At 43.1% G+C, this 72,089-nt stretch overlaps 3 long non-coding RNA genes across 3 annotated transcripts; 1 reads left to right on the forward strand and 2 right to left on the reverse strand.

The window, feature by feature from the left end:
* Positions 1 to 36,805: 36,805 nt before the first annotated feature.
* LOC142384592 (uncharacterized) lies at positions 36,806 to 38,666 on the forward strand. The gene is made up of 3 exons (XR_012770080.1): positions 36,806 to 37,447; positions 37,546 to 37,700; positions 37,905 to 38,666. It is a non-coding gene; the product is annotated as an uncharacterized LOC142384592 (long non-coding RNA).
* LOC142384591 (uncharacterized) lies at positions 37,795 to 38,692 on the reverse strand. The gene is made up of 3 exons (XR_012770079.1): positions 38,610 to 38,692; positions 38,373 to 38,521; positions 37,795 to 38,226 (listed from the first exon to the last, which is right to left on the reverse strand). It is a non-coding gene; the product is annotated as an uncharacterized LOC142384591 (long non-coding RNA).
* Positions 38,693 to 39,678, reverse strand: LOC142384593 (uncharacterized). The gene is made up of 3 exons (XR_012770081.1): positions 39,634 to 39,678; positions 38,905 to 39,153; positions 38,693 to 38,781 (listed from the first exon to the last, which is right to left on the reverse strand). It is a non-coding gene; the product is annotated as an uncharacterized LOC142384593 (long non-coding RNA).
* Between the last annotated feature and the right edge of the window lie 32,411 nt (positions 39,679 to 72,089).

Here is a 72,089-nt window from a genome sequence, read left to right on the forward strand (position 1 = left end):
TTTTTTAGCACCAGCTTTCCTGAAAGTAGATTGAATCTCAAATTTGAGAAGTTCCCAGTTGCTGCAGAATTTGTTTTCATTACTAGCTTTCATGAAATATGAACTTATTGTGGCGTTAATGGCTTCTACTAGCGCCTCATCCTCAAGAAGTGAAGAATTCAGTTTCCAGTATGCAGTAAATTTGCCAGGCTGAACGTTATTATCAGCTAATTTAATTACAATGCAGTTATGATCAGATAACGGAGAAGGTAGGATCTCACACCTAGACACATATGGAGACAAAGAACGTGAAATTAACCAGTAATCTAATCTTGATTTAAGCGACCCTGATTTATTTGACCAGGTGAACTGAGTAGTGGTGGGGTTTTTATTTCTCCAAGCATCCAGCAACCCTAAACGAAACATCACACCAGAAAGAGGGGATGTCCCTCGAGAGGATCTTGCAGGAAAACGATCAACACTATTACAAATGGTTTCATTAAAGTCCCCGCCCAGAACTACACGAATGTTTGGATATCTACTGCAAATATATTCCACTTGAGTTTCTATGTTATCAAAGAAAGTTGTGTTTTTTTTTGGAAGAGTTGTGGCCATATATGTTGCCCAGGAGAAAGAGAGCGTCATCTAGAGATACCACAAGAAAAAGATAGTGACCTTCAAGGTCAACAATGGATTCAATTATTTTACCCTGAAATCTATGTTTTAAAATTAAAACCCCTGCCGAGTGTGTAGAGCCATAGGAAAAGAAAATATCATCGCCCCATTGGGATTTCCAGAATTTTGCATCATTGGGACTAGCATGTGATTCTTGAATAAAACAGAAGTCAGAATTTTGCCCTTTTGCATAAAGAAAAATAGCTTTTCGTTTTAAATCATTTCGTAAACCTCTAGCGTTAACAGAACACAGCGAAATATCAGGGAACATAGAGTGTTGCGAGAGATCACTTAGAGCAAGGGAGTGATCCTCTTCATGTTTTCACTATCCTCATGGTAACAGGAATAGAGTTAACCATCAAAATAGAGTTAGCCATCAAAAATAGGCTATAATAGATAAGCCACCTTTCAATTTTAAGGTATCAGTATGCATACAAAAGAGAAGTGAACAGGAGAGTAGATGGAACAGATGCTACAGTGAGTACTTAAATGTAGCCTAAAATAAAGTAGGGATAACCTTGTGGACCTGGCATTTGTTGTGGATCTTAATCCACAACTCTAGTGCACATCTGGGTGCACTGAAGCACTGGATCTTTTTTTCGTCGTTATAGACTCCAGCAGTGAAGGCGTCAGTTCTTCGCCATCCACGAAAGCCTTTGGACCGGCGAAGTAGGCACGGTATCCTCCCGCGCGGGCCTTTTCAACAAGAGGCCACAGCTGTTGGCGGGATTCACGGTCGGCAGGAGAGAGATCCTCAGCAAAGCGTAGATTGTTGTCGGTCAGGAAGCGGCAGTTCTTTGCCGCTTTCCACACAGCGTCGCGAAAGTGACGCATTGTGAATTGAAGAATTATCCCTCGTGGCCTTGTGGTTGTGTTGGTTACTGCGTGAGGTGCTGCGTTGTCCGTCGATCGCGCCGTTGTAGATTTCTTCAATTTCCCCAGCCTGTGAACGGAGTCGATGAGGGTGTCAGCTTTGTGTGCAAGACCGGGAACCACTGATTTGCACACGTCCACTGCGCGTTGTCACACATTTTCCCCTTGTTGCTCCGACACGCCATACAAACGCAGGTTCCAGCGTCTTTTATAACGTTCCAATTCAGCCACCTTGCTCTCCAGATCAGTAATCTTATTTTCTGTAACCACGACGCGTTTCTCTGTGCGATCAGCATTGCATTTAATGTCCTTTATTTCATTAGTTATAAACTCAACCGAGGCCTTTAGACCCTCGCCTTGGTCAAGCATATCCGCTCTATCATTAATGACTGTTTTGAGGGAAGAGATGATGGCCATAGCCACGTCTGGGTTAACATCATCAGAGCTATCACCCCACCTGCCCTTTTTTGAAGCTGGCTCTTTGCTCGGCGTTTCAGGTAGCGGGAGGAGCAATGCGTCCAGATCCTCGGTGTCCACAGTAAGATTTGCGCCAACTTCCATGGAAAAGTCCTTTGATTTGCGCTTGTTCTCCTTCGATGGCATACTTCGTTTTATGCTAGTTCTTGTGAAGTGAACACGTTAGCAAGTAGGCTAAGTAACTTGGTAGGATACGCGTTCACAGAGAGAAAAAAATAAAAAACTTTGATGAAAGTAAATAGTATAACAAAACGTTATTGTTGAATAATGATGGTTTTGTAGATGATGACAGGTAGATAAGCTACCATTGAGGATGTTGAATAAGTTCAAAAGAATGTTCTTGTGAGGAGCTCCCTCTAGCGTGTCACTCACAGCGTCGCCATTTTTTCGTCCCTCCGGCTGATGAGGGGTTAATCACCTCGTGGCGCTGTGACGTTGTGCTGTGTTTACGGAAGGAGACACGCACACGTCTGGAAAAGTTACTTTAACATTCAAAGCTAATAACAGTCTATAGGCACATAAGACAATTTGCTGCTGTTTTTGCCGTAATCCTTACTGAAACCAAAGTAACCCCATACCGGATCTTAACCCTTTAGGCGCCAGGTTTTTTTTAAAAAAAGACTAGATTTTGACATCTAAATTTCAAAAGGCTGTGGCTTCTAAATGGTTAGAGATAGAGACAAAGTGTAAATGAGAGACATATTGGGAATGACCTGAATTTCCTGTAGGTCGTAAATTTTCTTATCTAATTTGCATATTATGACGTCATATGGTGGCGGCCATTTTGGAATTCGATAATTCTCAGGAAATAAATTATATTGTTGATAGTGTTGAACTTTTTTCATCATATCCACCCCTCCATCCATCTGTTATGTTATCCACATATCAAATGGACAAGCAAACAGTGAATTGTAAGCCAAATGTTGCAAATTATAACCATTATTATACCACAAAACTCATATAAACAGTAGGCGTTTTTCAGAAGCAGAGGCCTTATCTGTGCCCATCTATCCAGATTACAGTTTGTAGTTCTTTAGAGTGTGGAACCTCTCATGGCAAGGCACAGCACACAGACAGTTGGCACAATATTGAGAATCACCCTAAGTGTATGTGGGGAATAATTTACTAATCTAATTTGCATACTTTGACACCAGATAGTGGCGGCCAACTTTCAAGATTGATATTTTGAATGGATGTTGAAATTGTTTAGACAGATTATTCCCTGTCCCTTTGTTATGCTAACCACATAACAAATGAACAGGAAAACAGTATAATAAAACTAAGAATTGTACATTTTGACTACTGCTGTGCCATATAGTAGCAAACACATGTAAACACCAAGAGGGACAGAAAATCGAGAGGTTGTGATTCAGTCTGAATTTCTCTATCACCACGATAGCCAATTGCCTCATCAAAGGGTTTTATCCATTCCTGTAAAACTTCCTCATCTCTCAAAAAGACCCAGTCACCATTACCAGCCCTGTTTAGCCTCCCCCTGCTGCCTCTCCCACGGGCAGTCCGGCCACGTTCATTCCTCTCACCCCCTCTCCCATTTAGCAACGCTTCATCTTCGCTACTTTCCGCCCTATTCAGACCCCTGCGGCCAATCCGACACCCACCAACCCTTCTACGGACACTAAGTCCCCGTTTACCCCTGCTTGTGTTTGGCAAAGAGTTGGAAAATGTAGTGTTTTGTGCTTTGGAGACATTGGTGCGTTGCACAGCCGCAGCATTGACGCGCAGTAAAGCACCATGGCTAGCACGGTAGGCTAGAAAGAATTAACACTCACGCTGGTCCCAGCGCCACTCTCACCTACACTGTTTCCACCATTCCCACCAGCCCCCCTACGAATACCAACACTCCTAGTAGCCTTTCCAATTTTCCTCGCTTTGCCCAGCACCGCCATTGCCATGCAAAGACGCACCAGCGAGCTCACTAGTTGACCGACCGTCATCTCCAAAACAAAGATTTTCCCCTTCTGAATCAGAATCGGCGAACAGGAAACCCATCACATCACTATAAGTAAACTTTTTCCCAGTCATCTTTTATTTATTTTGTCTCCAACTTTTGTAATCCAGCAATACCGCTTCAGCAATCAAGATCCGTGGCACAATTTCTCCGGTTTTTTCTCCTACAACTTGGAATGGACTTCCTCGAACATTTTACATTACAGTGTGACGTATTCCGACCCAAAGTATAAGTTGGGGATGTCTGCCAACTAGTGGACGGGAGTATAAGGCAAATTTGACACTCTGCTTGGCTCTATCGTCTGTTAAAGTCAACACCACTTCTTGTCGCAATATTGCGACTTTGGCGCTTAAAGGGTTAAGTTAGGGGATACATTAAGGACTTCAATTCAAAGTTCAAAGAAAATCCGTTCAGGGATCACTTCTCGCCAGTCAATGAAAATCAAGTCTTACCTACACCGCACAAGCTATCAATGCTCCGACTCTTGTTGAATGTCGGTGGGTTGCATGTTCAACTCATCAATGAAAGTTTTTACCTCTGAAGGAGTGTCGAAAAGTTCAATCTTGCCGTCATGGAAGGCACGGAGCCGATGGGGATAGGCGAAGCCTCTGAACATATCCTTCTCACGGAGAAGGACTATCATCTCCGAGAATTCCCTGCGTTTACGGCGAACTTCTGCTGACAGATCCTGGCGAAAGGTAAGCGCCGCTTCTCCCTCGCTTATTGGAGTTGTCTTCTTTCTTGCTGCTTGAAAGATCCTGTCGCAATCTCGGAACCGCAAAAAGCGGATCATAACCGGTCTCGGGGAGTTATTCGGTTTGCCCTTCTTTGGGGGAGGCTGCAGCTGACCCACGCGATGGATGCGTTCAAACTCGAGAGGTTGATGATTGTGAATGGTCAGCCACTCCGTTATCTTCCGTTGAATGAATTCAAAGATATGTCCAGCTTCAGTCTTTTCGGGAAGACCCAGCAGAATCAGATTCTTTCTTCTTCCTCTGTTTTCCAGGTTGTCTGTCTTTGATTCGAGGGTTTCAATCAACTTTTGAGCACGGTGTAAATCTCTATTGGTTATTTGCAAAGTGTCCTCGAGGTCAGAGATTCTTTGTTCAGCTGAGATCAAACACTGATGATGTTTGTCTAGTGCTTCGTTAGCTTGCGATATTTCCTCTTTCATTGTTGTGGTTTCAGTGATAACATCATCCAAGCGGCTATCAATGCTTTCGAGCCGGCTTATAATGTCCCGACGCTGGGTTTTTAATTCAGCCATTATGTCGGCCAGGTCGAAATCGTCCTCGGCGTCTTGGTTTTCACCTGGTTTGTTCTTTTCTTTATCTTTCTGTACATCTTTTCTTGGCGGCATGATCGTTGGTGTCTAAGGAATTTGAACCAGAGGAATCTTCTCAGAAATAGTTGGGTGAAGTTTGTAGAACTTTAAATTAAGCGCTGCAGAAATGTGGGGCTCTGAGCTCAAGCGGCCATCTTCCTTCCTTGACCTTCTATTTCCCAGAGTTTCTAAAAGTAGAATGGGAGGCAGAGCCTTCAGTTATCAGGCCCCTCTCTTGTGAAATAAGCTGCCAGTAAATGTCCGGGAAGCAGACACCCTTTCCACTTTTAAGACCAGGCTTAAAACTTTCCTTTTTGATAAAGCTTATAGGTAGGGATGGCTCAGGTGATCCTGAAACATCCCATAGTTAAGCTGCTATAGGCCTAGACTGCTGGGGGAGCTCATCTGTCACACCTTTCCTAACTTTACTCTCTTTTTCCCCTGTTTAATTTCTCAAATGACATTATGTATATGTGACATTATTGTGGTCATTAACTTGTGTTTCCCTGTTCCAACAGATATCCTTTGAATGGTGTTACAGTGCTCCACCCACCCCTTTCTGTCTTCTCAAACCCCAGCTGGTCGAGGCAGATGGCCACCCTTCCAGAGTCTGGTTCTGCCAGAGACTTCTTCCTGTTAAAAGGGAGTCGTTCCTTTCCACAGTCGCCTCAGGCATGCTCAGGACGGGAGATTGGACTGAAGACAAGTTTCGGTGCAATCTGTTGGTTTCCTTAGCTAGGAAATTGTTTTTGAATTGGCTCTATATGAACGAATTGGATTATTTTATGAATAATTATGATTACAATTAATTGAATTCCAATTGGCTTGAATTGGACTTTATTATCTAAGTGCCTTGAGATGACATTTGTTGTATTTGGCGCTATATAAATAAAAATGAATTGAAATTGAAATCTCCTCTTAGCCTCTGATAGTGGACTTGTGTCTGTGCTTGTCCTGTTGGATCTCAGAGTTGCATTTGATACGGTCGATCATAGTATCTTATTACACAGACTTGAACATGTTATTGGGATTAAAGGAACTGCATTAGGCTGGTTTAAGTCATATTTATCTGAAAGATTTTAGTTTGTTCTTGTAAATGAAGAATCTTCCTCACACACCAGAGTAAGTCATGGAGTTTCTCAGGGTTCTGTGCTTGGACCAATTCTTTTCACTTTATACATGCTTCCATTAGGTAACATTATTAGACAGCATGGCATAAATTTCCATTGCTATGCAGATGATACTCAGCTGTACTTATCTATAAAACTAGATGAACCCAATAGGTAGATCAGACTACAAGCATGTCTTAAAGACATAAAGACCTGGATGACTCAGAACTGTCTGCTTCTAAATTCAGACAAAACTGAAATTGTTATCTTTGGACCTGACCTGAAATTGTCTAGCGATATAGTTACTCTAGATGGTATTTTCTTGGCTTCTCGTACTACAGTGAGAAACCTCTGAGTTATTTTTGAACAGAATTTATCATTTGACTCGCATATAAAACAGGTTCCTAGGACTGCCTTCTTTCATCTTCATAATATTGTTAAAATCAGGAACATCTTGTCTCAGAGTGATGCAGAAAAACTAGTCCATGCATTTGTTACTTCAAGATTGGACTACTGTAATTCTTTATTATTGGGCTGTCCCACATATTCTCTGAAAAGCCTTCTGCTGATCCAAAATGCTGCAGCCAGAGTTCTGATGAGAACTAACAGGAGAGATCATATTTCTCCAGTTTTAGCTTCTCTTCATTGGCTCCCTGTTAAATTCAGAATAGAATTTAAGATTCTTCTCCTCACATATAAAGCTCTTAATGACCGAGCTCCATCATATCTTAAAGATCTCATTATAAGATATTTTCCTCACAGAGCACTTCGTTCCCAAACTGCAGGTTTACTTGAGGTTCCCAGAGTTTCTAAAAGTAGAATGGGAGGCAGAGCCTTCAGTTATCAGGCCCCTCTCTTGTGGAATAAGCTGCCAGTAAATGTCCGGGAAGCAGACACGCTTTCCACTTTTAAGACCAGTCTTAAAACTTTCCTTTTTGATAAAGCTTATAGTTAGGGATGGCTCAGGTGATCCTGAAACATCCCATAGTTAAGCTGCTATAGGCCTAGACTGCTGGGGGGCCTCATCTGTCACACCTTTCCTCACTTTACTCTCTTTTTCCCCTGTTTAATTTCTCAAATGATATTATGTACATGTGACATTATTGTGGTCAATAACTTGTGTTTCCCTGTCCCAACAGATATCCTTTGAATGGTGTTACAGTGGGGTTTTTTTTCCCTCTTTTTCCTTCCTAAGACCCAACAGTGCAAAATGCAAATTCATGCCATTTTTTAACTGGTCTTAAGATTTTGATCAGGAGTGTATATTCAATTGGACTCATCTAGGGCTGCATGTTTTACACAACAATAACACCCTGTTAAAAAGAGCCCGAACTAATAAGACTTATTGGCCTTAATATGCTCAAATTAGCCTCTCCTATGATCATAATAATCATAAAAAATCCTAAAGTTTATCACTAACTTTAAACTTCAGATGCTGATATTACTTTATGTGCACACTGCTTTCTTGGTCAATGCCATATTCTGACTACTCTAAACAGTTGCCACTTTGGGATATTTGTAACACCTGTAAGCCAGAAATAAATATATAATTTCAATGTCACATGGTGCTGCTTTTGGTTGTAGTATTTTGGAAAAAGCATAAAATGGATATACAAACTTTTTTTCAAGGCAAAAGTAAAACAAAAAAATTCATTTGAACGCTTAATTTTTAACTGGGCCATGTCTATGTAGCCTATTAAATGAGTGATGAGATGAGAGGCTGTGGCTGTGGCTCACCGTAGCCTTGTAGGTGTGTATAATGTATCTGCTTGTATTGTGGAAGAAAGAAAAAATCCTTAAATGCTAGACAGACAGTCAGGACACTTGTTAGTCTTGGAAATTAATTCCACACCGTCACTGTCATGTCCTCCTTTTTTATTTTAGAGAGTCTCAAACAGCTGCAGCTCATTCAGAACGCTGCAGCCCGAGTTTTAACCAGAACAAAGAGATCAGATCACATCACCCCAGTTCTCAAGTCTTTACATTGGCTCCCGGTCAGATACAGAATAGATTTTAAAGTTCTGCTACTCGTCTACAAATCACAGAATGGTTTAGGTCCAGAATACATGAATGACATGCTAGCAGAGTATAAACCCAGTAGAGCTCTGAGATCTGCTGACTCAGGTCAGATAGTGGAGCCCAGAGTTCAAACTAGACACGGTGAAGCAGCTTTTAGCTGTTATGCTGCACACAACTGGAACAAACTACCAGCAGAACTGAAATCAGCCACAACTGTAAGCACTTTTAAATCAAGGTTAAAAACATTTCTCTTTCGGTGTGCGTATGGTTGAGTTTATATCTTTCTTTTTCCCCTCTTCTTTGATTGCTTTTAACTGTGTTTTTAATTTTTATTCTATTTTTTTTCTCTTTAAATTGCTGCTTTATGCTGTTCTTTTAAATGCCTTGTCTTTATGTAAAGCACATTGAGTTGCCTGTGGTATGAAATGCGCTATATAAATAAAGATGCCTTGCCTTGCCTAAAACAGAATCCTTGTGTTATTGTTATTAACTCATTGGCTGCCAGCCATTTTTAGTTCAGAGAGACCCATACTGCCAAGTGTTTTACAGTATTTTGACTGATTTTCCAAGACCCACAGAAAAGTGTGTCTTATGACTATGTACACACCGAAATTACCAAACGAAAGAGTAGACTCTCTTCTTTCATCAGGAAAAAAAGTTTGTTTCTACCATTTTCAGTCCTTTAGTAATAGACAGTAGAACATAGGTTGGTTTCACCAAAAACAGCTGTTTGACCAAACAAACGGAGAAAACGAGCTTCTTTTTTTGTGCAAAGTGGCACTGCTGCCACCTTGCGGGTAATTTTGCCAGTATATTCTCTGTTTAGTGTTTACAAGCCTAAGATTTAGTGACAAACTCCGCTAGATTGTCCCCCAGCCCGCTCCGTTAAAAAACGCAATTGACGTCTATAGACGTCTTTGGCAGTCAGCGTTTTTTTTAAATTGACATCTATACATGTCAATGGCACCGAAAGAGTTAATCATGCTAAATAACTAATTTTTATGCCATTTTTGGTTAAAAAAAAAAACAAACGTCGATTTTGGTGCCTTGCCAAATGTCGGGCTCACCTGCCGCCTATGCCAAGAACCCTCTTGCTGTGAGGCGACAGTGCTACTAGATAGATGTTTTGAGTGTCCAATAAATTTTTGGTCCTACGTCCTCAGATTTGTTTTACATTCTCACCCATAGCTTTCCCCAGTTCCCTCCTGTCTGGTTATTAGCTCCAGTGCCTCCTGTGTTCATTATTCTCAGCTGCACTCATTCACTAATCACTCTCCACACAATATATAGTCTCCTTGAAGACTCTCAGTCATTGCCAGATCCTTGCCACATCCCCTTTGGTTATTTTTTCAGTCAGTTGTGTTCTTGTTCCTATTCTTAATTTTAGTTACCTTTAATAGTTCCTCATCCAGCCTTTTATTCATTTTTGTAATAGATTAATTTTAGATTTTCTTCAACTCATGATTCAGGTCTGCTGTTTGGGTCCATTCATCATCCCCCACCAACCTTGATAAATCAGCCATGCAAGTCATTTTTGGGTTAGGCTAGCAGTGTAAATGTGACTGATTATGTACATGACTGAATACTATTGCTGTAACCATTTGAGGAAGCCATTAAAATGTTACAAACCTCATGTCTGATCTTTTGATCTGAAGGATTTTCCTTCCATCCTTCTTTTCATTTCAGGTTTAAGCGTTGGCCTTGACAGAGGAATGCTTTCTGAAAGTGTCTCTCCAGTTGATATTAATTCACAGCCTCTCATACATCTGCATCTGATGCTCTGCTCTTGTTTCAGCACAATAAAACCTGTATTACAGGTACCTAATTGTCAATATAAACCTTATTTGCACCATAAACAGTGAAGAGCCCTCCATTCTACAACACATGATTGACTTACTGGTGTTGGGGACCTCCCAAACTGAAGTCATTCATTTGTGGAGGAAAGTGGACTTTACTTTGAAAGTCCATGGCCTCCTTTCCAGGTAGCCACATCCCTTGATGCACTCAGTGAGTCAGTAGGGTTACCCTCCCCTAACGCTAACCCTAGTCTTCAGAGGGCAGAGGTAACACAACTCCTTCTCCTCACAACTAAGGCCTGTGAAACCTCTACTCAATTTGCTCTCACAACCTACAGCTTTCAGAGCGGCCTGCATTTGGCTCTGGTCCCTCTCTCTCTTTCCACAAACAAAGCTGACCAAGCAAAGGTAGGTGTACAGAGATCCAGAGTTAGCTTGAGAGATAACTCCAACAGGACCAGAAGAAGCGTCCAGAATGGTTCTTCTTGAGAGCACAAGGGATTTACACTTTACCATGATTGGACACAATCTGTTTCCAGCTCTTTTCTTCAAGGACTGAACATTTCCAAGTACTGTGGTACCAGAACACACTGGGCATTAGCATTAATTTCAGTGCCACATGGCTAAGCATTGGACATCATCTGTTCTGAAAGTGCATTGTATTGACTTGTCTTTTCTAAGGTATTGTGATGATAATGTTTAGAAAGTAGGGTTAATTTGAGTTGATGTTGGTTGTAATTGTCCATGCAAAATAACGACGACTGTTTTTGTTCAACCTGGCACCATAACATAAATCACACACTCATTTGAAGTCTTTCTACACCAGATCTAGACACCCAGACAGGGATTTGAATATCCTGCGCTGCATGATCTTTCTGTCAGGGCGTATCATTTTGCTGTTCGATTTCACATGCTGGCAAATGTAACGTGCGCTACACATTCCCATTGTTGCAGCTTTTCTGGCTAACACATGACTTACTGAGCACATGTTCACAGCTGCCATCTTGTTTCAGGGTCCTTTCCTCTCCTCCAATACACACGTCCACACACAACCTCTAATGCATACACATACTATTGGTGTTTCTCCATTTGCTTGTTTATATTGTACATAGTATTAGGTTAGTAGACAATTGTGTTTATTCAACTACCATTTATTTAATCATTGTGCTATCTTTAATCAATTCCGTTGCACTGTTTTTAAGGAGAAATGGTTTGTGGTCATTGTGTATGTTGCAAATGTTAGTGCTCAGATTCTGAGCCTTCATATCTGCTTTGTACGTGTCATATCTGTCCCAGATTCACACATGTAGACTAATATTTTTTTAGACTGATACTGCGTTTTAGTTAGCTTCTGACTTGAACCAGTGGTGCCCTGTTGCAATGTTTTTCCAAATATTACAAACTGTCCTTGGACACTTGTTAGTTGCTAAACACTTGACCCGTCTGTTACACCCAAATCAGCAGTTGAGTCTGCAGTGGATCAGGGAAGACTCATAAATGACAGAACAGGGACACAGTTTATATAAATGATTAGGTTTGAGAACACCCCGTGTTCTAATGTTGATGATCTGTTGAACTCTTACACATCAAGTCTCTTAAGTGTTTTGGATACCATTGCTCCTGTCAAGGTTAGAATGGTTAAAAGTAGGCAAAGGGGGACATGGAGGAAAGAAGAGTCGGTCAGGGTACAGAAAAGGGAGTGCCGGAGAGCCGAATGGAAATGGCACAAGTCAAAGCTCCAGGTTCATTATGAGATTTACAAAGAAAAGCTATATGTGTTCAACCAGACTTTGCGTAGAACAAGGGAGAGTTATTTTTCTGAAATCATCAAAAACTGCAGTAACAACTCTCGTGTCCTGTTTGCTACAGTAAACAGATTAACAAACCCTCCAGTTTCACTGCCTTTAGAACTCATTTCTACATCCAAGTGTAATGAGTTTGCAATATTCTTTAATGACAAAGTTCAAGGCATTAAAAATGCAATAATTTCCACAACACAAATAACTACTCTCCAGCCAGCTAGACACCTAGAGCTGACGCATTTCACACCTGTCACTGACAAAACAGTCGAAGAGATCATCTGCAGTCTGAGTTCATCAACGTGCTGCCTTGATGAGTTGCCCACTAGATTTCTAAAGTCTGTGCTGAGCAGTTTGTTACCACAACTCGCTCATCTAGTCAACATCTCACTCCAGACTGGAACATTTCCAAAGGCCTTAAAAACCGCTGTCATTAAACCTCTTCTAAAGAAGAGCAATCTTGATGCCACAGTACTGAACAACTACCGGCCCATATCAAACCTGCCATTCTTAGGCAAAGTCCTAGAAAAAGTTGTATACCTACAGCTTATCGACTTTCTCCTGTCTAACAATGCTTTTGATACTTTCCAATCAGGCTTTAGGCCCCACCACAGCACTGAGACAGCTCTGATCAAGGTGACAGACAATATTCGCCTGAACAGAGACGCAGGCAAAGGTAGAGACATTGTGTCACTGCATTAAACAGATCAGTGTGTGGATGCAAAACTATTTTCTCCAGCTAAACTCAGACAAAACTGAAATCATTGTGTGTGGCCCACAGAAACAAAGAGAAACTGTTATCAGTCACCTTGAGACTCTCTCTCTAAAACCTAATTATCAAGTTAAAAATCTCGGGGTAATATTGGACTCAGACCTGAATTTTAACAGCCACATTAAATCAGTAACATCAGCAGCTTTTTACCATCTAAAAAACATTGCCAGAATCAAAGGAATAGTGTCTAAACCAGACTTAGAAAGACTAATCCATGCATTTGTGTCCAGCAGGTTAGGCTCTCTAAAGGCTGTAAGACAGCTGCAGTACATTCAGAACGCTGCTGCTCGAGTCCTGACTAGAACCAGGAAATACGACCATATTAGTCCAGTGCTTAGATCTCTGCACTGGCTTCCTGTCACTCAGAGAATAGACTTTAAAACAGCTCTGCTTGTGTACAACGTCTCTTCATGGTGTAGCGCCAAAGTACATCTCTGACATGTTAGAGCCATATGAACCAACTGGGACTCTGAGAACCTCAGGGAGGGGTCTCCTGCTGGTGCCCAGAGTCAGGACTAAACAAGGTGAGGCTGCGTTTCAGTTTTATGCTCCTAAAATCTGGAACAGTCTTCCAGAAGATGTGAAACAGGCTTCAACTCTGACAATGTTTAAATCCAGGCTGAAAATGGTTCTATTTAGCTGTGCATATGACACCTGAAAGTGTTTTATCTGTACTCTTCGCTTTTAAATTAATTAATTAATTATTCTTTTTTATGTTTGTTGGAATGATTTTATTTGCCTTTCTGTGATTTTATGGGGTTATGGTTCAAAAGCCCTTTGAATTGCCTTGAGTACAAATTGTGCTCTACAAATAAACTTGCCTTGCCTTTTTTTTTAATGAATAAATTACCAGGTATGATAGTAATTAGTCCCAAATTTTTGGTTGGATTGTTGGATTGAAAAAAGATACAAAATATCATACTTTAGGTCCTATTTATACAAAACTAGAAATGCACTCAGAGACTGCAGACCTCCGCCAACCGCCAACCTACCTGTGGATAGCGAGCCATGTATGGACATACGTTCCTGATGTGGGCTACTTGTTCTTTGGCGCTGTCAGCAGAAGAGGCATTCCCTTCTCCCTATTCATTATTGAACAGCAGTGTTCGCCGTTATTAATTATTATTAATATTATTATTATTATGTTTTGTCGGGAAGCAGTGTTCTGTCGGGAAGCCGTGTTCGCCGTTATTTTTACGCTATATGCAGTTATGCACACTGGCTTGCCGTGCAAGTAAATCCGCGCACTATGCATTCTGTCTGGGTTTGGGCACGCTATATGCAGTTATGCACACTGGCTTGCCGTGCAAGTAAATCCGCGCACTATGCATTCTGTCCGGCTTTGGGCACGCTATATGCAGTTATGCACACTGGCTTGCCGTTGCAATCTTTTGTTGTGCCAATTACAGCAAATCCACGCAATATGCATTCAATCCGCGCACTATGCATTCTGTCTGGCTTTGGCTCTGTTTGCCTTTAGCACCTTGAGGTCGCGCCACCTTGTGGCAGGTCGCAAGATTGCAGCACGAACAGACGAACGAACATCCAGACAAACAGACAAACTCGGGCGATCACATAACCTCCTTGGCGGAGGTAAATATAGAAAATTCATCAGTTTGTACCTCATATCGTCAATTTCTCAAAAATGTTTGTTGATCCAGCAAGTACCTTTTTTTCCAAGACTTGCTTGTTTTAAAAAAAAAAATGGCTTCTATTCTCCAATACATCTCAAGTTTCCTAACGTGCCTTCCTGGTCATTTCCCATGATTTAAAAAATTTCCCCATCTTTGTGTCTGGTTAAAATGCAAAATTGCAGCAGAATCTGTAGTGTCCTCCTTTTCCTCCATCACTACTCAGGTGCTGTGGCCACATCGGCATGATGTCCAGATTGTACCGCTGATTAATGACGACCTGTATCCAGAGCTGATGGATGCTGGTGTTAAGGCGAGTGGCAGACCAAAAGGGGAGAGGGGGGTCACAATAGACATTGGCCAGCACTCTGTCTATGTAGACTGACATGACTCTCTCCTATCTCTTGACAAACGGTGTAACTCACATGGATGAAAAGTAAGTAATCTGTTAATAAGACGGAGCAAAGTGATGTCTGCTGAGGACACACTGAACTGGCAAATGACTGTATAGTGTACATGTGAGAGCAATTGTAGACATAATGACAAAGATTACCTTATCAAAGATTAATTTCATCTTAATCATGGTGTAGCGTTACCGGGTATTTATATACCTATTAAATATAAGGATTTATGAGATGTTCTTACAGTCTCAAATAAACCTTACCTCGAATTCAGGGCACCACCAACCTAGGTTTTGACTTAATTTAAGTCACAGTCAGGTAGGAAAACTGTTCGAAATCTTACGATCCTGGTGTTAAATTAATATTCAATTAATAATCAGTCTCATATCTCGCTACTTTCGTGAAGTTCTCGTTTGGTTGGACAGACATTACGTAAAGAAAGCATACGACACAATCTGTGATTATAACATATATATAGATATATGAACTGTTTATTACAATGATATGATCTTAGACATGAACCTTTAAACAAACAGGAGATGCATGGAATATGGGTGATTATATAAAACACTTAGTGAATATAAAATAAAATATGGGGAATGGAGAGTTACTGGATTTATTCAAATAGTTTGGGTTGGCTGACTATTTGAATCTAAATACTGACATTTCGGATTAATTTATCATTCTGTGAAAGCCTCGAGACATCCATCAAACCCACTTTAAGGTGAAAACGGGTCGGTCTTACTGTGCTGAAGTTCTGTTCAGTCGGTTCGGACCATGGTAGCGGCCACGCGGGTCCGAGGGGATTTCTCTTCCGTTCTCTGGGCCTTCCTGGCTGTCGTGGCTGACTTTTTAGCTTCTCCGTTGCTCCTTTCCACCGGGAAACGGGGACGATGGTGTTGAGGGTTTTGCTGTTAGATGATCGAATCTTCTGATGTCAGTGGGTCCGTTGCTTCTCTGATGAAGTGAACTTAAGTTCACAGAAGATTAATAAAAGGTTGCTTGGAGTTGGCTTTCTTGGTAGGGAAAGGTGATGATGGCGTGAAACAGCGGAGGTTAGGACGTGCGACGTAGAAGGACGTGGATGGCGAGGGACGAACAAAAACACGTAAAACGTGCATCTTCAGAGTATTTCAATCTGTTTCTTTGTTCGGGTCTTCTTCGTCTTTCTTTGGGTCCTGCTCCGTCCTCCTCCTTCCTCCCCTCCGTCGTCTTCTCCACGGCTCATACTCTCATCTTTCCGTGCTCTTCAAATCTCTATGAGCAACTCATCTGATCAATTCTCCATTGTTCTTCTCTGACCTGTTCTCCCTCTGAAAACAAGAGCGTGCTTCTGGAAAACAACAAGAGGCAAGAAACGAGAGAGGCAAAAAGGCAAGAGAGTGTATTTCGCGGGGCACCGGGTTTTGACTCTCGGAGGTGGGGCTTACACTACTTTTTCAGCCAATGATATGCTTGTGTGCATGTCTGTGTAAGGTGATCTGTGCTAAAGGGGGATTTCTGGATGAGACAAAGAACTCTGTGTTTCTCCATTACTCCCATCTCATAGAACATTTGTCTCGTTGATTCTGAAAACACCACATCTTGTTAAGATATGCAGATTAAAGATATAACATAGACTTGTAATATAAAGACATCAAAATAACACACATGATAAAGACAATTATGACTTTCAAAATTCAGATGAATATCTATGAAATCGTGACATATGAATAGTGAATCACACAATGCTAATTTCTGTGTTAACAATGGGGACACTAAACAAATACCAAATAGATACCGAAGGGACATCGTTAAAAGTTAAATTGTTGCATATACATTGTCCATTTTACTGAGTCCTCTGGGATTTAAATGTTCAACTAATCAACACTGCAGACCACTAGGGGGCAATGTGGTTCCATCAGGCAGGTTGGGCATTTTCCACCAAAATCAGTTCTTTGTCAATATTTAAGCCAGAATCGTACAAATTGTCTCTATATGCGTCTTGTGATCAAGCTGGAAACCTGAAAGAAATTGTGCACGGTCATCAAACACATTTAATATAGTTTTAAGATTCAACTAAAAGTGAGTCTTCTCAGTTCGTGTGTAGCCATCTGGTCGGTTTGCTGGTGAAAAGCGGTGTTAAAGTGTCAACTTTCGAGTTATGGTCTAGATAAGATAGTAAGTGTCCCACTTTTCCAAGAGTGAGTTCGACTCCCCAAAAGCTCTTAAGGGTGTTGTAAATTAGGCAGTTTCTGTCTCTTTTTCCTTTGTGGAAAGAAAATGAAGATCTGGTTTATATCCACATACGTAAACATCCCCCACAGGAATGTTGGTTTTGTCAAAGTTTGAAAAACTCTTAATCCACACGGCACTGTGACTGCTACAATGGTTTTACGGGGGGAAAACATCCTGCTGAACAAATTTTAAACTAATTGTCTCCCAGATTTTCCTTTGTGGTGGATAAAAACTGGATCTTGTTTAAGTTGTATAAATATTAACATTCTGAACAGTGACAGTTATTTAAATGTGGTCACATACATTAAAAATGACAGACACATGACACCACAGCAAGATGTCATAAACAGCTCACACTGTATGCAAGTGACTGTTGTATTTCACTTTTTTTACAGTCAAACAGCCTACCCTTTACATGTCGACATGGCTACATACTGGGTTGCCCTCGTCACACTGTCTACAACTAAACTGATGGCTTATTTCTCTCTGTTGGAAATGGGCAGTGGAAGAAATGGTGGCAGCACCCCTTTGGCACTTTGACGGCAGGAAGAAAAGGTGAACAAAAAGCTTTGCAAAATGGAAATTCTGAACATTCAGCAATATGTTTACTGTCCCCAGGGGAAACAACACATTCCATTTAGTGCTTAACAAGTTGTCATAACATGGCAGACGGTCTGAAAGAGTGATTGAATAAACCATTAGCTCCTTCTCTGCAAAAATAGTTTGGGGTGGTCATGGGGAGACCTGCTGTGCGGTGAGAGACTTATTGATATAAAGTATATCTTTAAATATAACAGTTTGTCACATGAAAAAACTAAACTACCATCAGCTTTAATGTATTGTGATTTGAGTTTTTTCCCTGCATATGATAATAAAAAAAGAAGTACACTGTCCGCATTTTTTACATTTAACCAAATCCTACACCGAGTCAAATTTTATTTAGAGTAACAAATATTTATAACAAAAAACTGTTGGATCATATTGCAACTCTAAGAAAACAGTAGCATATGAGCCCGAGTTGGTCATTCCATAGAAAAAAATTCACACCACAACAAAAGCTGAATTTTTTTTGTAATTCAATTTCAATTCAATTCATTTTTATTTATATAGCGCCAAATACAACAAATGTCATCTCAAGGCACTTAGATAGTAAGTCCAATTCAAGCCAATTGGAATTCAATTAATTAATAATAATCATAATTCATAAAATAATCCAATTCGTTCATATATAGCCAATTCAAAAACAATTTCCTAGCTAAGAAAACCAACAGATTGCACTGAAAACTTTTTGTTTTTCGGTCCGATCTCCCGGCCTGAGTGGCGTGCCTGAGGCGACTGTGGAGAGAAACGACTCCCTTTTAACAGGAAGAAACCTCTGGCAGAACCAGACTCAGGAAGGGTGGCCATCCGCCTCGACCAGCTGGGGTTTGAGAAGACAGAAAGGGGGGGGGGGCGGCGGCGGCGGCGGCACTGTAACACCATTCAAAGGATATCTGTTGGAACAGGGAAACACGAGTTAATGACCACAATAATGTCACATATACATAAAGAGAGTAAAGTGAGGAAAGGTGTGACAGATGAGGCCCCCCAGCAGTCTAGGCCTATAGCAGCTTAACTATGGGATGTTTCAGGATCACCTGAGCCATCCCTATTCAAGGTAAACACAAGAAACTTGTGCTAACGAAAAAATAAATAAATAAAGGACCAGACTCAGTGAGTAATTCCCTATACTCCCTATATAGATCCATATATAGAACCATCTTTTACAGCCACAAGCTACCTCAGCCTCTCACCAACTGCACACCAGTCACAGCGGGGTGGGGATGCAAACCCTGGTTCGGGTAGGGGGAGAAATAAAAGAGGTAAGATAAGCGGGAATGGGATTCAAACCCTGGTTCGGGTAGGGGGTAATGAAAGGATAGAAGGTGCCAGAGGTGGAGGCAGGACAAGACACACTAGCAGATACAGCAGACAAATTCACCTAAACAGTCCTATATTCACTAAAAATACCAGCAAAAACAAAGCCATACAACTCACTCTCACCAACTGCACACCAGTCACAGCGGGGTGGGGATGCAAACCCTGGTTCGGGTAGGGGGAGAAATAAAAGAGGTAAGATAAGCGGGAATGGGATTCAAACCCTGGTTCGGGTAGGGGGTAATGAAAGTATAGAGGGTGCCAGAGATGGAGGCAGAACAAGACACACTAGCAGACACACTATCAGATTCAACAGACCTAACTATAAGCTTTATAAAAAAGGAAAGTTTTAAGCCTGGTCTTAAAAGTGGAAAGGGTGTCTGCTTCCCGGACATTTACTGGCAGCTTATTCCACACTAGAGGGGCCTGATAACTGAAGGCTCTGCCTCCCATTCTACTTTTAGAAACTCTGGGAACCTCAAGTAAACCTGCAGTTTGGGAACGAAGTGCTCTGTTAGGAAAATATCTTACAATGAGATCTTTAAGATATGATGGAGCTCGGTCATTAAGAGCTTTATATGTAAGGAGAAGAATCTTAAATTCTATTCTGAATTTAACAGGGAGCCAATGAAGAGAAGCTAAAACTGGAGAAATATGATCTCTCCTGTTAGTTCTCATCAGAACTCTGGCTGCAGCATTTTGGATCAGCTGGAGGCTTTTCAGAGAATATGTGGGACAGCCCAATAATAAAGAATTACAGTAGTCCAATCTTGAAGTAACAAATGCATGGACTAGTTTTTCTGCATCACTCTGAGACAAGATGTTCCTGATTTTAACAATATTACGAAGATGAAAGAAGGCAGTCCTAGAAACCTGTTTTATATGCGAGTCAAATGATAAGTTCTGGTCAAAAATAACTCCAAGGTTCCTCACTGTAGAACTAGAAGCCAAGGAAATACCATCTAGAGTAACTATATAGCTAGACAATTTCTCCCTGAAACGCTCAGGTCCAAAGATAACGACTTCAGTTTTGTCTGAATTTAGAAGCAGACAGTTCTGAGTCATCCAGGTCTTTATGTCTTTAAGACATGCTTGTAGTCTGACCAACCTATTGGGTTCATCTGGTTTTATAGATAAGTACAGCTGAATATCATCAGCATAGCAATGGAAATTTATGCCATGCTGTCTAATAATGTTACCTAATGGAAGCATGTATAAAGTGAAAAGAATCGGTCCAAGCACAGAACCCTGGGGAACTCCATGACTTACTCTGGTGTGTGAGGAAGATTCTTCATTTACAAGAAAAAACTGAAATCTATCAGATAAATATGACTTAAACCAGCCTAATGCAGTTCCTTTAATCCCAATAACATGTTCAAGTCTGTGTAATAAGATACTGTGATCGACCGTATCAAATGCAGCACTGAGATCCAACAGGACAAGCACAGACACAAGTCCGCTATCAGAGGCTAAGAGGAGATCATTGGTAACTTTCAGCAGTGCAGTTTCTGTGCTATGATGCACTCTGAATCCTGACTGAAACTCTTCAAACAGATTATTTCTGTGTAAGTGATCACAAAGCTGAGCTGCAACTATTTTTTCAAGAACTTTAGACATAAAAGGGAGATTGGATATAGGTCTATAATGAGCCAACACTTCTGAATCAAGAGTAGGTTTTTTAAGTAAAGGTTTAATTACAGCAACCTTAAAAGTCTGAGGTACATATCCTGTCAACAAAGAAAAATTGATCAAATCCAATATGTAAGTGTCAATTAAGGGGAAAACCTCCTTGAACAGTCTGGTTGGGATTGGGTCTAAAACACAAGTTGATGGTTTAGAAGAGACTATTGCTGTTGTTAGTTCAGAGAGATCAACTGGACAGAAGCCGTCTAAATATAAATCAGGTTCTAAAGATACTTCTAAAGCTGCTGTACTTGATGATACATCAGTGATAATAGTGGGAAGGACTCCATCAATCTTCTCTCTGATAGAAACAATTTTATTAATAAAGAAGCTCATGAAATAGTCACTGCTGAGAGTTAAAGGAATAACTGGCTCAGCAGAGCTCGGACTCTTAGTCAGACTGGCTACAGTGCTGAAAAGAAACCTGGGATTATTCTTATTCTCTTCTATCAATGATGAATAATAAGCAGTTCTAGCTTTACGAAGGGCTTTCTTATACGTTATTAAACTATCTTTCCAGACTAACTGAGACTCTTCTAAATTAGAGGAACGCCACTGTCTCTCCAGCTTTCTTGCAGTCTGCTTTAAAGCACGCAGCTGTGAATTATACCAAGGAGCCAACCTCTTCTGACTGATTACCTTCCTTTTCAGAGGGGCAACATTGTCCAGTGCTGTACGCATTGAAACTATAGTGCTGTCAACAAGAGAGTCAAGTGCTGCTGGAGTAAAGTTTATGTAGTCGTCCTCTGTCATATCTGCACATGGCAGTGAAGAAAAGGATGATGGAATTAATTCTTTAAATCTGGTTACAGCATCCTCTGATAGACACCTTCTATATGTACATTTCTTCTCAGAAACTGTATAGTCAAGTAATGTAAACTCAAAGGTTATCAGAAAATGGTCAGATAAGACAGGGTTATGAGGGAACACTGTTAACTGTTCACTCTCAATGCCATAAGTCAGCACAAGATCAAGGGTGTGAATGAGAATGAGAATTCATTCAAGGTTTTCCAAAATTGATAATGTAAATTCAAGCCTTGTGAGAATTATTAGAAATATGACATCATTATCTGAGTCAGTATTCCTCATCATAGACACATGTTTGGAAATCTAAAGAAAATGGATGCTATTAAAACAGTATTTCAATGCCAATTAAAATGCCAGTAATGTCAGAACTAACTTTATCCAGCTGAGTATCAAATAACCTGCTATAGCTCAAGGAATCTTAAAACAAGCTAAACCAAAAAAATACGATATTGACCCCATCTGTAAAACTATGTTGGTATCCCTATAAAAAAAAAAAAGAGAAAAAGAAGATTCAGTGCTTGAACATACTGTAATTGCTTATCACTTATCTTTAATATGATCAAATTTGTTCTGCCTTTGACCTGAACTGTACTGCTTCCTTTTGTTTTGGTTGTGTGCCTTCAGTCAGTCCAGGCGTCCGTTTCACAAAGCAGGTTCAACCAACTCTGAGTCTATTCCTGATCTCTGAGTTGATCTACTCTGAGATAGAAAACCCTGAGTTTTCGGTTCCAGAAACGCTGATTTGAGTGAGGTTAATCAACTCTGAGTAGGTTCACCTTGAGTTTAGCGCGTGCACCACAACTTTAAAAAGCCAGCATCAATGGAGCCCCGATTCGACGAGTCACCTTGGCAACGGGGAAGAGGAGGGGCTACGTGTTTCACCAACCTCGAATTGGAAATCTTAATGCGCTCATACGGCGAGTTTCAATACGTTTTTAGAAATAAGTGCAACACCGTTGCAGCAGCAAAAGCGTAAGTTTAAATGTAGTCCTTTGCAATCACAATAATATTACAGAGAAACTGCTTGAATGGTAGCCCATTCATTTATTTCATTTAGGTGCAATCTCGCGGGGGAGAAGCTCACTTGGCACCAGTTTAAGATGAAATATAAAAACATTGTTCAAACAGGTGAGACCTCGGCATGGAGGTACCTCATTTTGATCATGTTTTATACTATAAAGTAAATATTAAGTGGCTATTTGACTGTGCAGTTATTTTATTCCCAACATAATGCTGTTTTCACACACATAAACTATGTCTTCTCATCTATATCATCCATCCATCCATTATCTATACCGCTGAATCCGTCAGTCGGGTCGCGGGGGGGCTGGAGCCTATCCCAGCGGTCAATGGGCAAGAGGCGGGGTACACCCTGGACAGGCCGCCAGTCCATCACAGGGCCACATAGAGACAAACTAGACAAACAACCATGCACACTCACACTCACTCCTAAGGAAAATTTAGAGTCATCATCTATATCATGTTCTGTTAAATAATTAAGCCTATTTAAACTAACACAGACTTCTACTTAGCCAACAGAAAGAAGGCAGATGCCCGTAAAACCGGTGCTGCCCAGCACCGCCACCTCTAACGGGAGGGAAGTGGCTGAGGGAATCCCCGGAGGGAGTCCACCCCCAAGACATGAGTGCCTTTATAAAATATAATAGGCCTATATATGTCTTTTTTAAGCCTATTCATACAAATATTTATTTGTCTTTTATGTCTTTTTTTTCTTTTGTCCCACACATTCTGATGGTGCCGCTCAAAAAGATAATTGTCTGTAAATGCAAAAATCTATGCGCGGTCTGATAACCATCTCCGACGAATATTTATTTCTCTGCGCAATAGTGCTGCACCTTCATCCACGGGATCATTGTCAAAAGGACATGTCATGTTCGTGAAAAAAGTCACCTCCTACTGTGCCTAATGGACTTCTAGAAGTAGAAGAACTCGCTCTGCTGACTGAATGAATGAGGAAATCAAATGGCGTGTGTGGCTGAAAGAGGGCGGAGACAGAAAGAAACTCGAGGTTTCTTGAATAAAACCTGGTCCCGACCAGGTTAGGTTCAGAGAGTCTGTTACTCTGGTAACTGACCGTGAGGTTAAGTTACCTCTCTTTGTGAAACAGGCTAGAGTTACCCCTCTTTCTCAGGGTTGAGTTACCTCCCTTTGTGAAACGGAAAACTCAGGGTTAACCAACTCAGAGTTTTCACTAAACCTGCTACGTGAAACGGACCTCTGCAGTATGCAGGAGCAAGAAGTGTTTTTATTGATGCCCACGGTCAGCCAGTCTCTGGCAGCCACTAGCACAGTACCAACAATTAGCAGAGTGACCTTGAGGGTGACTGATAAGGTCGGTGGCGATGGATCTCTCCCATATTTACTTACATAACCCACTCATCAGCTTAGGAGATGAATTACTCCACAAACTGTTTCAGGCAAGTTTGCTAAATTTTAATTTAGAAACTTTGATTCATATATTTAAAGCTGCAGTGAGTTATTACAGTGAAGATGATAACAACAAGAGGAAATAGAGAAGCTGTGTCACAAAGCAAGTTTAACTTCTTCTTTCAAAGCCACTTTTCTGCAGCCAGGAAGCAGACCACCTGCCTTTTGCTACCTCGCATTGTCAGAGCTTTCTCCTGTCAGGCAGGCTGTCCATCTGTCCTGTTTTCCGTTTTGTGTCTAGCTATTCCTGCCTCTAAAGCACAGTTTGTTTCTTATATCAATAAAGTCTTTTTCCTTCTGCCACAAGGTCTGCATTTGGGTCATTTTCCTTTCGGCTCGAGCCCTGAATCATGACAGGTACAGCTTAATTAAAAGAGAACTAATCTTAAGTTTGTACATAACTATGTGCTTTCTAACCATTCATTCATACACCGATGGATGCATTGGTACGCAACGTGGGGTTCAATGTCTTGCCCAAGGACGCTTCGACATGAAGCCCGGGGAAGCCGGAGTTGAACCATTGACTTTCCGATTGGACTGCTCTTCCTCCTTAGCGACAGCCACCCCATAATCTGTCACATGCATCCACATAACAATGCAGGGTTCAGTGTCTTGCCCAACACTTCAACACATGGTCCAGGTTGCTTGGACTCGAACTATTCCAACTATTCATTTGGCAGACCATTGCTCTTCGTCCTGAGCTACAGCTGCCCCAAGATTGAAGACTGTTTAGTACCATCTATAAATATGAGTACGGTTGCAGCCACTTCAACACTTCATGCATATCAGATATTTCTGTGGAGCTTGAGTAATTGCCATGATTCTTTCTCTTGGATGTTTTTCAGCACTCAACATGCTGAAGCAATCTTTGTTATTCGGTACTCCATCCCAAGTCGTCCATCCCAGCAAAACTTGGATATTTGTGACAGTTTGGGTGTGTATGTGTTCAAATGTCTGCTGTGTTGACTGTGTTAACAGTCATTACTGCAAAGGAAGCTAGTGACTTATTGGTTAGTGTAATTGACTGCTAATGTGGCAAGGAAGGGGAGGAACTAAATAAAACTAGTCTTAACTAAAGGATTCACAAAAAAAGTAAAACGGAATAATGCTGGGGCCAAGTGAGTGGACAAGAGCTAGTGTAAATAAGGGGCACTCCAAAAGAAAGCAAAACCAACCAAAATCACCCATGTGCCAGACACAGCAAACAAAACAGGAAAGGGAGGGCCACCACCAAGACACCAGCACCGCCACCACTGGCCACCAGCAACTGCAAAAGAAAAACAAATTAGAAAATGCAAAAATAAATGACAAAATGAAAAAGTAATAAACAGAGTCAATAACAAAACACAACTAACAAAAGTAAAAAGAAAAAAAAAAAAAATACAAACTCAGGACAAACAGTTTATAAAAGAAAAGTTTAAAACCCAACTCCAGGTATTTATGTCTCCCTTAATCATCTGGTAGGTCAGGCAGACAAAGACAAGGTGGCTGCGAGGCAGCGGCGAAACGCAGCCACTTCCGACGAGCAGCAGAGAAACGGAGCGGTGAAGTTGAGCAATTAAAACATCCAGCAAAGCAGCAGCAGCTCCAGTGAGCCGATTACGGTAACATGTAGAAATAAACGCCATTAGCAGCACTAAATGATCAGTGTATGCGGCGCGTGTTTAGAAACAAACATACCTGTAGCCGCAACACACGTACACACACGCACAACAACGGAGGGAGGGCGAGAGAGAGCTCGGAAACCGCCGCTGGCGTTCAACAATGCAGCCCACACCGCAGCATACACAAGGGCAGGGAGCAGCACCAAGCCGTCACCCTATGGCACATCAAGCACCATGAGCACACAGAAGAAACAACAAGCACCGCAATGAAGCATCGGGCAGCCATACCTGGCTGTCAGGCCAAATGATCTGACCCGGACGTGAGTCTGGTGACAATACAGGGGAAGAACCTGTGGGAGGACCGGCGCTTTTATAGTCGCCACCTCATTGATTGGCTGCAATCAGCACTCATGGCAAGCAGCTGTAACATAGAGCAGCAGGTCTATGCTGCTACACTCACATATTTCTTTGTATAACTGTTCTCATATAAAAAGACAGGGCTTTTTTTTCAAATACATTTTCTCAGTCTGCATTGTGTTCTGAAAAGTATTCCCCGAATCCCTGACATCACAAATGAGTGCAGAAGGTAGCCTTCAGAATCTGTTTTACATAGACCAGGTACACATTGGGACAACGCTTAATTCCTGCATCAGCTCTCAACATGCTGAATTAACATTATGAAGCCATATTTTAAACCCAATCATGATCTTCTGAACCTAACCAATTAGTTTCTGTTTCTTAAACCCAACAAAACAGCAAGTGAAATGGTGAGTAAAACTGAGCTTGTTAAGGTGAGAAAGTGAAGTAATACCTATCCCAAGGTCAGGTTAATCTCAAGTGTGATGTTTCTAAGTTTAATTTAATTCTATTTTTATTTACATTTTACACAGTGTCCTAACTTTTGTGGAATTGGGACAAAAGACAAAAGACCAGTGGTTATAATCTATTAAATATTATAGAAGCACATGTTGGATGGAATGGATGGATGGATGGATGGACTGATGGATGGATGGGTGGGTGGGCTTGTAATGCATCCCATAAACTTGATGGTCTAAGCAAATGTTTCAATGAAGTGTATTCAGTGTTTGAATTTGGTACAATTACAGTTCAGATGATTTGTACATTCAGTTTTTCTTCAGAGTTTATGTCCACTTCCCTCCTTATCCCACTAGCTCTCAAATTCACAATTAGAGCACATAAATAGTTTAGTGATGAAAAAGAGAAGCATTACACCTTCTGCTCTTTTATATCTCTCCCTCTAACAAATTTATCTCTTTTGGGACTTGACTTTTATCAGTGGCTTCATACTCTCTTAGCACATTGTTGGAGATGATTGTCTGTATCCCTCCATCACCTAACCTCTGGCCTCTGCAGTCACCATTCTCAACCAAAACCAACCCTGAACAGAGAAGATGGGTGAAGTTAAACATTCAGGATATTTTTCTTATATTCAGCCTTGACAGATATGCAAACTTCTGCTCTTCCTTATAAAGTGACATTTCTGCTATACTGGCTTTTTTTGTTGTACTGCAAACCCAAAACTCAGACATGTAATGCCACCCAAACTAAGTTAAAAGACCCTTGCAGTCTTTGGAGGGATTTTCCAAGACATTGCTTCAATTATTACCCATTACCTGTGTCTCAAAAGTCTTTGTAAGAGACAGCTGTTATGGAAATAATTATGACCTCTCTTTCTGCTTTATTTTTTTGAGGATTAATTCTTTATAGTTTCTAAATATATTTAAGAAGTATTCACTACTTTCACAAAAATCTAACTTAACACATACTTTTAAACTTTATTTATATGTATATTTACAGTTATATTCATGTTTACTTACAATCCCTAAGGAAGAAAAACAATATCTTGTTTTTCTTATCTCTTCCTCACATTTGCATACTTGTCAGCAGTCATGCTACTCCTTGTTCTCTCATCTTCTCACTGAACAGACTGCAGTTAAATTCCTGCAGTTGCTGCTGTCCATATCTTGTTAAAAGTTGCCAAAACAGTCTTAAAAGTAAAAAATGATTCCACCAAACTGCACAAAACATTACTGTTTAACAATAAAGGTTAAAAAATTGCATAACGACTTGTTAGTTTATTCATTTTCATATTCAAACACAGTTTCTGTCCTGCTTGTTTTTAAATTAATTTAAATTATTTTATTTGTTTCTCTTTATATTCTTTTATGTATTTTTAATGCTTCTTACACTCCCTGCTGCAATGCCTATATTTTATGTGAAGCACTTTGAATTGTTTTGTACATGAAATGTGCTATACAAATAAATTTGATTTGATTTGATTTGATTTGATTTGATTTGATTTGATTTGATTTGCTTCTCCGTTTACATTGGATATCTCACCATGCAAAGATGTCAATATTCAACACTCTTGATTTGGACAAAAAACACTTTGAAAGAGGATGGAGAGGTTGTCAGAAATGTTAGACTGCCAACTTCCATGCTAAACACTCAACACAACGTCTTTCTTATTGCATACTCACTTGCTAGTGGTTAGGGTTAGGAGTTAAAAATAAATAAAACTAGAAAGAGCTGTTCCTGCGAAACAGCTGTGAGAATGCATGAGCTGAATTACCTTGCTAAAAAATCTTAAGAAGCTAAAAGATTTGAACATTTTAAAATTTGAATGGTGTCTCTAGCTGAAAGTATGCTGAAGTCGTTAAGATTTGAAAAGATTTGAAAGGATTTGAAGGATTTGAAGGATTTGAAAGGATTTGAAGGTAAACTTAAGCTAGAAACAGTTGAAATGGCTGAAAGTATGCTTAAATAGTTATAAAAAAAAAATTTTTTTTAAATTATCTGACATGTTGGGGATTGAACCGGGTCTACCCACACGAAAGGGCGTTAGTGTTAACATTAGGCCATTTCATTCTGTTGACCTGGAAGTGCATATGACCTATTTAAAGACTACACAGACAGACACAGAACGAAGCTGCGGCTGTGATCGCGGGACAAATCTGAGGCGCAGACTGCCTTCTAACACTTCCTGTGAGAAAAGTTGACCAGCTAGAAAAATAAATATAACACCGTTAGAAGCAGAAGGCTTACGGTGCGTTCACACCAGACGCGGTCGGGCGACGCGATTACATACAAAGTCAATGCAAAGACGCGATTAGACGCGGATTCGAGCCGGCGGCGCGATGAGGAGCGGTCGGGCGGCGCGGTGAGGAGCGGTGAGGAGCGGTGAGGCGGTGCGGTGATGCGGTGGCCGCCGCGCGAGTGAAAATATGCGATTCGCGCGAGTTCAAAAAATCCAACTTTGGCGAAATATTCGCGCCAGACAGCCTATCAGCGTTGAGATTCTGGACGACAGTGACGTGGAGACAGATGGACAGGCGCTGTCTGTGACATGCAGATGGGACTGCAGATGGAAATTAGCTTCTAAGCTACAATCTGGTGCAGGTCATCTACTTTGTAATTAATGTACTTTGCACATGGTCCCTGACTAAATAAAATAAAAAAATTAAATCACCGCCTTCTCCAGGAGTTCCGTCTGGATGACGGCCGCCTCCGAGCAGGCCACCAAACTGGGTCCCGGCGAGCCCGAAACACCGCTGGAAGCGGCCGCCACGGGAGGATCGGTGCCGTGATCTCTCGGCGGGACGCCGGCTGCAGGCGCTCCGCAGCTGGGCCGCGGCTCCGTTTCAGCTGCGGGGCGCCTGTGGCATGGTGTCCTGCCGAGAGATCGCGGCGCCGGTTCTCCCGAGCGGGTCGTCGGGCTGGGGCCTGGTGGGCCTGGGGTGCCGCTGGAGGCGGCCGTCATCCAGACGGAACTCATGGAGGACCGGCGCCTCGATCTCTCCCGCAGCTGAAACGGAGCCGCGGCCCAGCTGCGGGGCGCCTGTGGCATTGTGTCCTGCCGAGAGATCGCGGCTCCGGTCCTCCCGAGCGGGTCGTCGGACTGGGTCCTGGTGGGCCTGGGGTGCCGCTGGAGGCGGCCGTCATCCAGACGCAACTCCTGGAGAAGGCGATGAAATTATCCGAGCTGAATGCACCACCGGATGATGTCACTGATCCAGACAAGACGGCGTGTGCGTTTCAGACGAATCTCGGACTGCCACAGCAGGTACAAGGACGCGATCAGCCATGGATAGCCCCTTGAGCTATTACTCGTTTTTTTACTCGCGCGAAAGAGGCGTTTGAGGCGATGGAATTTAATTTACACCTGCGGCAACGATCGCGCGATGAAGGCGGTGCGAATATTCGCATCGCGTTTGGTGTGAACACACCGTTAGAGGAACTTAGCAAAGTAGTTTTACATCAGTGTGGAGTGAGATATATTTAAATTGAAGCAGTTTGAACACACACAACATATATAGACAGATGACACACACACAGAGGTCCTGCGCCGGGCGAAAGCTGAAAGGCAAGACTCCATACTATGACATCCTGTGACAAAAGTTGACCAGCTAGAAAAATAATTTTAACACCGTTAGAAGCAGAAGGCTTAGAGGAAGCTAGCAAAGTAGTTTTATATCAGTGGAGTGAAAAATATTTAAATGGCAGCAGGTTGAACTCACTTGAAGCTGATTTTTGACCACCCAAAAAGTTAACATTGGAGTGGATGGCAGATTTCGTCAGAATTTGAGATTTTGTTCAAGCTTAAAGGCTCATAGTTCAAAATCTGTCCATGTGAGCTCTTTTGGAGTTACATTGGCTGAAAGAGGACACATTTTCCTACATTTTAAGGTATAATTTGTTTATCTCAGTTAAACTGTATGAAAGTTATAGTAATTTGTTTGAAAATTGAAACTTATCAGAACGCACTGCTGAATGTCTCACTCTAAAATCCAAGGAGCTAAATTTTCATATTTTTTAAACTGTCATATTTCAAAATTGGCCGAATATTTTTAAAAGCTGACAAATTTGGTAATAGCTGAATGTCTTATGAACATTTTAAAATTTGAATGGTGTCTCTAGCTGAAAGTATGCTGAAGTAGTTATGATTTGAAATTTGAAAGGATTTGAAAGGATTTGAAGATTTACCATTACTTTTAAAGGGGAAAAAAGTTGAACAAAAAGCTTAATAGCTCAAAGTATGCTGAAGTAGTTGAAGGACAAAAATCAGCGGAATAATAATAATACTAAAGAGAAACAGGAACTTAATAGTGAGAATGCTTAAGGGCCATTTCAGACCAGGGCGGCAAAGCGTGGCGGAACGGAAGCGATTTTCACCGGCGGAGGTGAAAATACATGGAAACAGATCTGTCCTTGCACACCGACGCGGCGGTAGTCGGGCGGTAGCGGCGCGGAGACGCCTCCGTCCCGCGCTGCTTTTGGAAAATAGAACTCGAGCGGAATTTGGACGGCAGCGGCCGGCGGCGGCCGGCGGTGTGCCGTTGAAATGAATGGGGAATGCAGACAGGGCTGGAGCAGAACTACCGCGGCCGCGGACTGTCCGGTGTGAAAAGCCAAGTTGAACACACCGCCTGACAACCGGCGTAAGACTGCCGTCGTTTCGCTGCCGTCATTTCGCTGCCGCCACGCCACGCTCTGGTCTGAAATCGGCCTAATGCATTCTCACAATAATAAAGAGAAACAGGAACTTAATAGTGAGAATGCTTAATGCATTCTCACAATTACAATCCAGTCAAATACAGAGGCACTTACCAATACCAATTATTATTTACCAGTCAGGTGTCAATCATATTTGTTACTCTGCTGTCAAGTCAGCAATAAGTATTTAGGGCAACGTTCGCTTGTAAACAACCCTGCTAACAGGTATGAAATAGTAAACAGAAAAGAATGGTACAAAAGGTAGGTAGAAAACAACAATCACAGGAGTTATGTCAATGGAGCTGCCTTTTCCTTCCCCCTACACTAAACCCAAGCAGCAGATCAAATTCAGAAATCTGAAAAAGATAAATGTGGATGCCCTGGCCCTCGACCTTCATCTTCTCTCCTCTGGCTCTGCTGATTTCCTCTCTGCTGCCGACTCAGTGGATTTCTACAACCATTCCCTGAGTATCCTACTGGACGTTCACGCCCCTTTAACATCCAGGACAGTTTCCTTCTCACGCTCAGCACCTTGGTACACCTGTGAGCTGCGTAAGATGAAGGCGGCTGGGCGTGTCCTTGAGCGGCGGCTCAAGACCTCCAGGCTGACTGTCCACAAACAGGCGTACAAGGAGCACAGGAAGGCATACGCAGAAGCTCTGAGTGATGCACGGTCCAGATTCTATTCCACCATTATAAACAACAGCTCTGGAAATTCAAAACAACTTTTCTCAACAATAAATCACCTTCTCAAACCACCATCACTCTCCCACTCTGAGGTCACTGATGAGAGGTGCAACATGCACATCACTTTTTTTCAGACAAAAAGTCGCCAACATCCGCTCACATCTTTCCACCACTGTTGCTCCGCCCCCTCAAACTGCCGACCCACTGCCTGAAAATGTCCAACCTCTCTGCTCCTTCCTCAACATCACACAGGGAGAGGTGGAGGATATTGTCAGAAAAATGAAACCATCCACCTGTGCTCTGGACCCTTTCCCTTCAGCCCTGCTCAAGGCCAACATCTCTGCCATATCTCCTGTTATCACCAAAATCATAAATCACTGCCTCCTGGCTGGCCATATCCCATGTGCACAAAAACCCGCTGTCATCAAACCACTGCTAAAAAAAACACCCTGGATCCAGAAATCCTCTCAAATTACAGACCCATTTCAAATCTACCATTTCTATCAAAAGTTCTGGAAAAAGTAGTCGCTGCACAACTTCATGATCACCTCAAACACAATAATCTCTTTGAAAAGTTTCAGTCTGGCTTTCGCCCTGGCCATAGCACAGAAACAGCCTTGGTCAGGGTCACAAATGACCTTCTGATGGCATCGGATTCTGGTTCCCCATCTCTCCTCATCCTCCTTGACCTAACAGCTGCTTTTGACACAGTTGACCACAGCATCCTCCTCCACCGTCTGCAACACACCATTGGTCTCTCAGGAAATGTTTTAAACTGGTTCACCTCCTACTTGACAAACAGAACTGAATATGTAGCCCTGGGCAAAGCAAAATCACACACACACAAGGTCATCTGTGGTGTCCCCCAGGGCTCTGTGCTGGGACCCACCCTCTTCACCCTCTACCTGCTTCCCCTAGGCAAGGTCATCAGCAAGCATGGGATACCCTACCACTGCTATGCTGATGACACACAACTCTATTTTCGAACCGCTCCCACTTCCACTGCCCCCCTACTAACATCTATATTGACCACCTGTCTGGAGGAGATTGAGACGTGGATGAAGCACAACTTCCTACAACTAAACAGCTCCAAAACAGAAGCCATTCTAGTTGGCACCCCACACCAGCTCCGCTCTTCCACCATCACCAGCATCACCTTCACTGGTCAAGACATCCCCCTCTCCACTTCTGTCACCAACCTAGGTGTCAAAATTGACCCACAACTCACTTTTGACACCCACATCAAACATCTCTGCAAAACATCTTTCTATCACCTCAGGAACATAGCCAAACTCCGCCCAACCCTTACCCTGGCTGATGCAGAGAAGCTCGTCCACGCCTTTGTCTCCTCCAGGCTGGACTACTGCAATGCACTCCTCATTGGGATCTCTGGCAGGAATATCCAGAGACTGCAATACATCCAGAACAGCGCTGCCAGGATCCTGATGAGGGTGCGCAAATTTGACCACATCACCCCCATCCTCAAATCTCTCCACTGGCTCCCTGTCCCACTCAGGATTGAATACAAGGTCTCCCTCCTCACCCACCAGTGGATTCACGGACATGCCCCCAAATACCTCAAAGAACTCCTCACCCCCCCACCCCCCCACACGCACCCGTCGATCCGCAGCTTCGCACACCCTCAAAGCTCCCAGAACCAAGCTCCGCACTATGGGTGACCGGGCCTTTTGTTCTGCAGCTCAAAGGCTGTGGAACGCCCTCTCAGACCATCTGAGGGCCCCACAGACCACTGATGCTTTTAAACGTAGCCTAAAAACACATTTTTTTTAGGAAAGCTTTCTATTAATTTTATTGCACTTTTTAAATCAAATCAAATCAAATTTATTTGTATAGCACATTTCATGTACAAACAGTTCAAAGTGCTTTACATAAAATAAAAGCATTGCAGCAGGGAGTGCAAGAAGCATTAAAAATACATAAAAGAATATAAAGAGAAACAAATAAAATCATTTAAATGAATTTAAAAACAGGCAACAGTCTAGATAAGTTAAAAGATATTTCATGCACAGACACATGAGAAAAGAAATGTCTTTAACCTGGATTTAAAAATGTCTACATTTGGTGAAAGTTTAATCTCCACTGGCAGTTTGTTCCACTTGTTTGCAGCATAACAGCTAAATGCTGCTTCTCCATGTTTAGTCTGGACTCTGGACTGGACCAGCTGACCTGAGTCCTTGGATCTAAGAGCTCTGCTGGGTTTATATTCTCTGAACATATCACAGATGTATTTTGGCCCTAAACCGTTCTGGGATTTGTAAACCATCAGCAGGCTTTTAAAATCTATTCTGTGACTGACTGGAAGCCAGTGTAAAGATTTTAAGACTGGTGTGATGTGTTCAGATCTCTTAGTCCGGGTTAAAACTCTAGCAGCAGCGTTCTGGATGAGCTGCAGATGTTTAATGCTCTTTTTGGAGATGAATGCATGGATGAGTTTCTCCTGGTCTTTTTGGGAGAGGAAACCTTTAATTCTGTTGATGTTTCTGAGGTGGTAAAAAGCTGCCTTTAACATTGATTAACTTGTGCCCCTCTTTTCTTTTAAGCTTGCACTGTAGCACTTTGAGATTGTTTTAATGTAAAGTGCTTTATAAATAAAATTCATTATTATTATTATTATTATTATTATGTACAGTATTTTTAAGAGCTACATTATGAGAGAAAAAACTCACTGTCCACTGCAGGGCTGAGTTGGAGGCATTTCTGAGCTGAAACTGCATCATTCAGAGCAAGGTTTCTTACAGTTGCTCCAACTGAACAGTGTCAGTGCTGTGGAGATGGGCGTTCTAAACTTAAAACGAAATTAAAATAGTAAGCCCATGAATAGTGTCGGAAATATTAAGATGAAAAAGGACATCCGCAGAGTTCTTTTTGACATTCAAGGTCACAAGTTGTTAATTTTGAGAATTGTAGCTGTGAGAGAGAAAAAAATAAAGAAAAGACAAGTAATAAATTAATCATTCTGAAAAGTGAGAATGCCAGTTTATATTACAAGATGATATCTAAAGTGATTAAAGGTGATAGAGAATGGTTGAATGGGGCATTAATCCTTGTTCTGTGATGTGATATGTAGCCCAAAATAAATTGGTTGGGTCTGTAATGGCTCAGAACCTCCCTAAAAGGCTCTCTGAAACAGCTGTTACTATGCTGGGTTTAGAATGCGTCTTTTTCCGTCGTTTCAGAGCTTATCTGGCAACCTCATTATGAAATGCAGGTTGCCGTTGCTTGATTGGCTGCCCTTGCTCTCACTGAAAACAGAGCTATAGAGTAATACACCGACTGAAAAGAAAGCTCATCAGAATCAGAATTCGTTTTATTGCCATTGTTAGTGAACAGTGTTCACTAACTAGGAATTTGCTGCGGCGTAATGTTCAAACATGTAACATAGGATAAAAAATAAAGAATAAAAATATATGAATACAAAATGTACAAGGTGTGTACAACAATACACAGTATCCAATATACAGAGCAACAACAGTGCAGCTTCATTAGTGCAATTTTAATGATGGTAAAGTGACTGGGGCAGGTTATGAGGTGATTATGAAGTGTTCATAAGTCCGACTGCAAGGGGGAAAAACTGTTTTTGTGACGGGAGGTTCTAGTCCGAATGGACCGAAGCCTCATGCAAATAGTCCATGTGCAGCGTGAGAAGGGTCAGCTGTGATCCGACCTGCTCGCCCCATAGTCCTGGAGAGGTGCAGCTGATCACCGGAGCGAGACACAGACTGCAGCGAGCGCACAGCGAGCTCATAGCTCGCTGCAGTCTGGGTCTGTCCCTGTCGGAACTGACCATGAGCTGCTCGGAACGGAGCTTTGTGAAACTGTAGTCCGTGAAATGCGCGGCGCAAAGGAAAAGTCGGCGGTTGAGGATGCTGTTAAAAATAAATAAAAGCCATTGATCGCGAACATTGCTTTCCGGGGGAAGAATATGTAACGATCGTAGTCCGCTTTCACAGCCTTGGAAGGCACACCTGTTCCTGTTTCTCGCCGAAGGGGCGTGTCTGAAACGGGGTGGCTGTGGACTTGGGTGCGGGGGGGGCGATTGCTGAAAAAGTGACGTCACTTTTTCACAAAAATGGGCTTGTAACTCTTATGGGGGATACTCAAAAAAGGGGAGAACTTGAAACAGAGGTTCTGACACTTGCTGGCACTTCGTGTGTACTCTCCACAGCGGGGAGACTCAGGACTAACACCAAAAACGGGAAAAAGACGATTTTGATTCTCTATCCCCTTTAATGTATTTATGGGGTGCCAGTTATTTACTCTTCAATTTAGGGAGATCAGATGTGCGTCTGAGATGTGGCTGAGTGGAGATGATGAGCAGAGGGTTGGAGGAGGAAGGAAGAGGTTAGAGACTTGACAGCAAGAGTGTTGCACAAATAATAATCTGTGAAGGTCAGTCTAAGACCGAGCAGTTGATAGCAGCTTTTTAAATGATGACAGAAATGAAAAATTGAAAATGAGGAATTTGATTATCTCCTCATCAGCAGCCATTGTGAAACATTGAGGATGACTGGCCTGTTTGCTCTTTATTTAATTTGCGGTGGGGTGGTGGGGGGAGGGTGTGAAACTAGAAAGAGTGAGAGGGCCACAGTTGAATATCCAAAAGATGACAGCAGTTTCTGCTTGGTGCGGTGATTGCAATATAACCTTTGGAAATTTGTTATCTGACCTCATAGTGTAGAAGAAGTTGTTCTAGAGTTAAATAGTAAAGTTAAGATGAATATATTAATTGAAAATATAACCAGTGAAACAAAATAAGAAAAAAATTAAGAAAAAAATTAGGAAAAAATTAGGAAAAAATTAAGAAAAAAATGCAAAAGGAACATTTACATTGGAAAAAGTCACTGTTTGAAGAAATTAAAGAAAATTACATATACCCATACACTATATAAATGCAATATTTTTGCTGTATGTAAATGTGGGCTGTTATTAAAGATCCTATGACATGAAAATAAATGGAGGCTTTTATATATTTTTAGAGGCTTTAGTGGTCCCCTTATACTGTATATAGGCAACATTCTGCCTTGGTGCAGAATTACAGCCAGTCCCAAAATGAGTTTTTCTTAGGATTCTCAGAATGAGCTGTTTAGGGCCTGCAGCTTTAAATGCAAATTAGGAGGAGAAAGACGGGGCAAAGCGGAGGGTGGGGGTGTGGCCTTACTTCCGCCCTTGGTACCATGCGCAAATGCGTTGTGAATCGCTATGGCACGTAGAACAGCAGTCGTTCAAGCTTTTCAATTTGACCCAGAGTCTGATCCAGATGGAGAAGAAGTTGAAGAAGTTGAAAATCAGCGACTACAGCAGGACGTCTCTGAATGGTTAGTTAAGTATTTCGCCGTTAATTTAGTTTGTTTTGCTTATGTGTTGTTACAGATATTATCATGTGGGCTTAGCTACCTATGCTGAAGTAGTTGTATGTCTAGTTATATCAGTAATCTTTGTCATAAAAAAGAGCTATGCAGCCTTCACATCCATGTAAATCATGTTGCACATTACTCATGATTTATTCCTGAAGATAAATGTTCACCGTATGAAAAATAATATTTGATTTACTCCAGAGCACATTTGATGTTTACTTACTCAACAGCCACAAGCTAGACACTAACAAGCCATTATACCTTTTTATGTTGTTTATATCCACCTACATTTTTTACATAGGTGCCATTGTGGAAAATGTGCAACTATGCCCACAGAAGTGGAGAATATTTGCTGCCTTGAGATACCACAGGTAACATTCTCACCACCTCACTGGAAAATAATTTGTCTCTTCTTTCGGCAACTAATTTTGCTAATAAATGTCACTTACCGTTTCTAATTCTAAAAAAGGTTACTACACGACTTCGGGAGGTCGAAGAACAGCTCCCATGCATGGTAGACCATCCTGGATTGGAGCCTGTCTGCCTAAATGTCTACTCACTTCAAAATGCCAGCCAAATATACAGAGCAGACTATGGTCCTCTACAGTTCAGAGAAATACACCGGTAAATTGTGCATTGTTAGATAAGTTAATAACAGAAGTTTAGAGTTTTGACTTTGTATTCCAATAATTTATTTATTTTTGTACAGCGAGGGGGGGACACACAAAACAGACCGAATATGATCCATTGGTGCATAGAATTATTTTTTCACACACACAATGATACATTCAGAATTTAATATCTAAAATTTCTGAATCAATTGTTCAGTCGCTACAGGTATCTGTCCTGTCGCAGTTTTGTGAGCTGGTGCTGGGGCTTCTTGGGACGCAGAATCCGGGTTGTAATTCCAGCCTGTGTGGTCCTGCGCATCCGCTCGGAGTTTCCTGATGAGGAAGGCCACTATGTTGGGTTTAAACGGCCCCCTGTTTGAACCTTGAAACAAAGCTGGCAATGACCTCCTCCTTGTCCGGCCTCTCATACTGCGCTGATAAGTTTTCTGGGACAGAGATGGCCAACAGCGCATCGTTGTATGGTGTCGGGTTAAAAAAGACTTCATCGAAGATTAGGTCCATCATGTCAGAAACATAACCTGTATCATAAAGCACAAGCAATATCTCCATTTAATTGGTTGAGTTTTGTTTTTACTGTGCATTTGTATGTAATCCATTTTTCTTCGAGAGAAATAAATGTTAAAATTCCAAACAATGTGTCATTTTAATTGATTTGAACCATTACCAAAGGTCGCCTTCGTCTTTACTGGTTTAGCTCTGCACTCTCCCTTCCGAGACTTTGGAAAGGAGAGTTTAAAGAGGGGTACACCTTCCTCCGTTTCGGCCTGTGGTCGATCCGCATTTTCATTGAAATGCATAGCAGCCAGGTAGAGTCTGGAAGTACAAGATAAAAATATTTGTTCATATTGACAGATATTTTAAACTAAAATTCCTAAAAGTATTGAGTAAAGATTTGTTTTACCTGCACAGCATTCCAATAAAGGGAAACACTACATTTTTTGGAGCAAAACGAAGGATGACTGCATGGAAAGCCTCCAAAGATGATGTTTGGTGGTGGGGGCTCAGTTTTTCCACATCCTTCAGCGTTCTTTTCTTTGTCAGCAGAGACTCCAACTTGTAGAAAGCTGGAGTTGCTGCAAACAATAACAAAATATCTTATTAGAAAACAATACAGTAACAAATATCACAGCAATGACCTCGTTGTTTGCTTGTCTGTTTGCTGTTTTAACATTTTGCCTGCATATTGGTTGAGATACCTGCTTGGAGCCATTTCTTTTTGTCCGTTGTTGTGCGGATTGCATGCTCACACTTGGGGTAAAGAGGATTCTCATGCGTGTGGATATCTTGCACATGGTTGAGGATCGCGTTCCACTTGGCAATTCTCTCTGGCCCTGAGGTTGAATTAGCTGCAGTCCAGTATATGTGGTTGTTGATGCTTTTCATCCACTTGTTCAGTTTCTCACAGTCTTTCATCTTACATAGGACTTCCAGTTTCTTTGAAATTCCTAAAATGAAAGCAAACAACATTCCACTTAGTAAAGAGTAAGAGTGACAACTATGCTGTAGCAATTCAAAAACAATTTCAAAGCATTTGATAATATTGACTCATAATGTCAGCATTTGACTGTCCAACATCACTGCTGTCAATTTTTCTGATGACACAGCAGTAGTTGACCTAATTTCTAAGAACAATGAGCAGGCTTACTTGAATGAGGTAGATAGACTTTCAAACTGTTGCCAAGACAACAACCTACTCCTATTGTTACCAAGACTAAGGAGATATATATAGATTTCAGGCAATATCAGCAGAAAGTCTACCAACCAGTCCAGATTAACGACTCTGAGGTGGAAAGAGTAGATCTTGGTGTTGATATTTCTGAACATCTGACTTTGACCAAACATGCTGATTCACTGGTGAACGCCAGCGTCTTTTCCACCTCAGATGCCATAAGTACTTTAGGTTACCTGAAAACCTGAATAGTTACCTTTTGCGAAGTGCCACACATCGTAGTACTGGGTGATGTTTCTCACCCTGAGGAACTTTTGAACTTGAGGATGACGATCGGTGACAATGCAATCCAGTTTGACGTCACGCGACTCGAGCAAGGCCAGACTCCTCGTCAGGCCCTCTTTCTCCATATAGCAGCTACCACCAACCCCGTTGCTCTGTCACCACAGAAAAAAAAACACATTAGTAGACAATGTATTATGGACCTTGATTTTTAAATTACAACAAATAACCCCTTTACAGAGTCAATTTCAACAACTCACCTGGACCAACTGAATGTCCACAACGGTGTTAGTTTGGAGATCCATCATGGTGTAACTCCCATATTTTGCAGAGTGACCTGTTAAAAATTGGGTTTAAATAATGACACTTGGAATCACTATTCAATACATACTATGTATTCTTATATTTAGGTGCAATTCATAACTTCACATAACAACACACTGCTTAGAGCCATCAGACCTGGTCCCTGGCTTTTGTGTGTCTCAGAGCCAGCACTATTACACTCTGATTGCTGGCCTTTGGCTACAGATAGTTGGAGCTAAAGACCTTGATAAAACCACCCCCTGCCTGCTGTCATTCCTTTGAAATTCAAACAATATCACTGTACAAAATACAATACTTCAGTCAAGTAACAATACCTGGAGAATCAGCCCTCATGTCACCACCGAGTATGACTTTTTCCTCCCGAGTAAGCCGCTGCAGATTCACATCCTGTGTGACTTTCCAGTGGTGAATAACTGCAGGTTCAATGAAGGCTCTGGCATGCCGGCGAAATGTTTCATACCGAAACAACTCCAGCTTCATTGCCTTGAAGACCTGGGTGTGGAGGGGAGAAATAATACATGTAATTTGATATAAATACAAGTATTTCAGTTACGGTATCTACAGTTGCACATACTTTACCTTTTCTATTTGTATGAAAGATGCACCACTCAGGTACACAGCGGCAGAAAGGTGCAGGTTTCCAGCTGGCGTGCTACCCAGGATAGGCTGGCTATTCCATTGTCTTCTAAATGTGCAGTGGGGACACCGCTGCTTCACAGACAGGAATGTCCCCAGCCTTTGAGTCTTCACATCACATGCCCGTGTGCAGACCGGACATGCATTAAACAACTGCATGATGCAGTTCTCGTACACTATGTACTTCTTGATGTGTGTGGAAGTGGAGGACTCCTCTCTATATAAAACCACAAAGAAAGCAAAACACATTTTGAGTTGATCAGATTGAGCTTTCATCTGGACAGTACTTTAAACCAGCACACTCCTTGAAGCCGGATGAATAATCTGTATGCACATAAATAATCCTAAAAGTAATGCTAGAAACAACAACAGTCTCGCTGAGACCAATCCTTCATGTTGGAATGCCATACAATTAAAAAAAAATTATGAAAGTTCTCACAATCCCTACATTTTCTTCACACTCACACACAGATAATGATAACTTACAGCCTCAGTGTAGAGTTTTCGGACGCTGTGACAGAGTCTGCAGGGTCATAAGTGGAATCCTGTCCCTTTGGGGTATCCACTAAAGAGCTTCCCTCCAATGCATCATCTTCCTGCTCCTCCTCAAGATCCAATCGAGGTCTTTTGGATGGTCTCTTTACTGGTGTTGATGACAGGAACAAAGGGTCTACATTGGACGTCCCAACACCAAAGTCTTTGCAGGAGACAGTTGCCTGGACACCTGCAACAAATATCACCATTGTACCGTCAGGATGTATGTTTGTTTGATATGTCAAGTCATTCATGTGTATGACATATGATGTATTCATACTGTGACAGCACTCTTCTAACCCAATTTCACATGTGGGACAATAAAGTTAATCTCATCTTATTGAAGGTGGCTAGAACATACCTTCACTTCTTTCTTTTTTTTACTTTATTGCCAATAACGTATAGGCAATACAAACAAACACACCACACAGAAACAGACAAATAATAATAATAACAATATTATACATAAAACACACATATACAAATAAAATTGAAAATTAAAATAAAATTAAAATAAAAATACATTAGAAAAAAAAAGGTTCACCTTGATTGCAAGCTTATGTTACATTCGTCTTATACAATTATATGCTTAACCAATATAAAGAATGACAGGTGTCCATCTCCTAAGGAAAAGGGGTAATTTTAACTGTAGAATGGCAGTCATATTTTCCATCACTTGGACTTGATTACACCTCTGTCTCCATTGAGCCACTGTATGAGGCTCAGGCTGCATCCAACGCATTGTAATAATTTTTCTTGCGATCATTAGTAAGACATGCAAAATATAACACTGGTCTTTAGTAAAGTTTTGTTCTGTTGTTTTCTCAAGCAAAATAAATACAGGGTCAAAATACCTTCACTTCTGATGTGGGCCTTCAAAGTCCTAAAGGATAGCTGTGTGGCTACAGTATGTGTTTCCAGTTGGTCTGTCTGGCAGGCAACATCCCTTGAGAGAGGCAGCTGAATAAAAGCACTTGATGTGCTGGCCTGTGTAGATACAACAAGGTCAAATTAGTACAAGTTATTACTTTGTATATCTTCCAAATGCAAGTTTGAAGACTTAGCCCTATGCTAATCGCTAATCGCGATTTTGACATTCTCAGCTGATTGCTCTGGTTTGCAAAGATGGACGTAGTGCTAGTCATTTTAATCAGGGGAAAGGCAGATATCGTGCGCGCCATAACACCAACAGCAGGACGGCTATCAAAACAACAAATAAGTACACAACACTGGCGTTACAGTAAATGAGGTGTCCACTCGCATACCTCATGCTATTTACTGTTACATTAGCGACAGTAGCTGCATTAGCTATTAGCTGCAGAGCTAACGATACTTTCAGGACACTTTCTTGTGGTAACAAGCTATTTAACTATACTGTACATACATAAAAGCAAGACAATTATAGAGCGTTAAATTACTTACTTGTCCGAGGTCTGTAGTTGGGCCAAAGAGAGTTGGTACTGATCCAGGGTTCATTTTAAGACGATCGGCAAGGCCAGCTCGGTATTGGCCCAAGTTTTGGAAACAATCCTCCGTGAAATGTTTGGCGCACACATACACAAATCTCTTCTGTTCTTTTGTCACTTTCCCAGAAAAAACAAAATCTGACCACTGGCTCTTTAGGGGTTCTGATGCAGGAGCTTTAAAAAGATTTTTTAGATCCGTTGTACATCCATGTACAGAGCAAATGTTATGCTTTCGATCAGCCATGGTGTGTTAGATATCCTACGCAGAAAAATCAAGATGGCGTTGCGCAGACTTTCAACTGATTTTACAATGAGCTGGCCAAAGAGCTGTGGGCGGGGAAAGGCAGTTTATTGGCTCTGGGTGGAAACAACCTCCACGTCATAAGCGGGCACACGTCATAAGCGGCGGCTTTCTCGATCAGGCCTTCTGCATGGTCACATTTCCAAAGGCAGAGAATAATTTCCAGTGCATGGTTTAGGTCTATCGTCATTTTTAGACACTGGGGGACCGCAGGCAGGCTAGAGGAACTCATATTAATGTTAAACAACCTTAAAAAGTGAAAATTTCATGCCATGGGACCTTTAAACTCTAGGTAATTAAAGGTCCAATGGCATACTTTTGTATCTGCAGTGTTAAAAGGATACATTATCACCTTACATGTTAGGTGATAAATATAAATATACATATCACCTGATGCTAACATTAGAATAGCGCTCTCCCAGCTGTACACCATTATAAACAAACAGATACAGGCTCATCCTGAGGGAGCTTTTATTGTTGCTGGGGACTTCAACTAGGCTTGCTTTAAGTCAGTACCCCCGAACTTTGTACAATACGTACAGTGCTCCACCAGAGGGGAAAATACACTGGACCACGTGTATTCAAAATCATAAGCAAGTCTACAGGACTTCTACCTACAGGCCCTCCCCCACCTGGGACTGTCAGATCGCTTATCTCTGTTTGTGATCCCAGCATACAACCCCCTCAGGAAGAGATCCAAACCTGTCATAAAATACATGAAAACACCCCGTGCCTGGTGTGGCAGGGACTACAGAGCATCACCAACTACAGAGGCTCAACCTCCGCTGATACCTCACTGGCAGAAGAGTTAGATAACTTCTTCTCTTGTTTCAAGGCAAGTAGCCCTGACACAGCTGAGCTGTCTCATCTGTCCACCAGCCACAGCTTTCTCGTCTTCCAAGAACACCAGATGAGGCAGGTGCTGAAAGCTGTAAACAACAAGAGAGCTGCTAGCCCAGATGGAGTACTTGGCAAAGAACTTCGTGCCTGTGCAGACCAGGATGTTCAACCTCTCACCGTCACAGGCCAACCATCATTCCTGTGCAAAAGTCATCTGCCCCAAAGCGTCTCAACGACTACAGACCCATGACCCTAACGGCTGTAGTCATGCAATGCTTCGAGAGGCTCATCCTGCAGCACATAAAGGCCTGCCTCCCACGGAACCCAGATTGTCAACAGAAGATGTCATTGCCACAGCCCTACACACAACACTCAGTCACCTCAAGCAGCCAGGAAACTACATCAGAATGCTGTTCATAGATTACAGTTCAGCATTCAACTGCATCAGTCCTGGAATGAGCTTTTTTATTAATTAAATTGTTTCTATCAGAGAGAAGATTGATGGAGTCCTTCCCACTATTATCACTGATGTATCATCAAGTACAGCAGCTTTAGAAGTATCTTTTGAACCTGATTTGTATTTAGACGGCTTCTGTCCAGTTGATCTCTCTGAGCTAACAACAGCAATAGTCTCTTCTAAACCATCAACTTGTGTTTTAGACCCAATCCCAACCAGACTGTTCAAGGAGGTTTTCCCATTAATTGACACTTCCATATTGGATTTGATCAATCTGTCTTTGTTGACAGGATATGTACCTCAGACTTTTAAGGTTGCTGTAATTAAACCTTTACTTAAAAACAACTACTCTTGATTCAGAAGTGTTGGCTCATTATAGACCTATATCCAATCTCCCTTTTATGTCTAAAGTTCTTGAAAAAATAGTTGCAGCTCAGCTTTGTGATCACTTACACAGAAATAATCTGTTTGAAGAGTTTCAGTCAGGATTCAGAGTGCATCATAGCACAGAAACTGCACTGCTGAAAGTTACCAATGATCTCCTCTTAGCCTCTGATAGCGGACTTGTGTCTGTGCTTGTCCTGTTGGATCTCAGTGCTGCATTTGATACGGTCGATCACAGTATCTTACTGAACATGTTATTGGGATTAAAGGAACTGCATTAGGCTGGTTTAAGTCATATTTATCTGATAGATTTCAGTTTTTTCTTGTAAATGAAGAATCTTCCTCACACACCAGAGTAAGTCATGGAGTTCCCCAGGGTTCTGTGCTTGGACCGATTCTTTTCACTTTATACATGCCTCCATTAGGTAACATTATTAGACAGCATGGCATAAATTTCCATTGCTATGCTGATGATACTCAGCTGTACTTATCTATAAAACCAGATGAACCCAATAGGTTGGTCAGACTACAAGCATGTCTTAAAGACATAAAGACCTGGATGACTCAGAACTGTCTGCTTCTAAATTCAGACAAAACTGAAGTCGTTATCTTTGGACCTGAGCGTTTCAGGGAGAAATTGTCTAGCTATATAGTTACTCTAGATGGTATTTCCTTGGCTTCTAGTTCTACAGTGAGGAACCTTGGAGTTATTTTTGACCAGAACTTATCATTTGACTCGCATATAAAACAGGTTTCTAGGACTGCCTTCTTTCACCTTCGTAATATTGTTAAAATCAGGAACATCTTGTCTCAGAGTGATGCAGAAAAACTAATTCATGCATTTGTTACTTCAAGATTGGACTACTGTAATTCTTTATTATTGGGCTGTCCCACATATTCTCTGAAAAGCCTTCAGTTGATCCAAAATGCTGCAGCCAGAGTTTTGATGAGAACTAACAGGAGAGATCATATTTCTCCAGTTTTAGCTTCTCTTCATTGGCTCCCTGTTAAATTCAGAATAGAATTTAAGATTCTTCTCCTTACATATAAAGCTCTTAATGACCGAGCTCCATCATATCTTAAAGATCTCATTGTAAGATATTTTCCTAACAGAGCACTTCGTTCCCAAACTGCAGGTTTACTTGAGGTTCCCAGAGTTTCTAAAAGTAGAATGGGAGGCAGAGCCTTCAGTTATCAGGCCCCTCTATTGTGGAATAAGCTGCCAGTAAATGTCCGGGAAGCAGACACCCTTTCCACTTTTAAGACCAGGCTTAAAACTTTCCTTTTTTATAAAGCTTATAGTTAGGTCTGTTGAATCTGATAGTGTATCTGCTAGTGTGTCTTGTTCTGCCTCCACCTCTGGCACCCTCTATACTTTCATTACCCCCTACCCGAACCAGGGTTTGAATCCCATTCCCGCTTATCTTACCTCTTTTATTTCTCCCCCTACCCGAACCAGGGTTTGCATCCCCACCCCGCTGTGACTGGTGTGCAGTTGGTGAGAGGCTGAGGTAGCTTGTGGCTGTAAAAAGATGGTTGTTGTGGTGTGAGGAGCAGATCTATATAGGGAGTATAGGGAATTACTCACTGAGTCTGGTCCTTTATTTTATTATTTATTTTTTCGTTAGCACAAGTTTCTTGTGTTTACCTTGAATAGGGATCGCTCAGGTAATCCTGAAACATCCCATAGTTAAGCTGCTATAGGCCTAGACTGCTGGGGGGCCTCATCTGTCACACCTTTCCTCACTTTACTCTCTTTATGTATATGTGATATTATTGTGGTCATTAACTCGTGTTTCCCTGTTCCAACAGATATCCTTTGAATGGTGTTACAGTGCCGCCGCCGCTGCGACCTAGCGGTGAAACTGCAAGGACCCTATTGTATCTGTAAGGATAATTATTAGGGACCGAGCAGTGAAACTGCAAGGACCCTATTGTATCTGTAAGGTTTATTAGGGACCGAGCAGTGAAACTGCAAGGACCCTATTGTATCTGTATGGTTTATTATTATTATTAGGGACCGAGCAGTGAAACTGCAAGGACCCTATTGTATCTGTAAGGTTTATTAGGGACCGAGCAGTGAAACTGCAAGGACCCTATTGTATCTGTAAGGTTTATTATTATTCCGTCTTCTTCTTCTTCTTCTTCTTCTTCTTCTTCTTATTCTTTGCAAAAGGAATGCGAAAACTCAGGAAATTTTGCGAGCGCCACCTGCCAGTCGACGACATGAAAGAATCTAAACTTTATATTTTTGGGAGTCGCTCATTGACTCTGTAGCGCCCCCTACAATGCTTAAAAATGGTGCCCGCAATGGGGTTAGTTTCGCATAGGACAATGAAATTCGGTACACTCATTCAACATGCCCAGACGCAAAAAAAAGTCTCATGCCGCCATGGTCCCACGTACACAGGAAGGCGGCCATTTTGGATGGAAAGTGTGGTTTCGTGCCATTTTTGACCGATTCCACGACTTGCTTAAGATCGAACTTGTCCTACAGATTTAATGCTACAGACTTGAAAGTTGCCCAGGTTACTCTTAAGACATGGGGGGGGGAAATTCATGGAGAAACTTTTTCAAAACTTAAAGGGCGTGGACGTGGCAATTCCTCAAAGTTCGATGACTCGCCATCACTCGCCACAAAAAATGAAGTCGCTTATAACTCCCACATACATTATCCAATCTGTCCCAAACTTCATACGGTGAATGCTGGACCCAGCCTGAACGCGTACATATTATCATAACGACATCCACCTATAGCGCCACCTGCTGGGGGTTGGAAACATCTCTTTTTTTCCACATCTCGCATTTGATCGAACTCGTCCTACAGATTTAATGCTACAAGCTTCAAACTTGGCCAGATTACTCTTACGACATGGGGGGAAAGAGTCATGGAGAAACTTTTTCAAACCTCAAAGGGCGTGGCCGTGGCGACGCCTCAAAGTTATGACTCGCCATGAAGAATTAAGTCGCTTATAACTTCCACACTCATTATCCAATCTGTCCCAAACTTCAAACGGTGAATGCTGGACCCGGCCTGAACACGTACATATTATCATAGTGACATCCTCCTATAGCGCCACCTGCTGGTGGTCGGAAACGTCTTTTTTTGCCACACCTCACATTTTATAAAACTCCTCCTACAAATTTAATGCTACAAGCTTCAAACTTAGCCAGGTTACTCTTAAGACATGGGGGCAAAAATTCATGGAGAAACTTTTCCAAACTCTAAACAATGTGGGCGTGGCCAGGCGGTGAAAATCGTGTGATGGTGTTTGTGATTTGAAAGCCTTATCATCATCACAGCATCATGAAACTTGGCACACACGTCCATCCTGACAACCTCGTACATATGTGAAGGGGATCGTGTGTGGGCGGAGCAAAGTGGCTCAGTGGCGCCCCCTAGGGTACTTAAAAATGGTCCACACACTGGGGTTAGTTTTGCGTGGGACGACGAAATTCGGTACACTCATTCATCATGCCCAGACGCACCAAAAAGTCTCATGCCATCACGGTGCCACGTCCACAGGAAGGCGGCCATTTTGGATGGAAAGTGCGTTTTCGTGCCATTTTTGGCCGATTCCACGCCTTGCATAAGATCAAACTTGTCCTACAGATTTCATACTACAGACTTCAAACTTGGCCAGGTTACTCTTAAGACATGGGGGAAAAAATTCATGGAGAAACTTTTTCAAACCTCAAAGGGCGTGGCCGTGGCGACGCCTCAAAGTTTGATGACTCGCCATCACTCGCCACAAAAAATGAAGTCGCTTATAACTCCCACATACATTATTTAATCTGTCCCAAACTTCATACGGTGAATGCTGGACCCAGCTTGAATGTGTACATATTATCATAGCGACATCCACCTATAGCGCCACCTGCTGGGGGTTGGAAACATCTCTTTTTTTACACACCTCACATTTGATCGAACTCGTCCTACAGATTTAATGCTAGAGACTTGAAACTTGGCCAGGTTACTCTTAAGACATGGGGGGAAAGAATCATGGAGAAACTTTTTCAAACCTCAAAGGGCGTGGCCGTGGCGACGCCTCAAAGTTATGACTCGCCATGAAGAATTAAGTCGCTTATGACTTCCACACACATTATCCAATCTGTCCCAAACTTCATACGTTGACTGCTGGACCCAGCCTGAACGCGCACATATAACATAGTGACATCAACCTACAGCGCCACCTGCTGGTGGTCGGAAACGTCTTTTTTTCCCCACACTTCGCATTTGTTCGAACTTGTCTTACAGATTTGATGCTACAGACTTCAAACTTTGCAAGGTTACTCTTAAGACATGGGGGGAAAAATTCTTGGAGAAACTTTTCCAAACTCTGAACGGTGTGGGCGTGGCAAGGCGGTGAAAATCATGTGATGGCGTTTGTGGTTTTAAAGCCTTATCATCATCGCAAAGTCATGAAACTTGGCACACACGTCCACCCTGACCACGTCGTACGTATGTAAAGGGTATTGTGTGTGGGCGGAGCAAAATGGCTAAGTGGCGCCCCCTAGAAATTTTTAAAAACCCCTCCGCATTGGGGTTATTATGTGCTCATACGTACGCAGAGGGTATCGTGCATGTGGGCAGAGCTGCAGCTCCGGCGTCCAGCGCATGCCCCAACGTACGCACATCCCAGCGTACGCACACCTCGGTCCCGCTCACAGCTGCTTGCAGCTTTCTAGTTAGTTTTCTCCTCCGTTATTCTTATTCTTTACAAAAGGTATGCGAAAACTCAGGAAATTTTGCGAGCGCCACCTGCCAGTCGATGACATGAAAGAATCTAAACTTTATATTTTTGGGAGTCGCTCATTGACTCTGTAGCGCCCCCTACGATACTTAAAAATGGTCCCCGCAATAGAATTAGTTTCGCATGGGATGATGAAATTCGGTACACCCATTCAACATGCCCAGACGCACAAAAAAGTCTCATGGCGCCAATGTGCCACGTCCACAGGAAGGCGGCCATTTTGGATGGAAGGTGCGTTTTCGTGCCATTTTTGGCCGATTCCACGCCTTGCATAAGATCGAACTTGTCCTACAGATTTCATGCTACAGACTTAAAACTTGGCCAGGTTACTCTTAAGACATGAGGGGAAAAATTAGTGGGGAAACTTTTTCAAAACTTAAAGGGCGTGGCCGTGGCAACGCTTCAAAGTTTGATGAGTCGCCATCACTCGCCTCAAAAAATGAAGTCGCTTATAACTCCCACATACATTATCCAATCTGTCCCAAACTCCATACGGTGATTGCTGGACCCAGCCTGAACGCGCACATATTATCATAGTGACATCCACCTATAGCGCCACCTGCTGGTGGTTGGAAACGTCTTTTTTTTTTCCCCACACCTCGCATTTGATCAAACTCCTCCTACATATTTAATGCAAAAACCTTCAAACTTGGCCAGGTTACTCTTAAGACATGGGGGAAAAAAATCATGGAGAAACTTTTTCAAACCTCAAAGGGCGTAGCCGTGGTGACGCCTCAAATTTATGACTCGCCATGAAAAATTAAGTCGCTTATAACTCCCACATACATTATCCAATCTGTCCCAAACTTCATACGGTGATTGCTGGACCCAGCCTGAACGCACACATATAACATAGTGACATCCACCTATAGCGCCACCTGCTGGTGGTTGGAAACGTCATTTCTTTTCCACACCTCGCATTCGATCGAACTCCTCCTACAGATTTAATTCTACAAGTTTCAAACGTAGCCAGGTTACTCTTAAGACATGGGGGGAAAAATTCATGAAGAAAACTTTCCAAACTCTGAACGGTGTGGGCGTGGCAAGGCGGTGAAAATCTTATGATGGTGTGTGATTTTAAAGCCTTATCATCATCGCAAAGTCATGAAACTTGGCACACACGTCCAACCTGACGACCTCGTACGTATGTAAAGGTTATCGTATGTGGATGGAGCAAAATGGCTCATTAGCGCCCCCTAGAAATTTTCAAAAACACCTCCGCATTGGGGTTATTGTGTGCTCGTACGTACACAGAGGGTATCGTGCGTGTGGGCAGAGCTGCGGCTCCAGCGTCCAGCGCATGCCCCAATGTACGCATAACTCGGTCCCGCTCATAGCTGCTTGCAGCTTTCTAGTTATTATTCTTCTTCCGATTCTTTGCAAAAGGTATGCGAAAACTCAGGAAATTTTGCGAGCGCCACCTGCCAGTCGACGACATGAAAGAATCTAAACTTTATATTTTTGGGAGTCGCTCATTGACTCTGTAGCGCCCCCTATAATGCTTAAAAATGGTCCCCTTAATAGGATTAGTTTCGCGTAAGACAACGAAATTCGGTACACTCATTCATCATGCCCAGACGCACGAAAAAGTCTCATTCCACCATGGTCCCACGTCCACAGGAAGGCGGCCATTTTGGATGGAAAATGCGTTTTCGTGCCATTTTTGACCGATTCCACGCCTTGCAAAAGATCAAACTTGTCCTACAGATTTAATGCTACAGACTTCAAACTTGGCCAGGCTACTCTTAGGACATGGGGGGAAAAATTAATCGGCCAACTTTTTCAAAACTTAAAGGGCGTGGCCGTGGCGACGCCTCAAAGTTTGATGACTCGCCATCACTCGCCACAAAAAATTTAATTGCTTATAACTCCCACATACATTATCCAAACTGTCCCAAACTTCATACGGTGAATGCTGGAACCAGTCTGAACGCACACATATAAAAGAGTGATTTACACCTGCAGCGCCACCTGCTGGTGGCTGGAAACGTCTTTTTTTCCCACACCTCGCATTTGATCAAACTCCTCCTACATATTTAATGCTACAAACTTCAAACTTGGCCAGGTTACTCTTAAGACATGGGCGGAAAAAATTATTGGCCAACTTTTTCAAAACTTAAAGGGCGTGGCCGTGGCGACGCCTCAAATTTATGACTCGCCATAAAAAATTAAGTCGCTTATAACTCCCACATACATTATCCAATCTGTCCCAAACTTCATACGGTGAATGCTGGACCCAGACTGAACGCTCACATAAAAAATAGTGACATCCACCTATAGCGCCACCTGCTGGTGGTCGGAAACGTCTTTTTTTTCCCCACACCTTGCATTTGATCGAACTCCTCCTACAGATTTCATGCAAAAACCTTCAAACTTCACCAGGTTACTCTTAAGACATGGGGGGAAAAATTCATGGAGAAACTTTTTCAAACCTCAAAGGGCGTGGCCGTGGCGACGCCTCAAAGTTTGATGACTCGCCATCACTCACCACAAAAAATTAAGTCGCTTATAACTCCCACATACATTATCCAGTCTGTCCCAAACTTCATACGGTGAATGCTGGAACCAGCTTGAACGCGTACATATTATCATATCGACATCCACCTATAGCGCCACCTGCTGGGGGTTGGAAACATCTCTTTTTTTCCACACCTCGCATTTGATCGAACTCGTCCTACAGATTTAATGCTACAGACTTCAAACTTGGCCAGGTTACTCTTAAGACATAGGGGGAAAGAATCATGGAGAAACTTTTTCAAACCTCAAAGGGCTTTGCCGTGGCAACGCCTCAAAATTATGACTCGCCATGAAGAAATAAGTCGCTTATAACTTCCACATACATTATCCAATCTGTCCCAAACTTCATACGTTGATTGCTGGACCCAGCCTGAACGCCCACATATAAAATAGTGACATCCACCTACAGCGCCACCTAATGGTGGTCGGAAACTTCTTATTTTTTTGTCACCTCGCTCTTGATCAAACTCCTCCTACATATTTCATGCTAAAATCTTCAAACTTGGCCAGGTTACTCTTAAGCACGGGGGAAAAAAACTCTTGAGAAACTTTTCCAAACTCTGAACGGTGTGGGCGTGGCCATGCGGTGAAAATTGTGTGATGGCATTTGTGATTTGAAAGCCTTATCATCATCGCAAGATCAAGAAACTTGGCACACACGTCCACCCTGAAGACCTCGTACATATGTAAAGGGTATCGTGTGTGGGTGGAGCAAAATGGCTCAGTGGCGCCCCCTAGAAATTTTCAAAAACCCCTTTGCATTGGGTTTATTATGTGCTTGTACGTACGCAGAGGTCATCGTGCGTTTAGGTAGAGCTACAGCTCCAGCGTCCAGTGCATTACCCAATGTACGCACATCCCAACGTACGCACACCTCGGTCCCGCTCACAGCTGCTTGCAGCTTTCTAGTTAGGGACCGAGCAGTGAAACTGCAAGGACCCTATTGTATCTGTAAGGTTTATTAGGGACCGAGCAGTGAAACTGCAAAGACCCTATTGTATCTGTAAGGTTTATTATTTTATTTTTTTTCACCTCCGTTATTCTTATTCTTTGCAAAAGGTATGCGAAAACTCAGGAAATTTTGCGAGCGCCACCTGCCAGTCGACGACATGAAAGAATCTAAACTTTATATTTTTGGGAGTCGCTCATTGACTCTGTAGCGCCCCCTACAATGCTTAAAAATGGTCCCCTTAATAGGATTAGTTTCGCGTGGGACGACGAAATTCGGTACACTCATTCATCATGCCCAGACGCACAAAAAAGTCTCATGCCGCCAATGTGCCACGTCCACAGGAAGGCGGCCATTTTGGATGGAAAGTGCGTTTTCGTGCCATTTTTGACCGATTCCACGCCTTGCATAAGATCGAACTTGTCCTACAGATTTAATGCTACAGACTTGAAACTTGGCCAGGTTACTCTTAAGACATGGGCCGAAAAAATCATTGGCCAACTTTTTCAAAACTTAAAGGGCGTGGCCTTGGCGACGCTTCAAAGTTTGATGACTCGCCATCACTCGCCACAAAAAATGAAGTCGCTTATAACTTCCACACACATAATCCAATCTTTCCCAAAGTTCATACGGTGAATGCTGGACCCAGCCTGAACGCGCACATATTATCATAGTGACATCCACCTATAGCGCCACCTGCTGGTGGTTGGAAATGTCTTTTTTTTTTCACACCTCGCATTTGATCGAACTCCTCCTACAGATTTAATGCTACAGACTTCAAACTTGGCCAGGTTACTCTTAAGACACGGTAGGATAAATGAATTGAAAAACTTTTAAAAACTCTGAACGGTCTGGGCGTGGCCAGGCAGTGAAAATCGTGTGATGGCGTTTGTGATTTGAAAGCCTTATCATCATCACAAAGTCATGAAACTTGGCACACACGTCCACCCTGACGACCTCGTACATATGTAAAGGGTATCGTGTGTGGGTGGAGCAAAATGGCTCAGTGGCACCCCCTAGAAATTTTCAAAAACCCCTCCGCATTGGGGTTTTTATGTGCTCGTACGTACGCAGAGGGTATCGTGCATGTCGGCAGAGCTGCGCGACTACGGCGTCCAGCGCATGCCCCAACGTGCGCACATCCAACGTACGCACACCTCGGTCCCGCTCACAGCTGCTTGCAGCTTTCTAGTTATTATTCCGATTTTTTGCAGAAGGTTTGCGAAAACTCAGGAAATTTTGCGAGCGCCACCTGCCAGTCGACGACATGAAAGAATCTATACTTTATATTTTTAGGAGTCGCTCATTGACTCTGTAGCGCCCCCTACGGTGCATAAAAATGGTCCCCGCAATAGGATTAGTTTCGCGTGGGACAACGAAATTCGGTACACTCATTCATCATGCTAAGACTCACAAAAAACTCTCAGGTCGCCATGGTCCCACGTCCACAGGAAGGCGGCCATTTTGGATGGAAAGTGCGTTTTCGTGCCATTTTTGCCCGATTACACGCCTTGCATAAGATCGAACTTGTCCTACAGATTTAATGCTACAGACTTCAAACTTGGCCAGGTTACTCTTAAGACATGAGGAGAAAAATTAATGGGGAAACTTTCTCAAAACTTAAAGGGCGTGGCTGTGGCGACGCCTCAAAGTTTGATGACTCGCCATCACTTGCCTGCTGGTGGTTGGAAACATATTTTTATTTCCACACCTCGCATTTGATCGAACTTCTCCTACATATTTAATGCAGAAACCTTCAAACTTGGCCAGGTTACTCTTAAGACATGGGGGGAAAGAATCATGGAGAAACTTTTTCAAACCTCAAAGGGCGTGGCCGTGGCGACATCTCAAAGTTATGTCTCGCCATGAAGAATTAAGTCGCTTATAACTTCCACACACATTATCCAATCTGTCCCAAACTTCATACGTTGACTACTGGACCCAGCCTGAATGCGCATATATAAAATGGTGACATCCACCTACAGCGCCACCTGCTGGTGGTTGGAAAAATCTTTTTTTTACCACACCTCGCATTTGATCAAACTCCTCCTACATATTTAATGCAAAAACCTTCAAACTTGGCCAGGTTACTCTTAAGACATGGGGGGGAAAAATCATGGAGAAACTTTTTCAAAACTCAAAGGGCGTGGCCGTGGCGGCGCCTCAAATTTATGACTCGCCATGAAAAATTAAGTTTCTTATAACTCCCACATACGTTATCCAATCTGTCCCAAACTTCATATGGTGAATGCTGGACCCAGCCTGAACGCACACATATTATCATAGTGACATCCACCTATAGCGCCACCTGCTGGTTGTTGGAAACGTCTTTTTTTTCCCAAAACTCGCATTTTTCGAACTCCTCCCACATATTTCATGCTAAAATCTTCAAACTTAACAGGATTAGTTTCGTGTTGGACGACGAAATTCGGTACACGACGAAATTCGGTACACTCCTTCATCATGCCCAGACGCATGATGAAGGAAAAATCATGGAGAAACTTTTTCAAAACTCAAAGGGCGTGGCCGTGGCGACGCCTCAAAGTTTGATGACTCGCCATCATTCGCCACAAAAAATTAGGTCGCTTATAACTCCCACATACATTATCCAATCTGTCCCCAACTTCATACGGTGAATGCTGGACCCAGCTTGAGCGCGTACATATTATAATAGTGGCACCCACCTATAGCGCCACCTAATGGTGGTTGGAAACGTCTTTTTTTTTCCACACCTTGCATTTGATCGAACTCCTCCTACAAATTTCATGGAAAAATCTTCAAACTTGGCCAGGTTACTCTTAAGACATGGGGGGAAACAATCATGGAGAAACTTTTTCAAACCTCAAAGGGCGTGGCCGTGGCGGCGCCTCAAAATTATGACTTGCCATGAAAAATTAAGTCGCTTATAACTCCCACATACATTATCCAATCTGTCCCAAACTTCATACGGTGATTGCTGGACCCAGCCTGAACGTGCACATATAAAATAGTGACAACCACCTATACCGCCACCTGCTGGTCGTTGGAAACGTCTCTTTTTCTCCACAACTCGTATTTTATCGAACTCCTCCTACATATTGAATGCTACAAGCTTCAAACTTGGCCAGGTTACTCTTAAGACATGGGGGGAAAAATTCATTTTAGAAACTTTTTCAAATCTCAAAGGACGTGGCCGTGGGCAGACGGTGAAAATCGTGTGATGGCGTTTGTGGTTTGAAAGCCTTATCATCATCGCAAAGTCATGAAACTCGGCACACACGTCCACCCTCTTGACCTCATACGTATGTAAAGGGTATCGTGTGTGGGTGGAGCAAAATGGCTCAGTGGCGCCCCCTAGAAATTTTCAAAAACCCCTCCGCATTGGGGTTATTATGTGCTCGTACGTACGCAGAGGGCATCGTGCGTGTGGGCAGAGCTGCAGCTCCAGCGTCCAGCGCAAGCCCAACGTGCGCACATCCCAACGTATGCACACCTCGGTCCCGCTCACAGCTGCTTGCAGCTTTCTAGTTAGGGACCGAGCAGTGAAACTGCAAGGACCCTAATGTATCTGTAAGGTTTATTAGGGACCGAGCAGTGAAACTGCAAGGACCCTATTGTATCTGTAAGGTTTATTATTATTATTATTATTATTAGGGACCGAGCAGTGAAACTGCAAGGACCCTATTGTATCTGTAAGGTTTATTATTATTATTAGGGACCGAGCAGTGAAACTGCAAGGACCCTATTGTATCTGTAAGGTTTATTATTATTCTTCTTATTCTTTGCAAAAGGTATGCGAAAACTCAGGAAATTTTGCAAGCGCCACGTGCCAGTCGACGACATGAAAGAATCTAAACATTATATCTTTGGGAGTTGCTCATTGGCTCTGTAGCGCCCCCTACGGTGCATAAAAATGGTCCCCTTAATAGGATTAGTTTCGCGTGGGACGACGAAATTCGGTACACTCATTCATCATGCCCAGACGCACCAAAAAGTCTCTTGCCATCACGGTGCCACGTACACAGGAAGGCGGCCATTTTGGATGGAAAGTGCGTTTTCGTGCCATTTTTGGCCGATTCCACGCCTTGCATAAGATCGAACTTGTCCTACAGATTTCATGCTACAGACTTCAAACTTGGCCAGGTTACTCTCAAGACATGGGGGGAGAAATTCATGGAGAAACTTTTTCAAAACTTAAAGGGCGTGGGCGTGGCAACTCCTCAAAGTTCGATGACTCGCCATCACTCGCCACAACAAATGAAGTCGCTTATAACTCCCACATACATTATCCAATCTGTCCCAAACTTCATACGGTGAATGCTGGACCCAGCCTGAACGCGTACATATTATCATAACGACATCCACCTATAGCGCCACCTGCTGGTGGTCGGAAACATCTCTTTTTTTCCACATCTCGCATTTGATCGAACTCGTCCTACAGATTTAATGCTACAAGCTTCAAACTTGGCCAGGTTACTCTTAAGACATGGGGGGAAAGAGTCATGGAGAAACTTTTTCAAACCTCAAAGGGCGTGGCCGTGGCGACGCCTCAAAGTTATGACTCACCATGAAAAATTAAGTCGCTTATAACTTCCACATACATTATCCAATCTGTCCCAAACTTCATACGGTGATAGCTGGACCCAGCCTGAATGCGCATAGATAAAATAGTGACATCCACCAACAGCGCCACCTGCTGGTGGTCAGAAACGTCTTTTTTTTCCATACCTCACATTTTATCAAACTCCTCCCACAGATTTAATGCTACAAGCTTCAAACTTAGCCAAGTTACTCTTAAGACATGGAGGCAACAATTCATGGAGAAACTTTTCCAAACTCTGAACGGTGTGGGCGTGGCCATGCGGTGAAAATCGTGTGATGGCGTTTGTGATTTGAAAGCCTTATCATCATCTCAAGGTAATGAAACTTGGTACACACGTCCACCCTGACGACCTCGTACGTATGTAAAGGGTATCGTGTGTGGGCGGAGAAAAATGGCTCAGTGGCGCCCCCTAGAAATTTTCAAAAACCCCTCCGCATTGGGGTTATGCTGTGCTCGTAAGTACACAGCGGGTATCGTGCGTGTGGGCAGAGCTGCAGCTCCAGCGTCCAGCGCATGCCCAACGTACGCACATCCCAACGTACGCACACCTCGGTCCCACTCACAGCTGCTTGCAGCTTTCTAGTTCTTTCTTATTCTTTGCAAAAGGTATGCGAAAACTCAGGAAATTTTGCGAGCGCCACATGCCGGTCGACGACATGAAAGAATCTAAACTTTATATTTTTGGGAGTCGCTCATTGGCTCTGTAGCGCCCCCTATGATGCTTAAAAATGGTCCCCTTAATAGGATTAGTTTCGCGTGGGACGACGAAATTCGGTACACTCATTCATCATGCCCAGACGCAAAAAAAAGTCTCTTGCCGCCATGGTCCCATGTACACAGGAAGGCGGCCATTTTGGATGGAAAGTGCGTTTTCGTGCCATTTTTGACCGATTCCACGCCTTGCTTAAGATCGAACTTGTCCTACAGATTTAATGCTACAGACTTCAAACTTGGCCAGGTTACTCTTAAGACATGGAGGGAAAAATTCATTGGCCAACTTTTTCAAAACTTAAAGGGCGTGGCCGTGGCGACGCCTCAAAGTTTGATGACTCGCCATCACTCGCCACAAAAAATTAAGTCGCTTATAATTTCCACATACATAATCCAATCTTTCCCAAAGTTCAACCGGTGATTGCCGGACCCAGCCTGAACGCGCACCTATAAAATAGTGACATCCACCTATAGCGCCACCTGCTGGTGGTTGGAAATGTCTTTTTTTTTCCAAACCTCGCGTTTGATCAAACTCCTCCTACAGATTTCATGATACAAGCTTCAAACTTGACCAGGTTACTCTTAAGACATGGGGGGAAAAAAATCATTGGCCAACTTTTTCAAACCTCAAAGGGCGTGGCCGTGGCGACGCCTCAAATTTATGACTCGCCATAAAAAATTAAGTCGCCTATAACTCCCAAATACATTATCCAATCTGTCCCAAACTTCATACGGTGATTGCTAGACCCAGCCTAAATGCGCACATATAAGATAGTGATATACACCTACAGCACCACCTACTGGTGATCGGAAACGTCTTTTTTTTTCAACAACTCGCATTTGATCGAACTCCTCCTACAGATTTTATGGTAACAGCTCCAAACTTGGCCAGATTACTCTTTAGCAAGGGGGGAAGAAAAATCGTGAGAAACTTTTCCAAACTCTGAACGGTGTGGGCTTGTTCAGGCGGTGAAAATGGTGTGATGGCGTTTGTGATTTGAAAGCCTTATCATCATCGCAAAGTCATGAAACTTGGTACACACGTCCGCCTTGTCGACCTCGTACGTATGTAAAGAGTATTGTGTGTGGGCGGTGCTAAATGGCTCAGTGGCGCCCCCTAGAAATTTTCATAAAACCACTCCGCATTGGGGTTTTTATGTGCTCGTACGTACGCAGAGGATATCGTGCGTGTGGGCAGAGCTACAGCCCCAGCGTCCAGCGCATGCCCCAACGTACGCACATCCCAACGTACGCACACTCGGTCCCGCTCACAGCTGCTTGCAGCTTTCTAGTTATTATTATTATTATTATTATTTCCGATTCTTTGCAAAAGGTATGCGAAAACTCACGAAATTTTGCGAGCGCCACCTGCCAGTCGACGACATGAAAGAATCTAAACTTTATATTTTTAGGAGTCGCTCATTGGCTCTGTAGCGCCCCCTATGATGCTTAAAAATGGTACCCTTAATAGGATTAGTTTTGCGTGGGACGACGAAATTCGGTACACTCATTCACCATGCCCAGACGCACAAAAAAGTCTCATGCCATCACGGTGCCACGTACACAGGAAGGCGGCCATTTTGGATGGAAAGTGCGTTTTCGTGCCATTTTTGACCGATTCCACGCCTTGCTTAAGATCGAACTTGTCCTACAGATGTAATGCTACAGACTTCAAACTTGGCCAGGTTACTCTTAAGACATGGGGGGGGGAAATTCATGGAGAAACTTTTTCAAAACTTAAAGGGCGTGGGCGTGGCAACTCCTCAAAGTTCGATGACTCGCCATCACTCTCCACAAAAAATGAAGTCGCTTATAACTCCCACATACATTATCCAATCTGTCCCAAACTTCATACGGTGAATGCTGGACCCAGACTGAACGCGTACATATTATCATAGTGACATCCTCCTATAGCGCCACCTGCTGGTGGTCGGAAATGTCTTTTTTTGCCACACCTCACATTTTATAAAACTCCTCCTACAGATTTAATGCTACAAGCTTCAAACTTAGCCAGGTTACTCTTAAGACATGGGGGCAAAAATTCATGGAGAAACTTTTCCAAACTCTGAACAATTCGGGCGTGGCCAGGCGGTGAAAATCGTGTGATGGTGTTTGTGATTTGAAAGCCTTATCATCATCACAACGTCATGAAACTTGGCACACACGTCCATCCTGAACACCTCGTACGTATGTGAAGGGTATCGTATGTGGGCGGAGCAAAGTGGCTCAGTGGCGCCCCCTAGGGTACTTAAAAATGGTCCACACATTGGGGTTAGTTTTGCGTGGGACGACGAAATTCGGTACACTCATTCATCATGCCCAGACGCACAAAAAAGTCTCATGCCGCCATGGTCCCACATCCACAGGAAGGCGGCCATTTTTGATGGAAAGTGCGTTTTCGTGCAGTTTTTAGCCGATTCCATGCCTGGCATAAGATCGAACTTGTCCTACAGATTTCATGCTACAGACTTCAAACTTGGCCAGGTTACTCTTAAGACATGAGGGGAAAAATTCATGGTGAAACTTTTTCAAAACATAAAGGGCGTGGCCGTGGCGACGCTTCAAAGTTTGATGACTCGCCATCACTGGCCTCAAAAAATTAAGTCGCTTATAACTCCGACATACATTATCCAATCTGTCCCAGACTCCATACGGTGATTGCTGGACACAGCCTGAAAGCACACATATTATCATAGTGACATCCACCTATAGCGCCACCTGCTGGTGGTTGGAAATGTCTTTTTCTATCCACACCTCGCATTTGATCGAACTCGTCCTACAGATTTAATGCTATAGACTTCAAACTTGGCCAGCTTACTCTTAAGACATGGGGGGAAACAATCATGGAGAAACTTTTTCAAACCTCAAAGGGAGTGGCCGTGGCGACGCCTCAAAGTTAAGACTCGCCATCAAGAATTAAGTCGCTTACAACTTCCACACACATTATCCAATCTGTCCCAAACGTCATACGGTGAATGCTGGACCCAGCCTGAACGCGCACATAAAAAATAGTGACATCCACCTATAGCGCCACCTGCTGGTTTTTGGAAACGTCTTTTTTTCCCCACACCTCGCATTTTATCAAACTTCTACTACAGATTTAATGCTAAAACCTTCAAACTTGGCCAGGTTACTCTTAAGACATGGGGGGAAAAATGTATTGAAAAACTTTTCAAAACTCTGAACAGTTTGGGTGTGGCCATGCGGTGAAAATCGCGTGATGGCGTTTGTGATTTGAAAACCTTATCATCGTCACAAAGTCATGAAACTTGACACACACGTCCACCCTCTCAACCTCGTACATATGTAAAGGGTATCGTGTGTGGGCGGAGATAAATGGCTCAGTGGCGCCCCCTAGAATTTTTCAAAAACCCCTCCGCATTGGGGTTATTATGTGCTCGTACGTACGCAGAGGGTATCGTTTGTGTGGGCAGAGCTGCAGCTCCAGCGTCCAACGCGTGCCCCAACGTACGCATATCCCGACATACGCACACCTCGGTCCCGCTCACAGCTGCTTGCAGCTTTCTAGTTAGGGACCGAGCAGTGAAACTGCAAGGACCCTATTGTATCTGTAAGGTTTATTATTATTATTCTTATTCTTTGCAAAAGGTATGCGAAAACTCAGGAAATTTTGCAAGCGCCACGTGCCAGTCGACGACATGAAAGAATCTAAACATTATATCTTTGGGAGTTGCTCATTGGCTCTGTAGCGCCCCCTACGGTGCATAAAAATGGTCCCCTTAATAGGATTAGTTTCGCGTGGGACGACGAAATTCGGTACACTCATTCATCATGCCCAGACGCACCAAAAAGTCTCTTGCCATCACGGTGCCACGTACACAGGAAGGCGGCCATTTTGGATGGAAAGTGCGTTTTCGTGCCATTTTTGGCCGATTCCACGCCTTGCATAAGATCGAACTTGTCCTACAGATTTCATGCTACAGACTTCAAACTTGGCCAGGTTACTCTCAAGACATGGGGGGAGAAATTCATGGAGAAACTTTTTCAAAACTTAAAGGGCGTGGGCGTGGCAACTCCTCAAAGTTCGATGACTCGCCATCACTCGCCACAACAAATGAAGTCGCTTATAACTCCCACATACATTATCCAATCTGTCCCAAACTTCATACGGTGAATGCTGGACCCAGCCTGAACGCGTACATATTATCATAACGACATCCACCTATAGCGCCACCTGCTGGTGGTCGGAAACATCTCTTTTTTTCCACATCTCGCATTTGATCGAACTCGTCCTACAGATTTAATGCTACAAGCTTCAAACTTGGCCAGGTTACTCTTAAGACATGGGGGGAAAGAGTCATGGAGAAACTTTTTCAAACCTCAAAGGGCGTGGCCGTGGCGACGCCTCAAAGTTATGACTCATCATGAAAAATTAAGTCGCTTATAACTTCCACATACATTATCCAATCTGTCCCAAACTTCATACGGTGATAGCTGGACCCAGCCTGAATGCGCATAGATAAAATAGTGACATCCACCAACAGCGCCACCTGCTGGTGGTCAGAAACGTCTTTTTTTTCCATACCTCACATTTTATCAAACTCCTCCCACAGATTTAATGCTACAAGCTTCAAACTTAGCCAAGTTACTCTTAAGACATGGAGGCAACAATTCATGGAGAAACTTTTCCAAACTCTGAACGGTGTGGGCGTGGCCATGCGGTGAAAATCGTGTGATGGCGTTTGTGATTTGAAAGCCTTATCATCATCTCAAGGTAATGAAACTTGGTACACACGTCCACCCTGACGACCTCGTACGTATGTAAAGGGTATCGTGTGTGGGCGGAGAAAAATGGCTCAGTGGCGCCCCCTAGAAATTTTCAAAAACCCCTCCGCATTGGGGTTATGCTGTGCTCGTAAGTACACAGCGGGTATCGTGCGTGTGGGCAGAGCTGCAGCTCCAGCGTCCAGCGCATGCCCAACGTACGCACATCCCAACGTACGCACACCTCGGTCCCGCTCACAGCTGCTTGCAGCTTTCTAGTTATTATTATTATTATTATTATTATTTCCGATTCTTTGCAAAAGGTATGCGATTACTCAGGAAATTTTGCGAGCGCCACCTGCCAATCGACGACATGAAAGAATCTAAACTTTATATTTTTAGGAGTCGCTCATTGGCTCTGTAGCGCCCCCTACGGTGCATAAAAATGGTCCCCTTAATAGGATTAGTTTCGCGTGGGACGACGAAATTCGGTACACTCATTCATCATGCCCAGACGCACCAAAAAGTCTCATGCCATCACGGTGCCACGTACACAGGAAGGCGGCCATCTTGGATGGAAAGTGCGTTTTCGTGCCATTTTTGGCCGATTCCACGCCTTGCATAAGATCGAACTTGTCCTACAGATTTCATGCTACAGACTTCAAACTTGGCCAGGTTACTCTTAAGACATGGGGGGGGAAATTCATGGAGAAACTTTTTCAAAACTTAAAGGGCGTGGGCGTGGCAACTCCTCAAAGTTCGATGACTCGCCATCACTCGCCACAACAAATGAAGTCGCTTATAACTCCCACATACATTATCCAATCTGTCCCAAACTTCATACGGTGAATGCTGGACCCAGCCTGAACGGGCACATATAACTTCCTATAGCGCCTATAACTTCCACACACATTATCCAATCTTTCCCAAACTTCATACGGTGAATGCTGGACCCAGCCTGAACGGGCACATATAAAATAGTGACATCCACCTACAGCGCCACCTAATGGTGGTCGGAAACATCTTTTTTTTTCACACCTCGCTCTTGATCAAACTCCTCCTACATATTTCATGCTAATATCTTCAAACTTGGCCTGGTTACTCTTAAGCAAGGGGGGAATAAAAATCTTGAGAAACTTTTCCAAACTCTGAACGGTGTGGGCGTGTTCAGGCGGTGAAAATCGTGTGATGGCGTTATTGATTTGAAAGCCTTATCATCATCGCAAAGTCATGAAACTTGGTACACACGTCCACCTTGTCGACCTCGTACGTATGTAAAGAGTATTGTGTGTGGGCGGTGCTAAATGGCTCAGTGGCGCCCCCTAGAAATTTTCATAAAACCCCTCCGCATTGGGGTTTTTATGTGCTCGTAGGTACGCAGAGGATATCGTGCGTGTGGGCAGAGCTGCAGCCCCAGCGTCCAGCGCATGCCCCAACGTACGCACATCCCAACGTACGCACACCTCGGTCCCGCTCACAGCTGCTAGCAGCTTTCTAGTTAGGGACCGAGCAGTGAAACTGCAAGGACCCTATTGTATCTGTAAGGTTTATTAGGGACCGAGCAGTGAAACTGCAAGGACCCTATTGTATCTGTAAGGTTTATTATTAGGGACCGAGCAGTGAAACTGCAAGGACCCTATTGTATCTGTAAGGATTATTATTAGGGACCGAGCAGTGAAACTGCAAGGACCCTATTGTATCTGTAAGGTTTATTAGGGACCGAGCAGGAACTGCAAGGACCCTATTGTATCTGTAAGGATTATTAGGGACCGAGCAGTGAAACTGCAAGGACCCTATTGTATCTGTAAGGTTTATTATTATTATTCTTTCTTTCTTCTTTCTTTCTTTCTTTCTTTCTTATTCTTTGCAAAAGGTATGCGAAAACTCAGGAAATTTTGCGAGCGCCACGTGCCGGTCGACGACATGAAAGAATCTAAACTTTATATTTTTGGTAGTCGCTCATTGGCTCTGTAGCGCCCCCTACAATGGTTAAAAATTGTCCCCGCAATAGGATTAGTTTCGCGTGGGATGACGAAATTCGGTACACTTGTTCATCATGCCAAGACGCACAAAAAAGTCTCAGGCCGCCATGGTCCCACGTACACAGGAAGGCGGCCATTTTGGATGGAAAGTGCGTTTTCGTGCCATTTTTGGCCGATTCCACGCCTTGCTTAAGATCGAACTTGTCCTACAGATTTCATGCTACAGACTTCAAACTTGGCCAGGTTACTCTTAAGACATGGGGGGGGAAATTCATGGAGAAACTTTTTCAAAACTTAAAGGGCGTGGGCGTGGCAACTCCTCAAAGTTCGATGACTCGCCATCACTCGCCACAACAAATTAAGTCGCTTATAACTCCCACATACATTATCCAATCTGTCCCAAACTTCATACGGTGAATGCTGGACCTAGCCTGAACGCATACATATTATCATAACGACATCCACCTATAGCGCCACCTGCTGGTGGTCGGAAACATCTCTTTTTTTCCACATCTCGCATTTGATCAAACTCCTCCTACATATTTAATGCTAAAATCTTCAAACTTGGCCAGGTTACTCTTAAGCTAGGGGGGAAGAAAACTCTTGAGAAGCTTTTCCAAACTCTGAACGGTGTGGGCGTGGCCAGGCGGTGACAATCGTGTGATGGCGTTTGTGATTTGAAAGCCTTATCATCATCGCAACTTAATGAAACTTGGCACACACGTCCACCCTGATGACCTCGTTCGTATGTGAAGGGTATCGTGTGTGGGCTGAGCAAAATGGTTCAGTGGCGCCCCCTAGAAATTTTCAAAAACCCCTCCGCATTGGAGTTATTATGTGCTCGTACGTACGCAGAGGGTATCGTGTGTGTGGGCAGAGCTGCGGCTCCAGCGTCCAGCGCATGCCCCAACGTGCGCACATCCCAACGTACGCACACCTCGGTCCCGCTCACAGCTGCTTGCAGCTTTCTAGTTATTATTATTCTTTCTTTCTTATTCTTTGCAAAAGGTATGCGAAAACTCAGGAAATTTTGCGAGCGCCACCTGCCAGTCGACGACATGAAAGAATCTAAACTTTATATTTTTGGGAGTCGCTCATTGACTCTGTAGCGCCCCCTATGATGCTTAAAAATGGTCCCCTTAATAGGATTAGTTTCGCGTGGGACGACGAAATTCGGTACACTCATTCATCATGCCCAGACGCACAAAAAAGTCTCATGCCGCCAATTTGCCACGTCCACAGGAAGGCGGCCATTTTGGATGGAAAGTGCGTTTTCGTGCCATTTTTGACCGATTCCACGCCTTGCATAAGATCGAACTTGTCCTACAGATTTCATGCTACAGACTTGAAACTTGGCCAGGTTACTCTTAAGACATGGAGGGAAAAATTCATTGGCCAACTTTTTCAAAACTTAAAGGGCGTGGCCGTGGCGACGCCTCAAAGTTTGATGACTCGCCATCACTCGCCACGAAAAATGAAGTCGCTTATAACTCCCACATACATTATCCAATCTGTCCCAAACTTCATACGGTGAATGCTGGACCCAGACTGAAAGCTCACATATAAAATAGTGACATCCACCTATAGCGCCACCTGCTGGTGGATGGAAATGTCTTTTTTTTTCCACACCTCGCATTTGATCGAACTCCTCCTACATATTTAATGCAAAAACCTTCAAACTTGGCCAGGTTGCTCTTAAGACATGGGCCGAAAAAATCATTGGCCAACTTTTTCAAAACTTAAAGGGCGTGGCCGTGGCGACGCCTCAAATTTATGACGCGCCATAAAAAATTAAGTCGCTTATAACTCCCACATACATTATCCAATCTGTCCCAAACTTCATACGGTGAATGCTGGACCCAGCCTGAACGTGCACATATAAAAAAGTGATATCCACCTACAGCGCCACCTAATGGTGGTTGGAAGCTTCATTTTTTTCCACACCTCTTATTTGATCAAACTCCTACTACATATTTCATGCTAAAATCTTCAAACTTGGCCAGGTTACTCTTAAGACATGAGGGCAAAACTTCATGGAGAAACTTTTCCAAACTCTGAACGGTGTGGGAGTGGCCAGAGGTGAAAATCGTGTGATGGCGTGTGCAATATGAAAGCCTTATCATCATCGCAAAGTCATGAAACTTGGTACTCACGTCCACCCTGACGACCTCGTACGTATGTAAAGGGTATTGTGTGTGGGCGGAGCAAAATGGCTCAGTGGCGCCCCCTAGAAATTTTCAAAAACCCCTACGCATTGGGGTTATTATGTGCTCGTACGTACGCAGAGGGTATCGTGCGTCTGGGCAGAGCTGCAGCTCCAGCGTCCAGCGTATGCCCCAACGTACGCACATCCTAACGTACGCCACCTCGGTCCCGCTCACAGCTGCTTGCAGCTTTCTAGTTAGGGACCGAGCAGTGAAACTGCAAGGACCCTATTGTATCTGTAAGGTTTATTATTATTATTATTCTTATTCTTTGCAAAAGGTATGCGAAAACTCAGGAAATTTTGCAAGCGCCACGTGCCAGTCGACGACATGAAAGAATCTAAACATTATATCTTTGGGAGTTGCTCATTGGCTCTGTAGCGCCCCCTACGGTGCATAAAAATGGTCCCCTTAATAGGATTAGTCTCGCGTGGGACGACGAAATTCGGTACACTCATTCATCATGCCCAGACGCACCAAAAAGTCTCTTGCCATCACGGTGCCACGTACACAGGAAGGCGGCCATTTTGGATGGAAAGTGCGTTTTCGTGCCATTTTTGGCCGATTCCACGCCTTGCATAAGATCGAACTTGTCCTACAGATTTCATGCTACAGACTTCAAACTTGGCCAGGTTACTCTCAAGACATGGGGGGAGAAATTCATGGAGAAACTTTTTCAAAACTTAAAGGGCGTGGGCGTGGCAACTCCTCAAAGTTCGATGACTCGCCATCACTCGCCACAACAAATGAAGTCGCTTATAACTCCCACATACATTATCCAATCTGTCCCAAACTTCATACGGTGAATGCTGGACCCAGCCTGAACGCGTACATATTATCATAACGACATCCACCTATAGCGCCACCTGCTGGTGGTCGGAAACATCTCTTTTTTTCCACATCTCGCATTTGATCGAACTCGTCCTACAGATTTAATGCTACAAGCTTCAAACTTGGCCAGGTTACTCTTAAGACATGGGGGGAAAGAGTCATGGAGAAACTTTTTCAAACCTCAAAGGGCGTGGCCGTGGCGACGCCTCAAAGTTATGACTCATCATGAAAAATTAAGTCGCTTATAACTTCCACATACATTATCCAATCTGTCCCAAACTTCATACGGTGATAGCTGGACCCAGCCTGAATGCGCATAGATAAAATAGTGATATCCACCAACAGCGCCACCTGCTGGTGGTCAGAAACGTCTTTTTTTTCCATACCTCACATTTTATCAAACTCCTCCCACAGATTTAATGCTACAAGCTTCAAACTTAGCCAAGTTACTCTTAAGACATGGAGGCAACAATTCATGGAGAAACTTTTCCAAACTCTGAACGGTGTGGGCGTGGCCATGCGGTGAAAATCGTGTGATGGCGTTTGTGATTTGAAAGCCTTATCATCATCTCAAGGTAATGAAACTTGGTACACACGTCCACCCTGACGACCTCGTACGTATGTAAAGGGTATCGTGTGTGGGCGGAGAAAAATGGCTCAGTGGCGCCCCCTAGAAATTTTCAAAAACCCCTCCGCATTGGGGTTATGCTGTGCTCGTAAGTACACAGCGGGTATCGTGCGTGTGGGCAGAGCTGCAGCTCCAGCGTCCAGCGCATGCCCAACGTACGCACATCCCAACGTACGCACACCTCGGTCCCGCTCACAGCTGCTTGCAGCTTTCTAGTTATTATTCTTCTTCCGATTCTTTGCAAAAGGTATGCGAAAACTCAGGAAATTTTGCGAGCGCCACCTGCCAGTCGACGACATGAAAGAATCTAAACTTTATATTTTTGGGAGTCGCTTATTGACTCTGTAGCGCCCCCTACGGTGCTTAAAAATGGTGCCCGCAATGGGGTTAGTTTCGCGTAGGACAATGAAATTCGGTACACTCATTCACCATGCCCAGACGCACAAAAAAGTCTCTTGCCGCCATGGTCCCACGTACACAGGAAGGCGGCCATTTTGGATGGAAAGTGCGTTTTCGTGCCATTTTTGGCCGATTCCACGCCTTGCTTAAGATCGAACTTGTCCTACAGATTTAATGCTACAGACTTCAAACTTGGCCAGGTTACTCTTAAGACATGGGGGGGGGATTTCATGGAGAAACTTTTTCAAAACTTAAAGGGCGTGGGCGTGGCAACTCCTCAAAGTTCGATGACTCGCCATCACTCGCCACAAAAAATGAAGTCGCTTATAACTCCCACATACATTATCCAATCTGTCCCAAACTTCATACAGTGAATGCTGGACCCAGCCTGAACGCGTACATATTATCATAACGACATCCACCTATAGCGCCACCTGCTGGGGGTTGGAAACATCTCTTTTTTTCCACATCTCGCATTTGATCGAACTCGTCCTACAGATTTAATGCTACAAGCTTCAAACTTGGCCAGATTACTCTTAAGACAAGGGGGAAAAGAGTCATGGAGAAACTTTTTCAAACCTCAAAGGGCGTGGCCGTGGCGACGCCTCAAAGTTATGACTCGCCATGAAGAATTAAGTCGCTTATAACTTCCACACTCATTATCCAATCTGTCCCAAACTTCATACGGTGAATGCTGGACCAAGCCTGAACGCGTACATATTATCATAGTGACATCCTCCTATAGCGCCACCTGCTGGTGGTCGGAAATGTCATTTTTTGCCACACCTCACATTTTATAAAACTCCTCCTACAGATTTAATGCTACAAGCTTCAAACTTAGCCAGGTTACTCTTAAGACATGGGGGCAAAAATTCATGGAGAAACTTTTCCAAACTCTGAACAATTCGGGCGTGGTCAGGCGGTGAAAATCGTGTGATGGTGTTTGTGATTTGAAAGCCTTATCATCATCACAACGTCATGAAACTTGGCACACACGTCCATCCTGAACACCTCGTACGTATGTGAAGGGTATCGTGTGTGGGCGGAGCAAAGTGGCTCAGTGGCGCCCCCTAGGGTACTTAAAAATGGTTCACACATTGGGGTTAGTTTTGCGTGGGACGACGAAATTCGGTACACTCATTCATCATGCCCAGACGCACAAAAAAGTCTCATGCCGCCATGGTCCCACGTCCACAGGAAGTCGGCCATTTTGGATGGAAAGTGCGTTTTCGTGCCATTTTTGACCGATTCTACACCTTGTATAAGATCGAACTTGTCCTACAGATTTAATGCTACAGACTTCAAACTTGGCCAGGTTACTCTTAAGACATGGGGGGATAAATTCATGGAGAAACTTTTTCAAACTTCAAAGGGCGTGGGCGTGGCGACGCCTCAAAGTTTGATGACTCGCCATCACTCGCCACAACAAATTAAGTTGCTTATAACTCCCACATACATTATCCAATCTGTCCCAAACTTCATACGGTGAATGCTGGACCCAGCCTGAACGTGCACATATAAAAAAGTGATATCCACCTACAGCGCCACCTAATGGTGGTCGGAAACTTCATTTTTTTCCTCACCTCTTATTTGATCAAACTACTCCTACATATTTCATGCTAAAATCTTCAAACTTGGCCAGGTTACTCTGAAGACATGAGGGCAAAACTTCATGGAGAAACTTTTCCAAACTCTGAACGGTGTGGGCGTGGCCAGAGGTGAAAATCGTGTGATGGCGTTTGTAATATGAAAGCCTTATCATCATCGTAAAGTCATGAAACTTGGTACACACGTCCACCCTGACGACCTTGTGCGTATGTAAAGGGTATTGTGTGTGGGCGGAGCAAAATGGCTCAGTGGCGCCCCCTAGAAATTTTCAAAAACCCCTATGCATTGGGGTTATTGCGTGCTCGTACGTACGCAATGGAAATCGTGCGTGTGAGCAGAGCTGCGCGACTACGGCGTCCAGCGCATGCCCAACGTGCGCACATCCCAACGTACGCACACTCGGTCCCGCTCACAGCTGCTTGCAGCTTTCTAGTTATTATTATTATTCTTCTTATTCTTTGCAAAAGGTATGCGAAAACTCAGGAAATTTTGCAAGCGCCACGTGCCAGTCGACGACATGAAAGAATCTAAACATTATATCTTTGGGAGTTGCTCATTGGCTCTGTAGCACCCCCTACGATGCATAAAAATGATCCCCTTAATAGGATTAGTTTCGCTTGGGACGACGAAAGTCGGTACACTCATTCATCATGCCCAGACGCACAAAAAAGTCTCATGCCGTCATGGTCCCATGTACACAGGAAGGCGGCCATTTTGGATGGAATGTGCGTTTTCGTGCCATTTTTGACCGATTCCAAGCCTTGCTTATGATCGAACTTGTCCTACAGATTTAATGCTACAGACTTCAAACTTGGCCAGGTTACTCTTCAGACATGGGGGGGAAAATTCATGGAGAAACTTTTTCAAAACTTAAAGGGCGTGGCCGTGGCGACTTCTCAAAGTTCGATGATTCGCCATCACTCGCCACAAAAAATGAATTTGCTTATAACTTCCACATACACTATCCAATCTGTCCCAAACTTCATACGGTGAATGCTGGACCCAGCCTGAACGCGCACATATAACATAGTGACATCAACCTACAGCGCCACCTGCTGGTGGTCGGAAACGTCTTTTTTTTCCCACACCTCGCATTTGATCGAACTTGTCCTACAGATTTAATGCTACACACTTCAAACTTGGCCAGGTTACTCTTAAGACATGGGGGGAAAAATTCATGGAGAAACTTTTTCAAACCTCAAAGGGCGTGGCCGTGGCCACGCCTCAAATTTATGACTCGCCATGAAAAATTAAGTCGCTTATAACTTCCACATACATTATCCAATCTGTCCCAAACTTCATACGGTGATTGCTGGACCCAGCCTGAATGCGCACATATAAAACAGTAATAAACACCTACAGCGCCACCTGCTGGGGGTTGGAAACGTCTTTTTTTCCACACCTCAAACTCCTCCTACAGATTTAATGCTACAGGCTTCAAACTTGGCCAGGTTACTCTTAAGACATGGGGGGAAAAATTCATGGAGAAACTTTTCCAAACTCAGAACGGTGTGGGCGTGGCCAGGCGGTGAAAATCGTGTGATGGCGTTTGTGATTTGAAAGCCTTATCATGATCGCAAGGTCATGAAACTTGGCAC

This window comes from Odontesthes bonariensis, chromosome 7 (assembly GCF_027942865.1).
Source record: "Odontesthes bonariensis isolate fOdoBon6 chromosome 7, fOdoBon6.hap1, whole genome shotgun sequence".
Taxonomy (NCBI): Eukaryota; Metazoa; Chordata; class Actinopteri; order Atheriniformes; family Atherinopsidae; genus Odontesthes; species Odontesthes bonariensis.